Source organism: Psammomys obesus, unplaced genomic scaffold (genome assembly GCF_907164565.1).
Source record: "Psammomys obesus unplaced genomic scaffold, mPsaObe1.curated_primary_1811, whole genome shotgun sequence".
Lineage (NCBI taxonomy): Eukaryota > Metazoa > Chordata > Mammalia > Rodentia > Muridae > Psammomys > Psammomys obesus.
This window is the reverse complement of record NW_026596117.1, coordinates 26453697-26524645: the sequence shown is the minus strand read 5'-3', so window position 1 is coordinate 26524645 and position 70949 is coordinate 26453697. Positions and strand designations below refer to the sequence as shown.

General features: G+C 43.1%; 4 protein-coding genes across 8 annotated transcripts in view; 2 read left to right on the top strand and 2 right to left on the bottom strand.

The window, feature by feature from the left end:
• Nucleotides 1-32435: 32435 nt before the first annotated feature.
• On the bottom strand, nt 32436-34627 carry Rmi1 (RecQ mediated genome instability 1). Its single transcript, XM_055629145.1, has one exon. It carries the CDS (start codon nt 34592-34594, stop codon nt 32747-32749), a length of 1848 nt encoding a protein of 615 aa, XP_055485120.1. The 5' UTR covers nt 34595-34627; the 3' UTR covers nt 32436-32746.
• Nucleotides 34628-40855: 6228 nt separating this feature from the next.
• Hnrnpk (heterogeneous nuclear ribonucleoprotein K) lies at nt 40856-52290 on the top strand. 5 transcript variants are annotated; one of them, XM_055629142.1, is made up of 16 exons: nt 40857-40954; nt 42945-43029; nt 43350-43447; nt 44120-44176; nt 45584-45627; nt 46484-46556; nt 47186-47257; nt 47760-47873; nt 48141-48269; nt 48622-48929; nt 49032-49086; nt 49238-49321; nt 49551-49566; nt 49645-49727; nt 50042-50211; nt 51006-52290. In XM_055629142.1, exons 2-16 carry the CDS (start codon nt 42972-42974, stop codon nt 51034-51036), a joined length of 1392 nt encoding a protein of 463 aa, XP_055485117.1. In that variant the 5' UTR covers nt 40857-40954; nt 42945-42971; the 3' UTR covers nt 51037-52290. The 5 variants fall into 5 exon arrangements, with proteins under 5 accessions (XP_055485119.1, XP_055485118.1, XP_055485117.1 ...); XM_055629140.1 differs by having other exon boundaries at nt 50946-52290; XM_055629141.1 differs by lacking the exon at nt 40857-40954 and adding an exon at nt 41215-41295 and having other exon boundaries at nt 50946-52290.
• Nucleotides 52291-55892: 3602 nt separating this feature from the next.
• On the top strand, nt 55893-64917 carry Qng1 (Q-nucleotide N-glycosylase 1). Its single transcript, XM_055629384.1, has 4 exons — nt 55893-56270; nt 57108-57367; nt 59507-59702; nt 63908-64917. Exons 1-4 carry the CDS (start codon nt 55940-55942, stop codon nt 64138-64140), a joined length of 1020 nt encoding a protein of 339 aa, XP_055485359.1. The 5' UTR covers nt 55893-55939; the 3' UTR covers nt 64141-64917.
• A 5951-nt stretch (nt 64918-70868) lies between these two features.
• The window catches only part of LOC129692734 (uncharacterized), a 738-nt gene continuing 657 nt past the window's right edge, over nt 70869-70949 (bottom strand). Inside the window, exon 1 of the mRNA XM_055629188.1 lies at nt 70869-70949. This exon is cut by the window's right edge and continues 657 nt beyond it. Coding sequence (XP_055485163.1) covers nt 70869-70949 — 81 coding nt within the window.

Here is a 70949-nt window from a genome sequence, read left to right as displayed (position 1 = left end):
GGAGGTCTCCCAGTTTATACAGTGAATTCTAGTACAGTGAGTGGGTGTTACATAGAGAGATCCTGTCCAGGAAAAAAAAAAAAAGGAAAGAAAAAAAGAGGGGGTGGAGGGGAAGAAAAAGAGAAAAAGAAACAGAAAAGTCATCCATCCCTCCAGCATCTTTTAAGAGGGTCATTTTGGTCCCCAAGAGAAAGCAGAAATGGAAGATGGACTGATTGCTTGCAAGAAGGGAGATTTTTCTGAGTGGCCTTGTGCGTTCCTCAAGAATGTCAGACTGATGTCAGTCTTTGTTAAGTCACTGGTCATCCCTCTGCAGAGCGCAGTTTTGGAAAACCTAAGTGTTTCTATTGTTCCCATCTGCCCTACTCTACTGAGGCTGTTCCACACTGAGGGGAGAAATAATGCGAACAGCTGCACCCCGTCGCTTACCCAGCAACCCTGGTAGGCACCAGGATGGAGAAAAAGAAGTCAATTTTTAGTTTTACAAGAGAGAATGCAACTTAGAAGGAAATATTTTAAATGCCTATTTAAATGCAAATCATAGCAAAGCATTTTCACGTGTCAACTGATTGTTCCAAGAATTTCCTTGAGATATTAGCATTTGCTTATGTAAACTTTTTGTTTTAAGGAGATTCACAAATAAAAAATTGTTCTGAATTTCATAGTAGTTACCAAAAAAGCAGATCATTATTATCTCTGGTAATATTTGACAAATAATGGATTCATTTTTATCATGAAAACATGATGGCTCTTTGCCCCATCCAAGAAAAACTAGCACTTTCAATGCAGTGAATATTTCATGATTTTATACAAGCTTCCACGGCACTAAACCCAGAACCAACATGAACCTGGGGCCAATGAACAATGAACCCCAGAACATGAACCCCAGAACAATGTAAGAATAATAAAGAGTAAACAGAGAAGGCACAAGAGCCTTAGGCTTTGGGTTCAAAGAATAGGAGGAGAACAAGAGAAACACCCTACTTATCTGTCTTCATTACAACCTCCCAGCTATCGCGTCCAAGCTGCTGTGACAGGTTATGATAGTTACAGCCCCAGATTTTAGGCTAAAAAAAAAAGAAAAGAAAAGAAAAGAAAATGTGACCAGGGAATCAGACCAGAGAAGTCCTGGAGAGGATGGAACTCAGGGAAACCAACACACCCATTTTCTGTGGGTCCCCAGGCTCACCCAAAAGTGTACACATGAAACACATCATAGGCTTGAGTGCCCCCATTATAAGTAATTAAAATATCAATTCTAAGTAGGATGTAAGATATTGTGCAAATATCTTACAAATACCATTCCTAACAAAACTACTTCATCCTCAAATCCCAAGCCCAAAGGGCTCTAAAACCCACAGCCTTCTGAGCAACCAATAGGATGCCACAAACGGAAAACTTAGTGTCTCACCTGAGTTTTGTAACAGGCCACAGTAAAAACACAAGCATGCTAAAAAATACGTATAAAGTTATATTCAGCTGCAAAGACAGGGTATATTTGAAATACAAAAGAATTCTGTATTTATGCTTGGGTTTCATTCCAATATATCTTGTACAAATATTCTAAAATAAAAAGAAAATCTGAGATTTGAAATATTTCTGGTTCCAAATACTTTAGACAAGGGATGCTAACTACCAAAAAGCAGATATATATGATTAGGGTATTCCAATAAAACCTATTACTTTATACGTTAAATAATAATAAAGAAAGAGTAGCCAGGGGCCTATGAGGTGCTCAGCAGGTAAAAGGCCTCGCAGTTGGGCCTGAGCACCTGAGTTCAATCCCTGGAATCCACAGCAGAATGAAAGAGCCAACTCCCACAAGTTATCCTCTGGCCTCTCCATATATGTGCCTCTCCATAAAATGAATAAAGGGAATAAAAGCACAGGTAATCAAGTTCACAATGGGTAAGTTAAATACAATAATAAACCATGTCCAAATAACCCTAAGGAAAAATTTAAAGGAAAATAGAACTAAAAATCAGGAGGGAAAACTAGAAAACAAATAATAAGATTAACCCTACATAAATATATCATTTCTTAAATATAAATATTAAGTTAAGCATGAATGTTTTAACTATAACAATTAAAAAGCCAGAAATCTGGAAGGACACAAATAGATTTAGAAATAAATATAAACATGAGAATTTATGTTGCCTGAAGAAAAGCACATCAAATACAATTTGTCTTCTCTCTCTCTCACAAACACACAGACAGATACACACACACCACTATAATAAATAAACAAACAAATAAATAATATCTGTGAGTTTGAAGCAAGCCTGCTCTATATAGCAAGTTCCAGGCTAGCTAGGACTATACAGTAAGACTTTATCCCAATAAATAAACAGATAATCAAATAAATAAATAAATTTAAAAAGAAAAGGTCTTACCTGACAAGATGTGGTGGCATACACATTTAATCCCAGCACTTGAGAGGCAAAAGGAGTTGGCTCTCTGAGTTCAAGGCCAACCTGATCTACAGAATGAGGTCTAAGTCAGCCAGGGCTACACAGAGAAACCCTATCTGGAAAAAACAAAATAAAACAAAAAACAAAAAAAATTCAAGTTAGTAATTAAAGATGTCACCTGAAACAGAAATAAATTCAACTATGGTGCTTTGAATGAGAATGGCCTCCACAGGCTCAAATGTTTGGTCTCTGGTTGGTGGAACTGTTTGGGAAGGATTAGGAGGTGTGGCCTTGTAGGAGAATGTGTGTTATTAAGGGTGGGAATTCCCAATTAGCTCTCTCATAGGTGTGCTTTCTTTCTCTCTCCTCTCTCTCTGTCCTTGGTGTCTCTCTCTGTTTCTCTGTCTCTCTGTCTGTCTCCCTCTCTCTCTCATGATTGTGGATCAGATGTAAGGTTCTCAGCTTTACTCGAGTGTCATGGCTGCCTTCCTGCCTGCCTGCTGCCATGTGCCCTGCCATGATAGTCATGGACTGAACCCTCTGAAACTGTAAGCCCCAAATGACCTTCTATACATTATTTTATATGTTGCTTTGGCCATGGTGTCTTATCACAGCAACAGAAAAGTGACTAGGACACCAATGTACAAAGAAAAGGGATGATAAAGTTAAAAGTCAAAATCATTGAGATTGAAAACAGGGAAACAATGGAAAGAGATCAATGGAACAGAGAGAGAGAGACGCGCTTTTAATATATCAATATCTCTAGCAAGGCTGACAATGATCCATAAAATGGATAAGCTTCCAGTAAGACTGACAAAAACCAGAGAGGTCAAAGATTACCAGTGCCAGGAATGAGGAAGGAGGATGTAAGAGTGTGCAGATCAAAGAAGAACAGGAGCTGAATACACCTGCATCCCACTTGTCAAGAGCTCAAGGCCTGGGTGAAAGGCAGCATTTTGCAAAACACCAGCAAATACCATTTACTTGACGTGAAGGTAAACAAGCCATAGAGAGAGCTGGTACAGAGCGTCATGGCCTCTGAAAAGGCAGCTCAGAACACTTCACTGATGATTTCTACCAAAACAAATCAAGGGAACAAACCCAAATGCTGCACAAGTTTTTTCCAACGAATAGAAGAAAGAAGATGTGCATTTCATGATGTGAGGATTATTCTGTGTCTAAAGCCTAAGCCATTAAAGAGAGCTGTCAACCTTGGGGCTAGAGAGGTGGCTCAGCAGTTAAAAGCACTAACTGTGCCTTTGGAGGACCTGGGTTCAGTTCTCAGCACCCACATGGGGCTCCAGTTCCAGGGGGTCCGATGCCTTCCTCTGACTCCCATGGGCGCCTGCACACATGTGGTGCACATACATACACACATAAAATTAAATATGTTTAAAAGAAAACAACATGCCTTGGAAATATTTTCCAATGCGCAAGAAAAGATCACTGTGACTCACCACCATAACATTGCAAGGAAGAAAACGCCATATGGTTTTATCAAATTATACTAAAGCTCACCTACACAGCTCAGCCTTCATTCACAGAAAGAATTGTAGCCGGACTTTCGTTTACTTTAGAAAGTTAGAGGGGAGAAGGGCCATGGATACCGTTAGACTACTTCCTGCGGATTAGGGGCACGGAGGTCCTTGATAGTCAGGATGTCTCCAACCAGCAAACAGCATTCAGCAACAGGAGCAGGGGCAGCCACAGCCATAGCGCTTCTCATGGCTCTGGCATTTTACACCCTCTGAAGAGTCTCCAGAATTACAAACATGAAATATGATCAGCCGACAAAACCATGCTACTGCCAGAGCACTAGACAAATTATAGTCAGCTGCTGTGGACCATCTGAAGCAGCTCCATATTGCCACACGCGCACACCTGGGGTTGAAATAAAAACATCACATTTCTGTTTTGTTTTGTTTTTTAAAGAATCCAAAATCCTCACTAGAAAGAATTTTCAGCAGTTTAGAAACAGAATGATGCTTCCAATAAGCGGACAGGAACACTGCTGATGAGGCAGACTCAGGCTTAAAACCTTCAGAGCTGGGATCACGGTCATGCGCACCAGCCATCGCTCCGGGCTACGGACTTCTGGGATCCAGAACTAATGTGTTACTTAAACTTTGAGGGCCACCGCACCCTTGCAGAGAACCAGGATTCACTGCCACCCTACAGCTCCAAGGGGTCGGTGGCCCTCTTCTGCCCTCTGTGAGCTCCTGCACATGCGCACACACGTAGTTGTTAAAATGAATTCATGTCTACGTACTTGGGTGTTTTGCTTGCATGTGTGTCCGGGCGCCATGTGAGGAGGCCAGAAGAGCCATCTCTCCAGCTCCTATCTACTCTTTTTTCTTAAACCTTAAAATATATATTTAAAAACTGGGTGTGTCTCGGTGGTAGAGCGCTTGCCTGGCATGGGTGACACTTAATACTATGAGAGAGAGAAAAAAAATTTATTACTCAATCACCGAGTCTGTTAGTGCTGTTACCTAACTGTGTAGGCTGTATCCAGCAAGGATATATACAAGCCACTTTAGCCCTACACCTAGGGGAACAAGCCTTGCAGCTTTCTCTTCTGCGAACAAAGCCAAAAAATGTCTGTAGTCATGAGCTAGCACAGAAAGTCAAACAATAGTCAAACAAGCTATTCCACCGATGGCATTTCTCCACCTCAATACCCCCAACACATCACTCACACCACACCTGTTATCTAAAGGTCTCATTTTTTTTTTTTTAACCACTGAGCCATCTCTCCATTCCCTAAAAATCTCCGTTAAAATGCTTCCACCAAAATTATCAAAATGGCCCCTCAGTTCCCCAGGTTAACAGAGGCTTTTTGAGCATCGTGAGGGAAGGGGCAGGGAAGGGGTTCACCACAAGATTCTGATCCCGTCTGCATGAAACAAGACTTAAAGAGGAAAAATCATTTCAGTGTGCCCCTATGAACACGAACAGCCATGTTCTAAGTCCAGGGTTCATTTAATGGAACTTTCTAACCCCTACCCTAAAAGGCGGGGGGTGGGGGGGGATGCTTCTCAGAACCCGCACCTATGAGTCCTCTGGAGCTGTGTTCCCTCCCACATAAGGATCTAAGCAATTTAGGACCGGAGACTCCACCCCGCACCCTCTCTGACAAGAGTCTCAGGCGGGCTGCTTCACCTGTGCTAGGTGCGGTCCTCACCAAGCCAGCGCAGGGAAGCAAGGCCTGTCTGCGGCCGCTTTCTCCTAAGGCTCTTCAAACAATGCCCGGGTCTGTTCCCCACTCTCTAATTACCTTTTACAACAACGTGACAATAATTTAGTGGCACTATGTGCTGTCACTTCTCCATTAGTAAACACCAGGACCTGCTGAGTAATTACAGCATAACCTCATAATGAAATGCGGTGGAGACTTCTAATTAAATTTTAACGCTGCCTAGAATGACTCTGTTTTAAAATGAGAACTTCCCGGCCGTGTGTGCTAATGAGTTATCAGAATGCGTTCTCTCCCCAAACTGTGTGGATGGACCTGGAATATTGGCACCAGCGGGCACGTGTGTGGACACATTCACGGTCAGAATTAGACACTGCACTTAAACGGTTGACGTACGAGAGCACGTGAGAGGGCTGTGACAATGGGGCAAGATACTGATGAAAGCTCCCGTGTCGGTTACTCTTCAGTCAGTCAGCCACAAATGAGCTCAAAACTGTCCACCCTGAACGTGGACGGCCACGAGTCAAGCCCACAGTGCCTGCGCTGTCCCACACAGCCTCCAAAACCTCCCTGGCCCCGAAGGCCGCATTCTGGCCTCTTCTGTTAGACTAGGCACATTCTGTTGTTTTCTCCCTCCATCCACGCGTCCTCTTCCGGGAGTTTCCCGGAAATCCCTTTGGTGTTGACTGAGGTTAGGCCTGACAAACATCCCTTACTGGTTCTCTTCTCCTTACGGCAGGAAGGCCCTTTTCCTCTGCTTCGGTGCAATGAAGACCTGCCGCCTTAGCTGCTGAGATCGGCTGAAGCTTCGGAACTGCTGTGAGCAGCAGCCTCTGAGCGCTTCCGCGGATGGATACTGAGAGTTGTGTGAAATGCTCGCAGTCGCCAGCGCAGCCAGGCCCTTTGCTGAGAGCTGCGCCGGCGCGTGTCTATATGGGCCGCCGAGAAGACGGAACTGCATCACTACCTCATGAAGTGATTAACTTTTATTTATCGCTTATTGGTGGGTTTTGTTTACTTGTCTGTTTTTGAAGAAGGGTCTCTCTCTATAGACCTAACTGTTCTTAAACTCACTATATAGACCAGGCTGGCCTCAAACTCAGAGATAGTTCCACCTGCCTCTGCGTCCCAGTGCTGGGATTAAAGGTTTGTGCCACCACTCCCAGCTTAAACAGCTTTTAAAAATTAGAATATAATCGCACCATTTTCCCCTACACCTTTCTCCCTCCAACCCCTCACACACACACAAACACACACAAACACTCTTGCGTTCTCTCTCTCTTTCTTCCACCCCCCTCTCAAGCTCATGGCCTCTTTTTCTTTGTTGTTACATACATATGTATTCCTAAATAGATAAATACAACCTGGTCGGTCCATATAATGTCATTTGCATGTATGTGATTACTTGGTACTGGACAACCAATGGGCGCTCTTCCCTGGAGAAGACTGTTTCTCTCACTCTCGACCCTTAGTTCTTTGTCTAGGATTGGAGCCCCATGAGAACAATCGTCCCTTCCATGTTACATGTGTGTTGGTGTCTTTGTCCAGGTCTTGCACAGCTATGTTGTAGAGATTTCATGGGTGTGTCTCCCTGACTTTTTCAGGAGACACAACAGCCAACTTCCTGTTCCTCCTGCCTCTTAAAATCTTTCCACAATGACCCCCAAGTCTTGGATGCAGGGGCTGTGCTGTAGATTTATCCGTTGGGGCTGGCACCATGATCACTTGTTCTCCGCATTCTGATGAGCTGTGAGCTTCTGTCACGGCCTGTTACACAGAGAGATTTCTCTGAAGAGGGATGGGAGCTAAACGTCTCTGTGGTAAATATTTAGCGTGTGGTTTGAAATGATGCTGTAGGTTCTGTAGGTTCTGTAGGTTCTCCTCCAGATCCATGACTTCACTACCCCCAGGGAGCTGGCTGTGTTTCCAGGACGAGGCATGGTTGTCCTCTTGGCGAGTGGGCCTCAAGTCCAATTAGAGAGCTGTCAGTCACCAGCAAGCTGTGGCTGCCGCTACTGTGCACCTCAGGACTGTCACTGTGCTGATCCTGTAGTCAGTCACACTTGAGTGGCTTCGCTCCTTCGGACGCTTACATGATGTCTTCTGGTATCGTGAAAGCTAGTCCTCGGGGCAGAGGCCTTTATATCAAATAACTCAGATTCTCTAGGTCCTGGGTCCTCAGCAATAGGGATTTACTTTCAAGCGCTGAGAAGTAACCAAGGGCAAAAAGCCACAGGGCACAAATGTTTTGGGAATCTCTTGGACTCCCTTAAGCAACAACCGGAAAGGTTGTTGGTCACTCATGCCTGTTACTGGGATTTCTGTTAGCTAGTCTGTGTTTGTTGGGTGGGAGAGGCATTGTCAGCACGAAGGTAAACTTTTCATTTAAATTATATGCATATATGCATATCTATGTGGGTAAGAGGGAGGGAAGGAAGGAGAGAGAGTACATACACATTGACTTAGAGATAATTTTATTACAGATAATTTTAAGGCTGGAGAGATGGCTCAGCTGTTAGAGGCCAGGCTCACAACCAAAAATGTATTATATATAATTTTAGATAAATATGATTCCTTGTGACTTTTTTGTGAAATCCTGACTATTATTTTACCCTTCTCCCTCCCTTTCAAAAAGGCAACTTTTATCTCTAGGTCAAGTTTCAATGTCTGAACATGGTAATCGTGACTTTTTTTTTTTTTTACTGCACACACACACACACACACATACACTCACACACACATGCACACACACATACACTCACACCACACACACACACACACACACACACACACACACAGTCTTTGCGGCATGGCAGCACTGGTGGTATTTACAATCAGCAGAGGCTCACAGTGAGGCTCTGTGTGCCCTCGGGTGCTCCCATCATGGTCCCTCTAGATTGGATTCCTTTCTTCCTTTTCCTCCTTCTCTCCCATTCAGGGCTTCCTGAGATCATGCGCCACCTACATTAAATCCTCATGTGCGTCCTGGAGACTGGATCTAAGCCTTTGCCCATAGACAAATGGCCGTGGACTAGGAGGCCAAAGTAATGGGGAGTAAATTTCCACCAGCATGTGGGCCATGATCACACTTCCTTGGGGTAAGTTCCCCTGAGGTCTTGTTCCTTGGCAGAACTTGGTTGTCTTCCCTCTGAGTCTTCACTGTCTTTCCACTGGAACAAGCCTCCTAAAGTCAACAAATGCAGGAGGTTAATGCTAAAGTGGTACTAGTTGTTTTGAGATAGTGTCTTAGATAGCAAAGGCTAGGCCTCAGATTTGCTAAGTGGGAGAGGATGGGCTTGAACTCCTGACCTCCTTGCTCCCCAAGTGCTAGAATTACAGGCATGTGCCACCTCAGCTGGTCTTTGCAGCTCTGGGGATCCAGGCCAGGCCCTCATCTGTGCTACACCAGCACTCTGCCAGCTGAGCCACACCCCTGACTCCCACCCCAGGACTTAAATAGATCCTTTCTATTTTGGGCTGAGGCAATGGTATTTTGAGACCATGAGAATCTGAGATAATGGGAAATTCCAAGGAAGTTGGGCCAAAAACAGGTTTTACCTTAGCCCCATGAGTGTACAAACCAAGCCTGGCAGGCTGCTATGAGAAACCCCACTCTGGACCTGCGCACCTGGACTCCAAGGTCACACCCAAGTGTCACAAAGACGACACCAGCATGGTGGCATTTACAAGAGCTAATCTAAGTGAAAGCAAGCCCCTAATTCTGTATATTTCTTCTGTGTACTCACGGGGCAAGACCACTCTAATCTCTTCAGGATGCTCTGACACTGCCCTGTATCCTAGGATACTCCTCATTCCCAGCCACACAGGAACGGCTGATGACCCAGGGTCAGGGTGGGTAGAGCTAGAGGCAGGATGGAGAGAAAGAAAACGGATAACCACTTCATTTATTGGGTTAAACTGAAAATGATGATTTCCGAGGTTGTTTCTGGTCTGGTCAGTACAAAGATATCATCAGTTCCTCGGATGTTTAATGATGGGGGGATGGTCTTGTGCAATGTGTATTCGGATGCTGATTCCTGGGCGGTCCAGATGTGGGCATTGTTGGTTCTGTGAGAACCTCCTGTACGGACTCTGAAATCTAGCAGTTGGTAAGAAAGCAACAGCACACACGAGAAAAACAATCACAGTCATGAGAAGCCATGGGGGGTACAGCGGGTGAGAGAGCAGCTAACTCCTGAAAAAGGCTAGCCACAGCTCTCCCCACGCCAACTCACACCACGTGCCCTCGCAGCAGCACCTGCCGCTTGTTGAATTTTTTACACCTTTCCTCACTGGGTACCAGATTGCACCCGCAGCCTCTGTGCCGCTCATGAATGAAGACCTTGGCATAGTAAAAATATTTACCGATTGCTGGTCATGATTAAATTTTTCTTTTCTTTTTTTCTCATTAACAATTTTGCTACCCAAATCAACATCCCGTCCAATAAGCATCATAAGTGCCAGGTGTGGGCATCAGTCAGTGGGGATCTACAGATCCTGCCTGCCCCTAACGTTCCAGGATATTGCCATTGTCCTTGGCTACGCATAGAACTTGTTGGTAAGCTCCGATTGTTAAAGACACCACGTTTGCGTCTCAGGAGAATAAGAAATTAAGCTGGTACAGACCTGAAAACGTTCCTCTCATCAGCCTAGCTTTCTGCACACATGCTCCTGGGGTAGGAAGAGTCGTAGACACTCTCATCCAGGGAATATGACTGGCCTGTCGAGACACATGGCAGTGCGATGGTGGCATGAACATTATGGCAGCAACCAACTCCTTCCTGCTTGGATTTAAGGCCTGCTCCATGGGACAAAAGTCATGACTGGTGTTATATAGCCCCTAGGGAAGAACTAATTATTCTGCTAAATAGACATAGTATTAAACTGCCCCTAAATGCTTACCTTTCTTTCTTTTTCAGTTACTTATATTTATTTATTCACTTACTCATTGGTTTTTCAAGACAGGGTTTCTCTGTGTAGCCTTGGATGTCGTGGACTCACTGTGTAGACCAGGCTGGCCTCACAGATATCTGCCTGCCTCTGCTTCCCAAGGGCTGGTATTACAGGCATGCACCACCACGCCCAGCTAAGTACTTATCTTTCTTTTTGTTTTTTAAAGATCTTATTTATTTATTTTATGTATATGAGTGCTCTATCTGCATGTATGCCTGCATGCCAGAATAGAACTCCAAGTTCCAGTATAGATGGTTGTAAGTCACCATGTGGTTGCTGGGATTGAACTCAGGACCTCTGGAAGATCAAACAGTGCTCTTATCCTCTGAGCCATCTCTCCAGCACCAGTACTTATCTTTCTAACTGAGGAGTTAATGTTTCATCTCTCCACTTTCATCAGAGAGGCTTGTTCTTGGAATAGATGGCAATTAATACAGAGGCCCACAACTGGTCAACACGAAGGGAGTAAGAGACTACAGAACTGATTGCAATCACTATATGACACCCTGTCTTAGTCTGCTTACAGTTGCTGGGATAAAAGCACTGACCCAAACCAACCTGGGTTAGGAAAGGGCTTATTGGATTTATAGGTTATAAGCCACCATTAGGGAAACTGAGGCAGGAACCTGGAGGCAGGAAGTGACACAGAGACCACTGTGGAGGAGCACTGCTTACTAAGCTTGCTTTCTTATACAATCCAGGATCATCTGCCCAGGGGTGGTACCATCCACAGTGCCCCAGGCCCTGGGCCCTCCAACACCAGTCATTAATCAAGACAATGCCCATAGGCCAGTGTAATGGAGGTAACCCCCAACTGGGTTCACCCCCTCCTATGTGAGCCTGGTTTGTGTCAAATTAACAAACTCTAACCAGCACATACCCCTTCCTCCCAAGGCTCAGAGGTCACCTCAGAAGGAGAGGCAGAAGGGTTGTAAGAGCCGGAGGTAGTGAGCTAGTGCACACATGAACTCAGAGCAGCTGTGACCGAGTGCACAAAGATCAAGCCAGACAAAAACACAAGCGTGGACTTGGGAGGGCACCATAAAGTTCCATGCAGAGCTGAGGAACCATTGGCAAGTGATAGTTGCTGGGCAGTAGAGGAAGGGGCTGGGGGGTGGTCAGTGTTATTCAGGGATGCCTGAGGGGCCCCAGGTGTGCCAGTAGATGGCTCTCCATCCAGGGACACACTGCCAACACCAAGGGGCCTCTGTGGGTTTAGGGGGAAAGACAACGTGAGCTTGGGAGAGAATAGTGGCGGAGGGAACTGAAGGAGTGGGAGTGGGGTTAGACTTGGTAATTTTTTTAATATTAAAATTAAATATTTTTAAATTTTATAGAAAGAAACTCAGCCAAGCACAGTGGCGTGAGCCTGCAATCCCAGCACTCCGGGAGGCAGAGGCAGGTGGATCTCCATGAGTTCGAGGCGAGCCTGGTCTACAGAGCAAGTTCCAGGACAGCCAAGGCTACAGAGAGAAACCCTCTCTCAAAAAGCAAGCAAACAAACAAATAAAACACAACAACAAAAACTCAATTGATGAGTTCATACGGTGAGTTCCAGGCCAGCTAAGACTACATAGTGAAACCCTGTTTGTTTGTTTGTTTGTTTGTTTGTTTTCTTCCAAGACAGGGTTTCTCTAACCCTAAGCCTAACCCTTGGCTGCCCTTGAACCAGGCTGGCCTTGAATTCACAGTGATCTACCTACCTCTGTCTTCCTAAGTGCTGGAATTAAAGGTGTGCAGACTCATGAAACCCTGTCTTTTAAGAAAGAAAGATGGAAGGAAGAAAAGCAGACAGGAAGGGAGGGAGGAAGGAAAGGAAGAAAAGAAGGAAATCATAATGGAGCCCACTATTTTGTATATTAAATGAAAAAATTAATAACATAATTTAATTGGTCCTTTGGTGACACTAAGCTACTGCTTCAAAATGAGAGTTCACTACCTACAGAATGCTGTTTACGTAGGATAATTTTATTCTTTTTAAAGCTACTCTTTACTGATTTTCTGTTACTTGAAGCCCAATATAACACGACTGATTAAAGCAATGATTACATGCCAGGCATAGATCCAAATGCTTCAACTTGATGAAGAATATATAATTATCATCCCATTATACAGACTGTACAGTTAAGGCCTCCAGAAGTCAAATAACTTCAATCTGCACACCTGGTGCGTAGCATGGCAAGGATTTGAAACCCAGCACTCAGCCTCACTCTTCAATATTGCATATATGCATCGATAATGATGTAGAGATAGAGTCAGGAACAGGTTTTCATAGTTGAAAACCCAGGTGGGAATGTCTAGCAGAGGACCAGAAATGCCAAGACCAGAGCTACTCAGAACAAGGAGCCATCTGCCCTGAGAGTTGATGTGCATTCTCTGAAAGATCCAAACCCTCCCATCTGCGAGGTAAAGAGACCAGAGACACAAATACAGCATCTGCCTTGGCCTGAATCTTCAATTGGTAAAATGCCTTTGTGTACCCAATGAGCACACTCGTCAATGCAAGCGTGAGTTCTGGCTCCACCTCAGGAGCCCTGTGACACAGAGCTCAGACTGCTCTCTGCTCCTTCCTGCCAGCAAAGACGTTTGGCTGTGCATAGCAATTAGAACATGACCTCAATCTCCTAGCAGCTACTGGTTTGCCGGGCTGTGCTGACCCAGCGAAACTGGGCAGAATCTGAAATGAAGTTCCCAGGGCCAGCGGCTGCTCTACCCTCTCCAAATGCAAAGCAGCTGGTCTTTGGAGGCAAGAATGGATGCTCTTACCTTCACAGCACTGGGAAAGATGAGGGCAGGAAAGGGGAATGGGTGGCATGGATTCCAAATCCTAAAATAAAGGAAACAATAGCTGCCCCTGTGCTGGGCCAAGCAAGTGCTGCCTGTGAGTTATCTCCCCAGGAGCAAGTTCAATGGTGGTTTGCATCTACCCTAACAGAACCCTAAAGGTCCTGAGGAAAATACTTGATGACAATGAAGATGTCTTGGTATCTGCCAACCGGTTTAGCTGGTTGTTTTTGTTTGACTCTTTTCGTTTTTTTTTTTTTTCTTTCCTTTCCAACTTCACTCTAGTAAAGGCCAGCTGCTTAATACAGCCAGCTGGACTATTCCAGTGCCCAGGGGGATGCTAACACTCACAAGCAGAGCTGACAACCAGGTGGCAAGCCAGTCCTGCGGGAAGCAGCTCACCTACCAGGATGAACCAAGAAGCCTCACACAGGAGAAAGAAGCACCTCTGAGCTGCCTGCTGCCCACCGTGCCGTGGGTGGGGAGGAGGAGGGTACATACAGTCCTAGGATGGGATCAACCTAAGCCTTCTTGGTGCAACACCACACTCTGAAGGTGCAGCTGCATGAAGAGAATGGAGGGCCGGACAGGTGTCCATTGCACAATCCTGGTGCAGGCTGAACTCATTCCGTGCTTTGTAGGTAACTCATGGCTTACAATGGGAGGTTTGTGGCAATCCTGCATCAAGCATCATTCTTATTGGCACCATTCTTCCAAAACCAGGCGCTCACCTGTGTCTGCCGTGTCTTGGTAATGTTCCCAACATCACAGGTGTTCTTATCATTGCAGCTCTCAGGTGTTCTGTGCCACCAGTGATCTTCGGTGATTATTTAGGGACATCATGAACCATGCCTCTGAAAGGCGGCAAACACGGCTTCATGTGGATCTTCTCTGCACACTGACCAGCTAATTCTCTGCCTCCGTTTCTCTCTGTGGACTCCCCTTCTACTTGTAACACGATATTGAAATATGATCAATTAATGACCTCACAGTGGCCTCAGAGTGTTCAAATGAAAGAAGGACTTGCACACATCTTACTTTAAACCAAAGCTAGGTGCCAGGCATCATCACACCTGTAATTCCAACTTTCTGTGGACTGAGGCAGGAGGAATGCTGTGGGTTCAAGGAGGCTAGGCTTCGAAGATGCTTCTCAAGAAAAAGCAAACAAGCAAACAAAAAACCTCCACAAAACGAACTATGAGATATACAAATGATTACAGTTTAGGGAGGAAGGTGTGCTAAAGGCCCAGACAAGCCCAAAGCTTTAACCAAGCCAAACCTTTAGCCAAGTGGTAAATCTGAAGGAAAAGTTCTTGAAGAAAATTAAAAGTGCTACTCCAGTGAATATAGGAATGAAAAGCAAACAGAACCATCAGATAAATGTGGCGGCACAGACTTGCATGTCTTGCTTTAGGGAGGTTGAGCTCGTGGGAATTCAAGGCCAGTGTGGGCTGTCTTGACAAAGAATAACACTGATGAGATGGAGAAAGTCCTAGGGTCTGGGTAAACAACCGGCTGTTGAGTGTTCCTTTAAAAGGATGTGAATAAAAAGCAAGGCCCAACACTGATGCTGAGCATGCCGAAGAGATCCCAGGAAGCTGAAGGAAAGCTTAAACCACCAGCTTACAGTTAGAGGCAGTTGTGAGCCACCAGGTGTGGGTGCTGGAAACAGAACTCAGGTCTTCTGCAAGGGTAGTATTAACTTTTCACCGCTGAACCATCTCTCCAGCCACAGTAAGCTATATAGTTTGTTCAGTTTGGTCTCTCAAGACAGGCTTTCTTGGTGTAGACCTGGCTGTCCTGGAACTCACTCTGTAGACCCGTCTGGCCTTGAACTCACAGAGATCCACCTGCATTTTTCTGGGACTAAAGGCGTGTGCCACCACCACTTGGCAGCCATATAGTTTTAAATAATATGCTTTTAATTCTTTATATTAATATAATTACATCTCTTCTTCCTTCCCTTTTCTCCCTCCAAACCCTCCCATGAACTCCTCCAACACCCTGCTCTCTTTTATATTCATGGCCTCTTTTTCTTACATTGTTGAACAGGATGTGTTTATATACTTAGAATGTGTATGTGTATTTGTGTATACAATTAAAGACTATCTTTTAGAGAAATATTTTAACTTATTTTTTATAATTTATTCACTTTACATTACAGTTGCAGCTCCTCCTTCCAGTCTCACCTTCCCTCCCTTTTCCCCCCTCTCCCTCTCCCCTAGTACTCAGAAAGGGATAGCTCTCCTCTCTTACATCTGACCCTAACCTACCAAGTCTCATGGGGACTTCCTGCATCCTCTTCCTCTGTGGCCTAGCAAGAACACCCCTCCCTCCCACACACACCAGGGGGAAGTGATCAAAGAGCAGGCAACACAGTCCATGTTAGAGATAGTCCCTGCTCCCCTTACTAGGCAACCCACAAGGAGACTGAGAAGCTTTTTGGCTACAACTGAGCAAGGGGGTCTAGGTCCTCTCCATGCATGGTCTTTGGTTGGTGCATCAGTCTCTGCAGGCCCAGATTTGTTGGTTCTGTTGGTCTCCTTGTAGAGCCCCTGTCCTCTCCAGGTCCTTCTAGCTCCCTGCTCTTCCAAATGACTCCCTGTGCTCTGTCCAAAGTTTGGCTGTGGGTCTTAACATCTGCTTCGATCCCCTGCTGGGTGGAGTTTTTCAGAGGACATCTATGGTAGGCTCCCTTCCTGTTGCCTCTTTTCAACCACTTCTGGTGTCTATTCTATTTGCCCTTCTGAATGAGAATTAAGCATCCTCCCTAGGGTCCTCCTTGTTATTTAGCTTCTTTAGGTCTGTGGATTGTAGTATGGTTATCCTGTATTATATGATTAGTATCCACCTATAAGTGAGTGTATACCCCGTTTGTCTTTCACAATGAAATATCTGAAATGAAGTGAAGTAGATCAAAAGGGTATTGAGAGAAGGTAGTTCAGAATGGTTTGTTGGGCTGGAAAGGTGGTTTAGCATGCAAGAGGCCATGTTAAATTTTTCACAGTGCATAAAACTAGGCATGGAGGCGTAGGTCTATAATTCCAGCCCTTAGGAAGTGAGGCAGGAGGATCAGAAGTTCATGGTCATCCTTACTTACATAGTGAATTAGAGGCCAGCCTGGGTTAGAAATCCTAAATAAAACAGAAGTATGAGTGTGGAGGGCTCACAGTGGTGACAACTGGATGAGCCCAAGGCCTTGAGCCTAGGACAGTGCTTGTTAATTAAATCCTCAGTCCACAAAGAGGTTTGTTTGATGGTTATAGTCAAAGACTGTTTATTCGAGAATGGAAATGGGCTAGTGAGGTGGGACAAGGCATAAGTGCAAAGTCCATAGAGCTGGCAATGGGACTACCCCCCCCCCGAGACAGGGCTTCTCTGCACAACCCTGACCGTCCTACAACTCTCTCTGTAGACCAAGCTGACCACAAACTCATAAATATGTGCCCACCCTCTGCATATGTACCACCACCACCCGGCTTAGGGTGCACACCTTTAATCCCAGTATTCTGGAGGCAGGGGCAGGCAGACGTGTGAGTTCAAAGCCAGCCTGGTCTACATAGAGAATTCTAAGGCAACGAGAACTATATAGAGATACCCCATTTCAAAAAAATTAAAAATAAGGTCCAGCAATGGTGTTGCACACTTTTAATTTGCCTACTTTGGGAAGTAGAGGAAGGCTAATCTCAGAGTTTGAGGCAAGCCTGGTCTACATAGTGAGTTTCAGGACAGCCAGGACTACACTAAGAAACCCTGTCTCAATGCCCCCCCCAAAAGAAAACCCTAAAAACAAAACGTTTATAATTTATGTGCATGGGAGATCTTAGGGGTTTTTATTTCTGTGAAGAAACAACACGACCAAGACAACTCTTATAAAGGAAAACATTTAATTAGGGATGGTTTACAGTTTCAGAGTTTTAATCCATTATCATCATGGCGGAGAGCATGGCAGCATGCAGACCAACATGGTGCTGAAGGAGGAACTGAGAGTTCTATAGCTTGATCCATAGGCAGCAGAAGGTGACTGTGTGATACAACTGGGCTTAGTTTGAACATAGGAGACCCAAAAGTCCACCCCCCTCAGTGACACACTTCCTCTAATAAGGCCACACTCATTCCAACAAGGCCGCACCTCCTAATAGCGCCATTTCCTATGGGCCAAACATTCAATTACATGAGTCTATGGGGGCCATTCCTATTCAGACCACATTCCATTCCCTGGCCTCCCTAGACTTGTAGCCATTACATAATGCAAAATGCATTCAGTCCAACTTCAAAGGTCCCCATAGTCTATCACAGCCTCAACAATTGTTTAAGGTCCAAAGTTCAAAGTCTCTTCTGAGATTCATGCAATCTCTTAACTATAATTCCCTGTAAAGTCAAAATCAAAAAGCAGATCACGTACTTCGAACATATCATGGCACATGATATACATTACTATTCCAAAATGTAGAGAAGGGAGCATAGTGAGGAAATACTGGACCAAAGCAAGACCAAAAAAACAGCTGGATAGACTCCAAACTCTGCATCTCCACATCTGATATCAAAATGCTCTTCAGATCTCCAACTCCTTCCAGCTTTGTTGACTGCAACACACTTCTGTCTTTTGGGCTGGTTCCACTCCCTGTCATCAGCTTTTCTCAGCAGGTATTTCAGGGTTCTGGTATCTCTAATTTCTTGGGGTCTCCAAGGCAACACAGGCTTCACCCTCACAGCTTTACACAATGACCTTTTTAGGCCTCCATGCAAGGACACCCCTGACACACTCCTGGCCTCAGTGGCTTTCCTTAGTCATGGAGGGAGGTCCCATAACCCCTTTCTTCTATCCTTGACTTTAAAGCCAGAACTACATGGCCAAAGCTTACCAAGTTCTGCGGCTTGCTGGAGCTGGAACATGGTCCCCCTGTCAATTACATCTTCACTAGCTTTCTGTTTTCCGTGGTTTTCTTCATTGGCTAAGCTTGGCTGTTCTAGAACTTCCTCTGTAGACCAGGCTGGCCTTGAACTCAGAGATTCTCCTGCCTCTGCTTCTGGAGCACTGGGATTAAAGGCATGCACCATTGCGCTTACATTTTTCCTTTTCACAAATTGGAAGTTTAGCTGGGTGGGGTCTTGCCCTGAGGTCGTCACTCCTTTTATTCCATTTAACACCTAGCTTTTATTTAATCTGTTTATCTCCTTGAACACAGGATTTAACTCTGTTCTTTCTGGTTCCCCTTTTCATTATAGCTCTTTGTTAGCATGGCTGTTAATAACCACAGGACAGAGTCCACACTAGGCTGTTTTGAAATCTCCTCTGCAAATGCAATTAATCCAAAACTCTTCAGCCTCAGGCAGATGTGGTTATTTTGTTTGTTTTTTGACAAGGGCAAAAAACAACCATATTCTTCACCAAACTATCAAGAGAAAGATCTCTAGGCAACATACTAAAATTCTCCTCTGAAGCCTCTCGAGCCAGGCCAGCACAGGACAAAAACTCAAGCAGGGCAGGAACCTGGAGTCAGGAGCTGATGCAGAGGTCATGTAGCAGTGCTGCTTACTGGCTTGCTCCTCATGGCTTGCTCGGTCTGCTTTCTTATAGAACCCAGAACCACCAACCCAGGGATGGCATCACCCACAATAAATTGGGCCCTCCCTCATCAATCACTAATTAAGAAAATGCCTTACAGCTGGATCTCAGGGAAGCATTTTTTCAACTGAGGCTCCTTCCATATCTTGAAGTGCAGAGAAGGCTCAGTGGTTAAGAGCACTTGCTGTTCTGGAGGACTCTAGTAAGGCAGCTTACACACAGTACAGCTCCATGTGATTGGATGCCTTCCGGACTCTGTGGGCACTACATACACGGTCAATATACGTATTTAAAATACATATATCTGGGCGGGGCAAGATGGCAGCGCCGGGAGGACTCTCATTCTGAGGAGCAGCACAGCAGGATTGGCACAGTGACCAGCAATCAGAACTCGCGGCCATAAAACACAAGTGGTTGTGTTTCTCAGATGAGAGGATACCCCACGGTGGGGGATTCGATCAGCTTTAACTCACCCGGCAAAACCGCAGAAGAGATCCCCGTTCCGCCAGGCGCTTGGTCGCCAGCCCAGAGCTACCCGCCAGCGCGATCTGGTCACGGTCCCAGACTGAACTGTGGGCCCACAACACCATAGACTGGATTTCCCAGTCGAGAGATAACCCCACGGAGCAGGAAACAATTGGGACCGACCCCAGGTTACCCAGACATCCCCTGGAAAAGACTCGGGTTCCGCGGGTGCCCCAGGAGCCAGCCCGGACCCAGAGCCGGGAGGGACAAAGGCGCCTGCCTGCACAGAGCCCTGCCTGCGCGCGTGATTCGCCGCCTCAGATAGAACTGTGGGCACCAGGGCAACAGGGCACCAGACTGCATGTCTCTGGCAGGAGGAAACCCCCAGCAGAGGGGGTCAGCAGCTCTAACGCTTAGGACACCCAGCACCAAAACACTTCCTGGGCTCACGCAGACTCTAGTGCAGGCAGAAGCGCTGTGCTCTGCCGCCATTGTTGCGTTCCCCTGGGGCACTGGGACACACAGCTGCATCCTCGGACCTGCAGGAGCCGAAGAGCCATTACAGCAGCCCTCAGATACTGTGCCAGGCCAGTTGTCCCTGGCTGGACTGCCAAAACTGTAGGAATCCCTGATCCTTCAGGGGGGCTGCACCCACAGCGTCTGGACCAGAGTGGTGCCTACAGCTGCCATCCCAGACAGAGACACACAGCTTCTGGTCCAGAGTGAGGCACCCAGCCTCCAGACCAGAACAGTGCCCCCAGGCGCCAACTCAACCTAGGTGCACATTCTCCAGGTCCAGAGCAGAGCAATCAGCCTTTGGCCCAGAGACTTGCTGAGTGCACCTCCCACTTTCTCAAACAGAACTGTGCGCCCCAGGATAACAGACTGAATTTCCCTGTTGGGAGAAAACCCCATAGCTAGGGAATCAGCAGTTTCTTCAAGAGGACTGTACATGGAAATTTAGTGAGCAGTAGCACACTAAATTTATAACAAGAAACCCAGCAGTGGGACAGCTGTCTTGAGAAATTTTATGGGTAAGAGGAGATCCCCCCCTGCCTAACATAGACCACAGCTACTACTCAGGGCTATAAACCTGAGGTGAGCAGTGGCATCTCCGGAGAAACACTGGCCATACAGTGACCATAACCAAAAAGCAGAGAAGGACTCCTTCAGGAAAAATCATCTTCCGGCCAAGGGGATACTCCCTACTTCAGGACTCCAGGAAGCACAGAAACTAACAGCCAAAACCTAAATCAGCCCAATGGGTAGAGGTCAGCATAAAGGCTCAACCAACAAAAGACAGAGCAATATGGCATCTCCAGAACCCAGCCATCCAGGGGCGAACAGCCCTGAACAATGCAGCATAATAGAAAATCAAGAAGATGACCTTACATCTATGTTGATGAAGAGAATAATAGAGGAAACAGATAAAATATGTAAAGAATTAGAGGAAGATAAAACCAAACAGATCATGGCTATCCGTAAAGAAATGGAGGAAGATAAAGACAAGCAAATTAGGGCCATCCGTGAAGAAATACGGGAAGATGCAGCCAAACAGCTTGTGGCCTTCAGAGAAGAAATAATTAAATCACTGAAAGAAATCAAAGAGACAGAGTTGAAGGAACTAAAAGAAAAAGAGGAAAATACAAGCAGACAGGTGAAGGAAGTAAACAAAACAACTCAAGACCTGAAGATAGAACTAGAAAAATTAAAGAAAACACAAATGGAGGAAATAATGGAGAGGAAGAATTTAGGGAAGAAAACAGGAACTACAGAGGTAAGCATAACCAACAGAATACAAGAAATGGAAGAAAGAATCTCAGGTGTAGAAGATACAATGGAAGAAATCGATGTATCTGTCAAAGAAAATGTTAAATCCAAAAAATTCCTGACACAGACCGTCCAAGAAATCCAAGACAATATGAAAAGACAAAACCTAAGAATAATAGGAATAGAGGAAAAAGAAGACTCCCTTCTCCAAGGCCCAGAAAATATTTTCAACAAAATCATTGAAGAAAATTTCCCCAAGTTAAAGGAGAAGCCAATAAGGATACATGAGGCCTACAGAACACCCAACAAATTTGACCAGAAAAGAAAATCCTCCCGCCACATAATAATCAAAACAGGAAGTATACAGAACAAAGAAAAAATACTAAAAGCTGCAAGGGAAAAAGGCCAAGTAACATATAATGGCAAACCCATTAGAATCACACCTGACTTTTCAACAGAAACTATGAAAGCCAGAAGGGCCTGGACAGATATCATGCAGACCCTAAGAGAACACAGATGTCAACCCAGGCTACTATACCCTGCAAAACTCTCAGTCCTCATAGACGGAGAAAACAAGATATTCAATGACAAAAACAAATTTCAACAATACCTACACACAAATCCAGCATTACAGAAGACACTGGAAGGGAAAATACAACCCAAGAAAATTAGCTTCTGTCAAGAAAACACAGGAAATAATTAACCTTACTACAGCAAAACAAAAAGCAACCAAGCACACAAACTTATGAACACAGCCAACATCAAAATCAAAGGATCTAACAGCCACTGGTCATTAATCTCTCTCAACATCAATGGACTCAACTCTCCAGTAAAAAGACACAGATTAACAGAATGGATACGTAAACAAAACCCAGCAATCTGTTGCATACAAGAAACACACCTAAGACACAAAGATAGACATTACCTGAGGGTAAAAGGTTGGAAGATGACTTTCCAAGCAAATGGACCCAAGAAACAAGCAGGAGTAGCCATTCTAATATCTGATAAAATAGACTTTCAACCAAAATTAATAAAAAGAGATGAGGAAGGACACTTCATACTCATCAAGGGAAAATTCCACCAGGAAGACATCACAATCCTGAACATCTATGCCCCAAATACAAGAGCACCCACATTTGTAAAAGAAACATTGATAAAATTTAAACCACATATAGATCCCCACACATTAATAGTGGGAGACTTCAACACCCCACTCTCAACAAAGGACAGGTCAACAAAACAGAAATTAAACAAAGAAACAATATCTCTGACAGAGGTCATGAATCAAATGGACCTCACAGACATCTACAGAACTTTACACCCAAACACAAAAGAATTTACCTTCTTCTCAGCACCTCATGGAACCTTCTCCAAAATAGACCATATAGTTGGTCACAAAGCAAGCCTCAACAGATACAAGAAGACTGAAATAATCCCTTGTATCCTGTCTGATCACCATGGAATAAAGCTGGACTTCAACAACAACAGAAATAGCAAAAAGCCTACACACTCATGGAAACTGAACAACTTGTTACTAAATGACAGCTGGGTCAGGGAAGAAATAAAGAAAGAAATTAAAGCCTTTCTAGAACTCAATGGAAATGAAGACACAACATACCCTAACTTGTGGGACACAATGAAAGCAGTGCTAAGAGGAAAGTTCATAGCACTAAGTGCCTTCAAGAAGAAATTCGAGACAGCTCATTCAAGCAACTTAATGGCCCACTTAAAAACCCTAGAAAAAGAAGAAGCAGACACACCAAAAAGGAGTAGACGGCTGGAAATAATCAAATTCAGGGCTGAAATCAATCAATTAGAAACAAATAAAACAATTCAAAGAATCAATGAAACCAAGAGCTGGTTCTTTGAGAAAATCAACAAGATAGACAAACCCTTAGCCAAGCTAACTAAAAGGCAGAGAGACACCACCCAAATCAACAAAATCAGAAATGAAAGGGGGGACATAACTACAGACACTGAGGAAATCCAAACAATCATTAGGACTTACTTCAAAAGTCTATATGCCACAAAATTTGAAAATCTAAATGAAATGGACAATTTTCTTGATCGATTTGACTCACCAAAGCTGAATCAGGACCAGGTAAATCAACTAAATAGTCCTATATCCCCCAAAGAAATAGAAGCAGTCATCAAAAGTCTCCCATCCAAAAAAAGCCCAGGACCAGATGGCTTCAGCACAGAATTCTACCAGACCTTCAAAGAAGAGCTAACTCCAATTCTCTTCAAACTATTCCACAAAATAGAAACAGAAGGAACATTACCAAATTCATTCTATGAAGCCACAATCACCTTGGTACCTAAACCTCACAAAGACTCAACAAAGAAAGAGAATTTCAGGCCAATCTCCCTTATGAACATTGATGCAAAAATACTTAACAAAATACTTGCAAACCGGATCCAAGAACACATCAAAGATATTATCCACTATGACCAAGTAGGCTTCATCCCAGGTATGCAGGGGTGGTTCAATATACGGAAATCCATCAATGTGATCCACCATATTAACAAACTGAAAGAAAAAAACCACATGATAATCTCCCTAGATGCTGAAAAAGCATTTGACAAAATCCAACATCCATTCATGTTTAAAGTACTGGAAAGATCAGGGATACAAGGCACATATCTAAACATAGTAAAGGCGATATACAGCAAGCCTATAGCCAACATCAAACTGAACGGAGAGAAACTTAAAGCAATCCCTCTGAAATCAGGGACAAGACAAGGCTGCCCACTGTCTCCATATCTCTTCAACATAGTGCTGGAAGTCCTTGCTAGAGCAATAAGACAGTCGAAGGAGATCAAGGGGATACAGATGGGAAAAGAAGAAGTCAAATTATCACTATTTGCAGATGATATGATAGTATATATGAGTGACCCCAAAAACTCTACCAGGGAACTCCTACAGCTGATAAACACCTTCAGCAAAGTGGCCGGATATAAAATTAACTCAAAAAAATCAGTAGCACTCCTGTATACAAAAGACAAAAGGGCTGAGAAAGAAATTAGAGAAACAACACCATTCACAATAGCCACAAATGACATAAAGTACCTTGGCGTAACCCTAACCAAGCAAGTCAAAGACTTGTATGAAAAAAATTTCAAGTCTCTGAAGAAAGAATTAGAGGAAGATATGAGAAGATGGAAAGATCTCCCATGCTCATGGCTTGGCAGGATTAACATAGTAAAAATGGCCATCTTACCAAAAGCAATCTACAGATTTAATGCAATTCCCATCAAATTGCCAACACAATTCTTTACAGACCTGGAAAGAAAAATTCTCAACTTCGTATGGAATAACAAGAAACCGAGAATTGCTAAAACAATCCTCTACAATAAAAGATCTTCTGGAGGTATCTCCATCCCGGATCTCAAGCTGTACTATAGAGCAACAGTTATAAAAACTGCATGGTACTGGCATAGAAACAGAATGGTGGATCAATGGAATCGAACAGAAGACCCAGAAATAAACCCACACACTTACGGACACCTGATTTTTGACAAAGATGCCAAAACCATACAATGGAAAAAAGATAGCATCTTTAACAAATGGTGCTGGTCCAACTGGATGTCTACATGTAGAAAAATGCAAATAGATCCATACTTATCACCCTGCACAAAACTGAAGTCCAAGTGGATCAAAGACCTCAACATAAAACCAGACACATTAAATCGGCTAGAAAAAAAAGTGGGGAATACCCTAGAACTCATTGGTACAGGAGAAAACTTCCTGAACAGAACACCAACAGCACAGGCTCTAAGAGCAACAATCAATAAATGGGACCTCATGAAATTGAAAAGCTTCTGTAAAGCAAAGGACACCGTCATCAAAACAAAGCGACTGCCTACAGATTGGGAAAGAATCATCACCAACCCTCTATCTGACAGAGGACTCATATCCAATATATATAAAGAACTAAACAAGCTGAAAAGCAACAAACCAAGTAATCCACTTAAAAAATGGGGAACAGAGCTAAAGAGAGAATTCTCTGCAGAGGAATATCGAATGGCAGAGAAGCACTTAAAGAAATGCTCAACCTCATTAGCCATTAGGGAAATGAAAATCAAAACAACCCTGAGATTTCACCTTACACCCATCAGAATGGCCAAGATGAAAATCTCAAGGGACAACACATGCTGGAGAGGTTGTGGAGAAAGGGGAACCCTTCTCCACTGCTGGTGGGAATGTAAACTGGTACAACCACTCTGGAAATCAATCTGGCGCTTTCTCAGACAACTAGGAATAGCGCTTCCTCAAGATCCAGCCATACCACTCCTAGGCATATACCCAAAAGAGGCGCAAGTACACAACAAGGACATTTGTTCAACCATGTTTGTAGCAGCTTTATTTGTAATAGCCAGAAGCTGGAAACAACCCAGATGCCCCTCAACTGAAGAATGGATGCAGAAACTGTGGTACATCTATACAATGGAGTATTACTCAGCAATGAAAAATAAGGAAATCATGAAATTTGCAGGTAAATGGTGGGACCTGGAAAGGATCATCCTGAGTGAGTTGACCCAGAAGCAAAAAGACACTCACGGTATATACTCACTCATATAAACATACAATATAGAATAAACCCACTAAAAGCTGTACATCTAAACAAACTAAGCAAAAGAGAGGACCCTAACTAAAATGTTCAATCCCCATCCTGAAAGGCAAAGAGGATGTACATCAGAAGAAAACGAAAATAGGAAACAACCTCGGAACCCGCTACAGAGGGCCTCTGAAAGCCAGAAGAAAACAGGAAACAACCTTGAAACCTGCCACAGAGGGCCTCTGAAAGCTTCTGCAGTATAGACTGTCAAAGCAGATGCTGAGCCTGATGGCCAACTGATGGGCAGAGTGAATGGAATTTTATGTAAGAAGTGGGAAATAGTAAGAGCTGGAGGGAACGGGAACTCCACAAGCAGAGCAACAGAACAAGATAATTTGAACACAGGGAACTTCCCAGAGACTCATACTCCAACCAAGGACTATTTGTGGAGATGACCTGGAACCCCTGCACAGGTGTAGCCCATGGCAGTTCAGTGTCCAAGTGGGTTCCATAGTAATGGGAAGAGGGACTGCCTCTGACATAATCTGATTGGCCTGCTCGTTGATCACTTCCCCCTGAGGGGGGAGCAGCATTACCAGGCCACAGTAGAGGACAATGAAGCCACTTTTGATGAGAACTGATAGACTAAGACAGAAAGAAGGAGAGGAGGACCTCCCCTATCAGTGGACTTGGGGAGTGGCATGCATGCAGAAAGGGGAGGGAGGGTGGGATCGGCAGGAAAGGAGGGAGGGGCTCATGGGATACAAAATGAATAAAGTGTAATTAATAAAAAAAAATAAAAGATTTAAAAAAAATACATATATCTGTATTCTTGTGCTTTGAACTGGGTTTTCCAATGAAAAGTATTTTTAAATCTTTTTAACTCACCTTTTTTGGGGAGACAAAAATTTCATGTGACCCAAGCTGCTCTCTTTGTGAAAGATCCCCGGAGGGTATCTTCTGTCAGAGAGACCCCCTCCCAAGGAACAGCGAGTCCATTCGGATGCAAACAGCAAGAGGCTTTTATTTTGATACACGGGTACCTGGGGCGAAAAGTCATTCAGGAGACTTCCGCGCCTCCTTGGGGAAAAACTGGGGTTTTTATAGGGTTTTAGAGCAGAAGCACTGGTACAGAAGCGAGAAGCATGGTTACAGGGGGCTGATTGGTATGTTTACACGAGACCACAATTTGCGTCAAAGTTTGGCAGGGGCACCAAGATTCCAGGAACTGGGTGGTAAAGGGGGTTATGATGACCCCTTGACGTGGCCCGCCACCTGTTATTTTGTTTTTCTCTATCTTAACTGAAACAGTCTCACAGATATCTATGAGGGTGATTAACACAAACTGTTTTTAGTATGACTGGGGCAGCCTGACCACAGATATCCCAAGTGGGTGACACAGCTAGGATTTTTCAGTAATTTTCCAGTTCCCCACCTAGCCTATAGAGTTTTACAAAACAGTGGTGTCTCACAAAATGGCGTTAGCTATGTTTAACTTAGGGTGAGGCTGGGGTCTTTCATTTGTGTAGCCAAGAATGATCAACTTTTGATCTTCTTGGCCCCCTCCCCCAACATGGTTTTTTTTTTTTTTTTTTGGTTGGTTGGTTGGTTGGTTTCGGATTATTAAGCCTGGAATGGTGGTGAGCACCTTCTAGCCCTTGGGGGAGGCAGAGGCAGGCAAATCTCTTTGAGCTCAAGGCCTGTTGGGAGCCATTGTTCTGGCAGCTGCTTTGATATTTAAATCTCAGCAGAAAGATTGCTTTTACAAGGCCTTCACTGAAGTCAGGGAAGAATTTGCAAGTCCATCTCCTTTTGTTTGTGACAGCAGGTGAGATAGCTTGTGAAGATCTCACCGCTTTCTTCACCTCCTTGTAAATTTAACCCATTGTTCTGAGCTGTTTTTACTCTGGCTTAGAAGCTCACTGCAATAAAGTCAGGCTGCTGCTGGCTGGTCGAGTCCGGGCCTTCTCGGAAAAGTCCCATGTGTGTTGTGTGTTAGTTTATTAATTTTAATCCTCACTCCCAACTCAAGAACCATTCGACTCTGCTGGTGGGCTCCGGCAGACTGGCGCCCAGACGTGGGACTTGAGATACAGGGAATCAGTGAAGGACACCGCGGTTGTTGGTGAGCTTGAATCATTAAGTAGAAAGGGCTTGGTGAGTAAATCTGAGACTAAAAATGGGACAAAGCATTAGCCTAGTGTTTTTCGTATGGAACTTAATTAAAGATAGTCTGTATAAGCATCAGGAAACTAAGAAAGTTAAACTTTCAGGCTCAGAGAGAAGGAGGTTAGAAAGATGGCAGGCTTCAAGAGAAAATGATATTAAACCATCAGCTCCTCCAGAGGAGTTATATTTCCCTCCTGATGACAGTAATTTCTTGCCAGAAGGAGACTTTGAGGAGGAAAACTTACATCCTAATGAGGTTACAGAGTTGGAGAAAGAACCAGATCAGTATTATTCTGAGAGATAACCTCCAATTCAGGCTATGCATGTTAAAAAGCATAAGCCTTGGCAAAAAGAAATTAAAAGACTGGAATGGGGCTTGGAGGAAATAAACAGAAAAATTGGAGAATTAACTGCTAGGGAAAATGAGGCTCAATCCCTGACTCCAACTCCATCATTGGTTGTAGGTTTGGACCCTCCTCCTGGGACTGCTACAGTTGCAGTGGCTCAGAAGACAAGGGGATATTTTCCTTTGTCCACTGTACGTGCAACTGTATCCCCTTTACAAGCTTCTTTACAAGAAGCTAGGCAAAATGGAGAAGATATAAGTGAGTTTTATGGTTTTCCGGTTCTGGAGCAACCTGAAGGACAGGGTAATATGGCAAGAGTCCATGCTCCTATACCTTTTAAACAAATAAAAGAATTAAAATCTGCATGCTCTCAATATGGTCCTACAGCGCCTTCACTCAGGCTCTGTTGGAGTCCTTGTCTACTGAGGCCCTCTGCCCATGGAACTGGAAACAGTTAACAAGAGCGTACTGATCAGGAGGAGATCATTTATTATGGAAGTCAGAATTTGCAGAGCATTGTCAAGCTACAGCTGAACTTAATCGAGCTCAGGGAATTCCTATAACTTATGACATGCTTGCTGGAGAAGGAATCTACAGAGAAATAGGACAATTGGATTTTGATGTGGCCGTTTATGCTCAGGTATACTGCTGCCCGTAGGGCCTGGAATAAACTTCCACAAGCAGGTAGACAGGTGGAGGATTTGTTTAAAATCTGTCAGGGACCTGATGAGTTATTTCAAGATTTTGTGGCAAGATTAATGCAAACAGCAAACAGACTTGTAAGTGATGAAAAGTCTGTATTATTATTGGTAAAACAATTGGCTTATGAGAATGCTAACAGTGCTTACCAAGCAGCTTTGAGACCCTTTAGAAAGAAAGGAGATATCTCTGAATATATTAGGTTATGCTCTGACATCGGGCCGTCTTATACTCAAGGAGTAGCTATGGCTACAACCCTACAAGGAAAAACTATTAAAGAGGCAGCTTCTCAGTTTTTCCAGTAAGAAAGCTAATAGTTAATTCTGCTACAAAGCTTCAATGGTCATAAAAATTTAAATTCAACAAATAACATGATGTTTTGTCTGTCTGTCTTGATGATATAAGTTTACCATATTCAGTAGGACTTGGTTATAGATTATTGGTCATTGGCTATGTTTAAAATCTGTAACATAAAGTTAACTTACTTAAAACCTAGGGTTAAAACTATTCTAAACAACAAATTAACATTACTCATATCCCAAAATTTAAAAAACTAAAATGTTTTGCTACAATTGGTATTTCTTCCATTATAAAGACTAATAATGGTACTACATATATTAGTCAAGCTTCTCAACATTTTTAAAAATAATAAAACAGGTATGCCATATAATCCTTAAGGCTAAAAAATTATAGAGCCTGCCCATGGATCTCTTAAAAACCAATTACAAAAAATAAAAGGGGGAGTCATATCCCCAAATCTTAATGCTCCCTTTATTTTAAATTTTTTGAACGTGGATATACAAGGCCGTTCTGCAGCTGATTGATTGTGGCATCCTAATACCAAGAATGATTATGCCCAGGTAAAATGGAAAGATCCAATTGCTGGAATATGGTAGGGCCCCAACCCCATATTAATATGGGGAAGAGGGCATGTTTGTGCTTTTTCCACAGGACACAGAAGAAGCCAGGTGGATCCCAGAGAGGCTGGTACGATTTGCAGGAGTTGTTCCCCAGGAGGATGTTCCGGCTGCAGACAATCGTAAATTCTGCCCTGACCGAGACCGAAAAGCTGCATTGGACTTAAGTTCCTGACCAGCTTTTGTTTCATTCTGCTCCTGGGAGAAGACGTCATGAAGAGAAATCTCTTATACAATGGACTGGACTTGATTGTTCTGTTAATAAGGACAATTCTCAACAAAATAAAAAAGAATAAAAAAGAGGACTAACTGTGAAACTTTGGTCTGACTCTGGTTTTCAGCAGACCAAAACAAGCTTGCTTCAGAAACTCTTGGGAGGCCCTGTAACTGCCTATGTAAATTCTCCTTTTGCTTTGTTGTTTGGAAATGTTAACAAGATTCAAACCTTAATGTTTCTTGCCTTCAAGGTAAACTAACAAACTATTTGTAAGCTTTCAAATGGTTCTGATTGCTCGAGAGCCTTTTACTCTGGTTCCTGTGAATTTCTCAGACTTAGTAATTTACACAAGGAGTCACTTGTTAAGTCACTTTTATGGAGTGTTACTTTGGCCTTGGCTTGTAATAGGAGATGCACTCCTATGGCGGCAAGTAAAACCTGCCTGAAGGCCTTTTAGAATGTTAAAAGCTGAACTGATCTGCAGTGTCTACCCTAGCAGAGGTTGGTAGTAAGAGATGGGTAATGTTTCTTTGGGATTTATTCAACCCAAGACAGGGCATGAATGATGGAATTTATGTACCCATGACAGGTAAGACTATATCTTACGAGAGAAACAACCTAAGACAGGCACAATCTTCTGCTCCATAACTCTTGTTATGGCCAATTTTAAAAAAATGTAAAAGGGAGACCTGTCTGGAGCCGTTGCTCTGGCAGCTGCTTTGATATTTAAATCTCAGCAGAAAGATTGCTTTTACCAGGCTTTCACTTAAGTGAGGGAAAAATTTGCAAGTCCATCTCCTTTTGTTTGTGACAGCAGGTGAGATAGCTTGTGAAGATCACACCTCTTTCTTCACCTTCTTGTAAATTTAACCCATTGTTCTGAGCTGTTTTTACTCTGGCTTAGAAGCTCACTGCAATAAAGTCAGGCTGCTGCTGGCTGGTCGAGTCCGGGGCCTCTTGGAAAAGTCCCAAGTGTGTTGTGTGTTAGTTTATTAATTTTAATCCTCACTCCCAACTCAAGAACTGTTCGACTCTGCTGGCGGACTCCGGCAAAGGCCAACCTGATCTTCAAAGCAGCTTACAGGACTGCCAGGTTTACACAGAGAAACTCATCTCAAAAAGAGAATGTCAAGTCCTCTGGAGATGGAGTTACTGGCAGCTCAGAAGCCCATCTTGGGGACCAAACTTGGGTTCTCTAGAAAGGTAGCAATCAACTATTAACTACTAAGAAATCTCTCCAGCTCCCCACCCCCATTTATAAGATTAATAAAAGCAACTTCCACCTCCCAGACATAATCTACTAACAGCAAAATGAAGGTGTATCTCTTTAAAACAATCACAACAATCTGAATTCAAGGCCAGCCTGGTCTACAAAGCAATTCCAGTACAGCCAAGGCTACAGAGAGAAACCTGTCTCAAAACAAAACAAAAAACCCAAAAACAACACAAAACTACAGCAATATAACTTTTTAAACACAGCGAATTCAGAGGATCAGAAGCCTCAAGTGATAGGGCCAGTTGTACAGCTCAGCAGGTAAATGGTGCTTGCTGCTAAGCCTGTATGGTAGGAGAAAAAAAAGTCCCACAGGTTGTTCTCTAACTATACATAAAGACATCTCAATCACAGTATAAATTTTTTGAAATATTCAGCATGAGAAGGTACTCATTTTTAATTTCTAACTTTCAATAATGTATCTCACTGGGGAAACATCACATTTGTATCTGTGTAGCCTTGGCTGTCCTGGACTTACTTTCTAGACTCAAAACTGAGATCCACCTGTCTCTGTCTCTCAAGTGCCAGGATCACAGGTATGCGCCACCACGCCCAATTTATTTCATTCTGTGCACCTGTGTGCATGAAAGGACCCACACATATGCTATGGCATGCATGTGGAAGTCAGGGGCCATCTTGTGGGAGACAGTTCTTTTCCACCGTGTGGCAGCAGGAACAGAATCAGGTCACTGGTCTCAGCAGCAGGCACCTTTTCCAGACCATTTTGTCAGCCCATCACAATTCTTTATCAGTTATCTTACTATATTCAATGACAAGTGGAAAACAAGTTTCTCAGCAAAATCTTTCAAGGACGACTAGGGATATAGCTCAGTTGGTAGAGTATTTGCCTAGCATGCACAGCCCTGGTTTTAAGCCTGTGTATGAGGTAAAACTGCATAACCCTAATCCTAGCACTTGGGAAGGTAAAGGCAAGGGACCAGAAGCTCAAGGTCACTGAAAACTAAACAAGAGAGCTTGAGGCCAGCCTGGGCATAAAAGACCCAGTTTCCAGGGAGGGAAATACAAAACCAAAAGGGTCTAGAGATGTGGCTTTCTGGTAGAGGCTTGCTAGCATCACAAGGCCCTGGCCCAGAATCACCAAATATACCCTGACACATACATTTTTATTAAACACCTTTATTTTAAAATATCATTTGTGTGTCCCGTGCTACATGTGTAGAGGACTGAAAAACAGATTCTGGGAGGTGGTTCTCTGCTTCAGCCACAAGGGCCCAGGGGATCAAACTCAGGTCACCAAGCTTGTCAGAGTGCCCTTTAACCACTGAGACATCTCACCCATTTTTAAGCTCTGAAGCTTTCTTGTCTTTTACAGAATCCTGAAACAAGAATATGAAATTTAATATGAAATTTGATTCCAAATTTGTTTTAAAGTGTACTCCAACAGTATTTTGGTAAATTATTTATTCAAACGCCTCTTTAGGTTCTCAAGGTGTTCCATGCCAACATCTTGCAATTCTACTACCATGGCTTTACCTGAAGGATTAAATGAAATAGTCATTAGGCAACATAAATCTATCAGATCTCGCTGACATTTTTGTAACCCTTCTTGGAATTTTTTATATTTAGGAGGATCCTTTTTTAATCGTTTCATTTCTGATACTGAAAATCCTATCATACTGGTAAGTATTTCATCTATAAAATCTACATCTAGATATGCAGTACCATCAGAAACTTTTGCAGTTACACACCAAACGCCACCAGAACTTGAGAGATTGCCAGTTAAAGTGACAATAAAGGCCTTGACTTTCACAGTGATAACTTCCTTTGGCTTCCTGGCCATTAGAACAGACAAATAGATAAAGGGTGGAGAATATAAGTCCATGCCAATAGATAGATCAGTATTATTCTCAAATGATCTTGAAGAAGCCTGTAAAGGGGAGCCATTTTCATTAGAAATTTGTGAACTCTTTTCTGATAGATAGGTTCCCAGTTTTCTGTTTAACATATTACTTAGGCAATGGTCATCTGAACTGTTGATGGTTTGTTTTGTTGTATTATCTACCTCAAAAATCTTACTGTCATTTGTAAAATCATGGGCCAAGAGTCTCTTATGATGGTCTCTAGCAGATGGAGAGGCAAAAACATTGTCTCCATGAATCGTCTGTTCAGATAATTTCTTTTCACCACAGTTGCTGTTTCCTTGTTTATGAATCAAAGCTGTGTGGTTCTCAGTATTAGGTTGATGTGAAAATATCTCTATGTTATTTGTGTTTTTCTTCAGAGTTAGTGGCTGCAATGCTTTTGATTCCATCTGTTCTTTCTGGACTGTTTCTTCTAAAAGCAAGGCCTCTTCCAGTGAAAAGTCATCAAATTCTCCATCAGTGAAATTCATACACTGGTTTGGTGGTTTCTCCTTTTGCCTTAAAGAAATATTACACCTTGGCTCAAAACTAGACTGATCTGTGGGAGTAGTATTTGAGGAACTGCCTGTGCTGAAACATCTTCTTTCCATGGATGCACTATTATATGCTGCAGGTTCTTCACTTTCATCAAGACTTGCCAAGAGTTCTTCATCTGAAGGTCCTAAATCAGCATCTAAATCCCCTGGAACTCTGGGCATGTTGTGATCAGAATTATTCGGTACGACTGAAACTGTAGGATCCAGTTCACCAATTAATCTTGCAAGTACTTTTTCTTGAGCGTATTCTTCTGAAAGATTATCTACCTCACCTCCTAATACCTTCACATTTTCTGGTTTCAATAAGAGAACACCAAGACGGAATAAAATGCGTCCATGAACCAGAATTTTTGTTCCCGGAGGAAGACCAGTGTGGAGAGTGGGAATAGACTGGTATTCCATTCCCTGAATCTGTGTGATGCCATCAGTGAGCTGCAGCATCAGCATCCTTGACGGCCTGGCTTCCCATGGTTTTAGAGTAATCTGTGTTTCAGCTGAAACTTGATCGTTAGTTGTAGTCTTTCCTCTCAGCTTCTGTATCTGGGAATATGCAGGCTGACTTACGTCAACCAAAGAATTGATCTGTAGAGCATAAAATCCATTCAGTTCTCCCTTTGGAATTTCTAAAATGTCATCAGGTAGGAGAGGATGTTCCAAGTCTCTCAGGTCAGTAAGAAGCCATTGCTCCAACACTTGTTTATTTACTTGTGCTTGACTCAAATTAGCATTCTTACTTTCTTCCTGGACCCAGTTAACACAAGCTTCCAGCCACTCTGGAGGCACTTTAACATGCCATGTTGCCAAAAGCCAGGTTTCAACTCTTAACACGGCACTAGCTGCACTCATTTCTTTTAGGTAAGATCATTCACGCTCACTGAAACAAAAAGAAAAGAGATTCAGTATACTTAAGGTTACACTCATTTCTTTTAAATAAGAGCATATATGTCCACATGAAAACAACTAAAAAGTAGTCTAATATACCTAAAAGCTAAACTCAAATTTTTAAAAATAGAATGTATGCTTCTACCTGAAAACAAAAAAAAGGGAGTGATTCCATATACTTAAATACAGCACTGTAATTCTCAAAACACAGACAAGCCTAATCACTATATCCTTTACAGTCTTCTCTTTCCAGCACTGAAAAACCCTTGATTTTCTACCTGGCTGATAACTCAAACCTTTAGAAGTACTCAGATGGTATAATGAAAAATAACTCAATATTTTCTTTCTTCTCTTTTGTTTTTTGAGATACAGTTTCTCTTGTAGTCTTGGCTGGACTGGACTAGCTTTGTAGACCTGGCTGGACTCAAGCTCACAGAGATCCATCTGCCTCTGCCTCTCAAGTGCTGGGATTAAAGGTGTGTACCACACCCAGCTCTCTAACTCAGTATTTTTATCAGTATCACCATCTGTCTTACAGGGCTGCTGAAAGATTGATATGCATAATAAAGTGTAAATGTCAGACCTTTGAAAGACACTTACATATTACTATATCTTATTATTTTAATAAAATAATAATCAGATTCTATTAATTTACATTCTAGTTAATGTTTACTACTTTCTTTTGACATCTGTAATTAATTTTTACACAGGGCTACACAGGGTTTCTCTGTGTAGCCCTGGCTGCCCTGAAACACAGTCTGTAGACCAGGTTGGCTTGAAACTCAAGAGATCTACCTGCCTCTGCCTTCCAAGTGGTGGGATTAAAGGTGTGTCCCACCACCAGCCAATTTAACTTTATATTTTAACTCTATTAAAATTTGTATGACCATGGTTGTCAACGTCATCCTGGGCTGCTATAGAGAACTCGTTTGCCTAAATATTATCAACTGTGCTGTGAGGTATACTTAAATCTCTTTTTCTCAGTATAATATATGTAATATATAATAGCAAAGTACTAAAGACAAATCAAATACATATTTAAATACATATATAAATATAAAACGGATATATTCATATATTATTATATTATTTAATGTAGTATAATATATATGTCCAGAGACAAAGAGGTAGAAATTACTTAAGGCTAACTTGCCTGTAAGAAAACTTTCCACTTAGCAGGACAGCATGAGATCTGATGACAGGCTTTCAAGCTGGAGGTCAGTAGAACTCAAAGCCTCTTCTGTAGAGGAATGACCCTGAGAGGTAAGACAAACATTAGTAAGGATTCTAAAATGAAGCCATAGAATGACCCGCTGGCCCATTCCATGAATTCAAGAGCATGATATATGATTCTGGGAACTCCTTTAACAGTCAAGGTAAAATAAAAACAACACAGGATAAAAACGGGAGTTTAGCCAGGTGACGATGGTGCACGCCTTTAATCCCAACACTTGGGAGGCAGAGGCAGGCATGTCTCTGAGGCCAGCCTGGTCTACAGAGCTAGTTCCAGGACATCCAGGGCTACACAGAGAAACCCTGTCTTGAAAAAACAAACCAAACCAAACACACAGCCTGGAGTTTAAACAGAAACAAGCTGCTGAGAAAGTTATTACTTCTAAACCTGTTTCCTTATTCATTACTTAACTCACTAAGCTACTATGGAAGTTAAGGGAGAAGGCAAGGTATATTAATGCAGTGGGTGATAGAACAGTTCAGAGGAAACTCTGGTGCTAGCTACTATAATGATTATTTTTGGAAGGTGTAGATGTATACCACGATACTCACAACTTGGCAGGAGTTGGTTCTCTCTTTCCACCAGGGATCAAAACTATGGCATCAGGCTTGGTAGCAAGAGCCCTTACCTGCTGAGCCACCTTAAGGAAGAAGGCAAGCATAATATAGCCTGGGATTCCCACTTGCTCTTGGTTAGGCTCACTATCTGTCTCGAAAAATTGTATTACCATAGTCATAACAGACAGCAAAAGCTCCGAAGGAATGGTTAGCTAGGACACATGATTTCCCACTCGCTAGTGGATAATAGCCCCTGACTCTCAAGAACTCTTTAGTACAAGAAAAACAACTTGGGAAAAGATGTCTTCTAGTGGTTATTTTAAAATTATATTGCAGTTTTTTTCTTAACCTGGCTAATACCCAAATAATTAACCCTCTAAGCTAATCTGGCTACCTCCCAGCCAGAAGTTCCTGAGATACTTGCATTTTATGGCTTTCTCTGCTCCAGCTGTTCTCTCATATCTCTGGGACCTCCCCTCATGGCTGAATCCCCACTTCATTTCTCTTTCTCCACTCCTCCCTGGCTGACAGGAAGTCCAGCCCTATTCTCTCCCCTGCTCAGTCATTGGTTCTTAAGCTTCTTTATTGATGAATCAGGGGACAATTGGGGAGCAGTGTTCACACAACATTGAGACAGGAGATTCTCAGAACAGGGATTGCAACCAGATACAGGGTACCAAAGAAATCAGCATTTGAATCCTTACATAGTGCACAATAGCATTATGCCTACAAATGTCTTTTAAAATTAAGTTTATATGCCGTAACACACATCTTTTACTTTCCAGAACCAATATTAAAAGAATCAAAAATAAAAACAAGAACAAGGTGTATCTCTGAGATTCAAATCTCTAGGATTTCCGTGCAAAAGGGAGACGGGAAGGCAAGATTAAAAATAGAAAAGATATCAAAATATTTATCTGCTAGTTTTCTATTTTTATATAAGAGAAGGCTTGAATATTATCCAGAAAAAAAATTTTACATCATGTCCTTGAAATAGAAGGCTGTGTAATCTTCAAAGATTTTTTAAAAGTGTCTGTGTGTGTGTGTGTGGGGGGGGGGTATATGCAAGTGAGTGCAGGTGCCCACGGAAGTAGGGTATCAGATCCCCTGGAGTTGGGAGTTACAAGTTGCTGTGAGTTAAATGCCTATCCTCTGGAACAGCATATGCTCTTAACCTTTGAACCATCCTTCCAGACCTTGTTTTTGTTGTTTTGAGGCAGGGCCTCTCTACTGTGAAACCTTGCAACTCTCTATGAACACCAGGCTGGTCTCAAACTCAGAGATCTGCCTCCCAAGTTCTGGGATTTAAGGCTTACACCATCACACCCAGCTCTGAAGTTTTTTTTAGGGATGTCTTTGTTTTTTGAGACAAGGTTTCTCTGTGTAACTGCCCTGGCTGGCCTTGGACTCACAGAGATATGCCTGCCTGTGCCTCCTGAGTGCTGAGATTAAAGGCATTCGGCATCATACCGCCCTAAAATTTTTTAGGGACTACTTAATGACATGAAAACATGACTTAATGTTTATGTTTTCTTAGCATGTAAAATTAAAGAACTTCAGCCTCACTCTTTTATGGTTAAGAAAAAAATTTTATTAACCTTTGTACCTAGTAGACTTGGCTGACCACACAAACCTACATTCTAAAGACTACTAAGAATGAAACAGAAGAGAACAAAGTAGATAATTTCTATTACTTGTCACTAAGGTTGGGCATATTTGGCTCAATGGTTAATTTTCAATCAGACTCAAAAGTTTTTAAATAGAAAAGTAGTACCATCCCTGGATACTTCTTGTGGCATCTGATCAATACACAAGATTTTAAATCACTGACAAATATTTATATCCATTTTATGTTTCTATTATTGTCTTCTAAAAAAATAAATTGGGCCAGCAAGATGGTTTAGCAGGTAAAGGTGCCTGCCAGTAAATATGATGACTATGTGTCCAATCCTATGGTCCCATATGGAAAAAGAGAACCAACTTCACATGGCTGTTCTCTGAATCCTACTTGCTCATGTGCACACAGTCACACACACAAACAAAATGTAATAAAAGTCCATTTTCACTTGTAAAGATGTCAAGGTAATTTAAGAATTTTGAGAAGACAAACAAAACAAGGATAAAAAAATGTTTTATGGTTGACATAATAATAAAGCTGGCCTTAGTGGCACAGGCCTTTAATACAAGCACTCAGGATGCAGAGGCAAATGGATCTCTGAGTTCAAGGCCAACCTGGGTACAGAGTTCCAGGACAGCCAAGCTACACAGAAAAACCCTGTCTTGAAAAACAAGCAAAAAAACAACAAAAAAGTGAGAAAATTCCATTTAGGAGCCTGCAACCCAGCTCTGTTATGTGACCTTGAATATGGTTTTCTCCTCAGTATTTTATAAAACAATTTTTTCTTAGCATTACATATGCATATGTGGAGGGTAGAGGGCAATGTGAGAGTCAGTTCTCTCTTTCCTCCACTTTATATTCTCACTTTATATCATCTGCATGACCTTGGCAGCAAGCTCCTTTAACCACTGATCCATTTCACCTGCCCCCCCCCCCAAGGCCCAGCCCATCTTTAAAGTTTTTGTTTGTTTCTTGAGACAAGAGTTTCACAGATCCACCAGTCTTTGCCTCCCAGGTGCTAGGATTAATGGCATGAACTACAACACCTAGTTTATCCTACTTAAAAAACAAACCCCTCATACATAAAACGAAGACAACCACAACTTGTTCCAAGCATTGTAATAAGCATTGCCAGCACAAAACCTGGCATCCAATAGAGAACTCAGGATATGGTACCTATAGTATTTTAAATATTATCCCAGCCAGCTACTGTACCGTTCCAATTATATTAAATCCCACAGCTAAGTAATACTGGTTCCAAATTTACACTAAGCATCAGACTTTAACATTTAACCATTAACATTATCTCCTGGTGCCACTAAATGAAACAAAGTGGCACAGGCTTTGTTGTGCCACCCAAATCCAGGGCCTCCATTGAGCTACATATCCAATCCTAAGGTTTTAATCACGAACTGAAAACTTCCAACTTTAAGTAGAAAATGAAGACTGGAGAAAAGACAAACTTTCAGTTACTCAAACAGAAAACCTAAAAAGGGAGAAGAAAGCAAACGGGTTTAGCTGAGGACAATCTCATCGAGGAATCTAGATAAGGCAACTTTCACTAGAGTCTAGTCTAGACAATTCCTGTAGTTTCCTTTGGATTCCCACTCATTACTTACAAGACAAAAAAAAAAAAAAGTTGCTAGGCCATGTGTTGTGTGTGTTGGCAGTGGCGCATTTCTTTAAGCGCTCAGGAGTTAGAGGCAGGCAGTTCTCTTAAGTTTGAGGTCAGCCAGGCTACTCAGAGAAACCTTGCCTTGTCTTGGGGGAAAAAATGTTGCAACAGAAATAATGATTTAGCTGGGCGTGGTTTGCACGCTTTTAATCTCAGCCGTGGGAGGCGGGGGCAGAGGCAGGCAGATCTTTGGGAGTTACAGAGAGACCCTGCCTCAAAAACCAAGCTGTTGAAAACTGTGAGCCGGGAACGGTGGCACATACCTTTAGTCCAGCATTTGAGAGGCAGGGGCAGGTGGCCTGCGTTATAAATTCCGGCAGCCAAGAGCTGCGTAGGCTGTCTCAAAATAAAGCCAGCCTTCCCCCACCCTCACGCCCAGCTTCTGCTGTCAGGTAAGTAAGGGACCACGCAGACGCCATGTGCCGGCCGTTTGAAAGGGTGCTGGTGTACGTGTTTTTAAGTCACTCGGTAGTTAGGCCCGGGTGCGGCGGCCCAGACGCCCACTACTGGGGACTGCCTCCACAGACGGTCATCCCGACGCTTCCTCAAGTTTGGGGGCCGCGGGTGGACCGCTGTGTGTGTGTGGGGAGACACATCAACTGCCGCGCGGGGCCCGCGCCGCCCCTGACGGACCAGAGTTTCCCTCCGCGCTCGGCACACGGCGCCGGGCAGGCTCGTGACCGGCCGACGGGCGCCGCCGCCGGCCCCTGGGCCTTCCCGCCTCCTCCCGCCCTCCCCGCCCGGCCAGCCGTTGGCGCAGCGGGTTTCCCGGGCCCGGCGGAGGGGCGCGGGGAGGGAGCGAGACGCGACGGACGGTCAGCTGTGGAACCCCGGCCGAGCACCGACCTGGCCGTCGCGTCGCGTCTCGCCCAAGCGTGGTCCCGGGGCCGCCACGCGCGGCCCACGCTCCCCCTCCGCTGTCCGTAGGGCTTCTGCTCTTCCTCAACTCCTTCCCGCCCAATCTGGCGCGCCACGAGGGGTGTCCCTCCTCCAATCCCGCAAACCTCCCTCGGGGCTCGAAAACACCCTTCGGCCGCCCGCCCCCCTCCGCCGACACACGGGAACACCCGTTTCAAGTCTCGCGAGAGGAGAGCCACTCCTCCCCTCCCCCTCACTACAGAGTGCGCGAACGAGAAAGGAGGAGGGCGCTCCAGGCGACAGCGCAGCAGACGCCATTATCCTCTGTTTCTCCGCTGCACGGACGTCGCCGTTGTGCTCGCCCCCCGCTCGATTGCGGCCTGTAGGTATCGGGGCGACGGGGGAGGGAGGAGGGCTTCGTGTGGCGGCTCCGGGGAGCGGCGTGGCATCCCGGGATGGCGGCTTGGGCCGTACCCAAGCCCGGGTCCTCGCAGGCCCGCCGCGGCCTTACAGCCCAAAGGGAGTCGCCGGCGGAAGGCGGGGTTCTCGGCGCCGTAATTGACGCGGCCCCGGGCCAATCGCTTCGCCCTCGCACCACCGCCGAAGCCTGGGCAGCCAATGGGGCGCGACGCTGAGGCGGGAGGGGGCTGGCCCTCGCTCTCTGTCTAGCAGTGACCGACCGTCGGAGGCGGCGCGGCCGGGAGGCAACGGCGGACTCGCGCGGTGAGCGGGACCGGGCGAGCCGCGCGTTGTGGGAGGGGGGCCGGAGCCCCGGCTCGGCCGTCGGGGGCCGCCCGGGCCGGCCGCGGCCCGCCGGGGAGCGTTGCCGGGCCCCCTCCCCCACCGCCGCCATTTCCCCGAGCGTGCCCCTCTGCAGTTGGCGTGGTGGCGGCGGCGGAGGCTTCGGGGGCTCGTGAGGGGAGGCCGGCGGGGTCGGGGCGCGGGCGCCCGGCGTAGGAGGAGCGCAGGGCCGGCCGGTGGGGTCGCGAGGGCCGGGGGTCGCGACGCCCCCGCCGCCCTCTTTGTGTGTGTCCCCGTCCCCCGCGCCCCCCCGGCGTGGGCCTCCCGAGCGGGGCTGATGGCACGGCCGCGGCTCCCGCGGCGGCTTTGTCTCGGGCGGTGGGGGAGGTGCGGGGGACGGGAGCTCGCGGGTCCGCGTGTTGGGTGGGGGAGGGGGTCCCGCGCGACTCCGCCTAGTCGCACGTAGTCGCCATTACGCGGGCCGCCATTTCCTGTCGGAGCGGGGTGAGGAGCGGCGCGGCGCCGCCGGGCGACCGTGGCTGGGCGCTGGAGGGCCGGACCGTGGGCCGCAGGACGGCGGCGCGTGCGTTCCGCGCGGCAGGCCTGTTGGCTCCAGCGGGTTTGGGGGACGGCGCTACAGGACCTGGGCTGGATTTTGGTTTGCTGGAGAGTAACCGAGTGCCGGGTCTCGAGCCGTCCGCGGAGCGACACCACCAGCCAGCGCTTTGGAATGGGAGGAAGGCGGAGATGGGATGCCTTGGCTTAGAGCTCTTGTGCTAGCTGTTCGTTTGGTAGAGCCACAAGTTGACCCGACCAGTTCTCTAGCTTTGTTTGCAAGTCTTGCAGAGTTGAATTAGAAGTGAAATTGCTTGGAGTAGCCTTTTTAGCATCATTTAAAAGCAGAATGGTGGTGTTCTTGGTTTACCCAGCTTTTCTGGGTAATGGTGGTAGTTTCAGTCTGCTTCCTTAGTCAGAATGTCAGAATCTTCGATCTCTCTGGAGGTTGAATGCAGCTTGTGTTTTCCGTTATATTTGTAATAAACTTGGCAGATTTCATTGTCAGTCACAAACACTCCCCCCAAGAAAAACCACCCAATTACTACTAGTCTTACTATAACACTAGTTTTATGATAAGATGTCTTTTTCAAGAATTAGTCTTTTGAACAAAATTATAGGTGGGCTGGCTTCTCCGTTGTAATGAAATGAAGCAAGTTGCTGAGGACGGGATTACTGATTTTCCTTGGGGAAAAACAGGCTTCTCTGAATGTTGGTGGAGGTGGTTAGGCTGTTTTGTTTCATTGAGACAGCCACTGCAGTCTAAAAGCAACTCACTGCACCTGGCTCTCCAGTTCAGTTTTTTTTAAATTAAAAAAAAAAAAAAGTCTGCTTTTAGGAATATCCTTTTTAGTTTCCTCAAGCGAGACCTTCGATGATATTAAAAAAAAAGCAAAACTGGTTCATGTTGGTTTTATAGACTACTGTAGTAACACTAGGGTGTCAGTTCTGCCCTGTAAGGGGTGTGTGTGTGTGTGTGAATGTGCTGGAAGCAGAAACCTTTTTTAACGACTTTGAGCAAAATAGTGTTTCCTTTCCAGTAAGCCAAATGTACTAGCGTATTTATTTTTCAACAGATTGGTGCATCCATTTAACTCAAGAAAATGGAGACTGAACAGCCGGAAGAAACCTTCCCCAACACTGAAACCAATGGTGAATTTGGTGAGAAGCTGTTTTAATTATAACCAGTATATATTCTTTTAGGCTAATTTTATTATCACAAAATGTTTGATACTTTGTGTTTACCTCTTATATAATTTTAGTTTCATAGTAGTGAGTTCATATGTAACTTGGTTTTTATAAAAAGAAGTTAGCTTTTTTTTGCACAGGCAACCAGTGCAAATCACCAAAACGTTTTGAACTTTTTTTTACAATATGATCTTTGGTGTTACAAAAAGAAAAGACAGGCAGGGACCTTAACATGTAAATTACCCTTTCTTGGAGGTTTTTCTAATTTAAAAGAATAAACTGTTGATTTGTAGGTAAACGCCCTGCAGAAGATATGGAAGAGGAACAAGCCTTTAAAAGATCTAGAAATACTGATGAGATGGTTGAATTGCGCATTTTGCTTCAGAGCAAGGTATAAACATTTTTTCCTTTAAAATTTGGAGGTTTATAGTCAAATAAAAATTAACAATTCACTTCAAGCCCTGGTTTGACTCTGGGAAGTTTACGGAGGTATGCACATGGATAAGAGTTGTAAGAGGTTTATTTGTTTGAGACAGGCTCTTACAGGAGGTTCTGGTCTTAACTTCTGATCCTCTGTCTTCTGCCTTTGAGTCCTGGGATTATAGGTGTGCACTGTCACATTTACTTCATGTGGTTCCTTATAAACTGGGGTAGTGCTAGAATTTTTGACAAAAGAAAGACCTGTTAGGTCCACCAAAGATCAGTTAGAAAAGTGAGTGGAGTTAACTCTAGGCATTGGTTATATTCCCTTTGCCCCGGAAACTAGTTACTAGTTTAAGTTTACCTGAATACTTTGTTCAAGTCATAATATAAAAGTATTTGCTGCTTAGAGTCTGCTTGGTTTTCACAAGAGGGCACAGTAACCTATACTTTTTAGGAATTTTATGTTCGTGTCTGGTATTCTAAATATTTCAAAGAGACATTGTAAAACCATCTTGAGTCCCATCATTCTCAAGTAGATTTCCAGTGCTGTTTTAACAGTAATGATTTGTTAGTGTTAAAAATTATAGCTAGAAATGTTAATTTTGGAAGCACAAAGTAGTTTTTTTTGTTTTTATTCCAGAATGCTGGAGCAGTGATTGGGAAAGGAGGCAAGAATATTAAGGCTCTTCGCACAGACGTAAGTATTAAACTACTAAACCAGCAAGTTCATTGTATGTTTCTAGAATTTTAAAGGTTCACATTCTTAGAAATCACTGCATGTAGCTGCAAACCATTTGTAATAATTAATGGTTATATAGATGATTCCTGCTTTTTTAAAGCCCTGCTTAAGGTGGAACATACACAATTAAATCTTTTCATATTCTAATAAGACCCTTCAAAATAATTCACGTCATAAAAAGATAAAACATTTTAATTAGAAATAGAGACAAAGTGTAAAAACTCTTAATTGCACCATTCCTCTTGTGTGTATGTGTGAGAGGGAATTGGGCGTTTCTGAAATAAGCCTTTGAAGATGGCTGATTTAAAAACTAACTTTTACTTCCTTCAAAAAAAAAATTCATCTGTTCCACAGCTTGCAACATGAGCTAATGTTGACTGATTTTTTTTTTAAAACATGAATAATGAATAGATTAATCTTGGCAATTGGAACTATTTGCCTAGAATTTGAGTCTTCGTAATTTATAGTGGGTTGACTCTTGTGATTAGACACATTAAATGTTGGCAGCACCAGAAGTGTATTTCTAGACCTTGACTACACCAAAATTTAAGGTTTCCCCCCTCATAATTTATATATTTCATAATGTTTATCTTGGTAAAATTGAGGCAAATAACTGTGTTGAGTACCTAACAGTATTTCATTTCTCTCGGTAACAGATCTTTGTGTTTCTCTTGATTACTATAAACTTTAAATTTAATTTTTACAAGCCTGCTTATGAGATAGGAATGTGTTTTACACTTCAAGAAACCAAATCAGTCTTAATAGTTTGGGGTTTGGTGTGGGAATTTTTGTTTTGTCTTTGAACCTCTTTCCTCTTAATCCAGATGTTCTGTATAATTATCTGGGTTATTTCCCCATTTTCCTCAAGAATTTCAGTAAACTTTTGAGTCATGACAGGTTTTGTGTCTACCCTCAGGAGCCAGCCTGCTACTGAAACATTAAAAAACAAAACAAAACAAACAAACAAACAAAAAACCTAGAACCATCATTTAAGGTCCTTAAATGTTAAGCCACGGTCAGGTATAGAGAAGTCCATTATTGTGTTAGTCTTCAGAACAACTTAAGCTTGTTTCATTAATTGAGAGTATGAGTATAGTTTGTATTAAATTAAAATTTATTGCTTTTCCCCCTTTTCCCTCTCCTTGTTTTTTTGGCCATATATCTCCGTTGCCCATGTACTGGATCGACTTACCCCTGCGTTGCCCACCATGACGTTGGCCCATCCGCCCCTGAACGCCCATGTGAAAACCCTGGTTGGCTATGCCCAAAAATGTGCTCGTTGCCAAACGGGTACAATACTTGACAACTTCTGATTGAATGCCCATGCCCAATGCCAACATCCACGAACGCCAATGACCAATGCAGTACAATGCCAGTGTTTCAGTCCCAGACAGCAGTGGCCCCGAGCGGTATGTCCCAACAGTTTATGCCTCACTGCCTGATTAGAAAGAGAGAAATGTATTTTATTACCTGCCTTTTATATAATTAAATAGTATCCCCTTTAGACGGTGTATTGTTTTTCAAGTTTCTGTCTTATTTTCCCCATTAAGTCCTTTTGTCACTGAACTTTTACCGTGAGTTGCCCACCCAAACGATCCACTAATTTTATTTCAATGGAAGGAGCACAGCTTCAAGTGTTGCATATTTGCTGCATTGTAAATCAGACTGTTACCCAAAATAGTCTCTCGCTCTGTCTTTGTGGCCCACCTTGCTTCCCAACATTGTCTGTTCATAATTTTTTCTGATGAAATGCTAACTGGTTCACTTTCCTTCACTTCTCATTTGTATTGTCTTTGTTTTGTCTTGCATTTGTATTTGTTTTCTTGCAGAGCCCATTAAGTAGTCTAATTTCTAACTGGTATCCATAACCTTACTCCAGATACAATGTTCACCACTTGCATATTCCCCCACTTTACCCAAGAGAAGGTGTGCCAGTATTACCAATGTAACAGCGAGGGTGTCCTTAACTTGGTGGCGGGGAACATGAGAATTCAACTCTGCTTCAATTCTGGTCGATTATTGCCACTTAATCTGAGCCCTTCCAGCAGCCCATTCTCTCTGTCTCTCAAAGTCTCCTAATAATGTTATGTCTGTATTGGGCATAAAATAAAATAAATGCATGTGAAAAATTCATAAATAGGCTACCTTAAATGGGGACTATTAAGGAATTGTGATGTTACTTCTCTAAAAGTTTGTATGACTACTGATGACAAAACTCATTTTCTTTTCCACCTTTTTGTATTGTGTGGTTTTGATATTTGGCAGCATACTGAGTATCAGTGCTGATATTGAAACGATTGGAGAAATTCTGAAGAAAATCATCCCTACCTTGGAGGAGGTAGGTTTCTTTTCCTTTTTAAGAAAAAAAAACATTTGGCAAGATGAGGGACAGTGTTAAAGTTTTATTGGGGTAACTGGGAGGAGAAAAATACAATGACTTGTGGCAGTAAAATCTGCATAATGTATAGCATTCTGTATTTGTCTTTAAATTTTAGGCTGGCCATTCTTTGAGTAGTAGATAGGAGCTATTTGATCATGCATTATCGTGATTTATCAGGTATTTTAAAGGCCTTAGTTTTAGAGTTTGATTCCTTAAACTAACAATGTTGAGGATGTTATAAAGGGTAATTGAGATATAATTAGGGAGCATTAAAGTTTTTTTTTTTTTTAAATAGGGAGAGAGGGCTTGTTTACTTTGTCTTGAAGTTACAGCTACAGGAGCTTATAGTGCTTCTACAGATGAGGAAGCAGTGGGACTATGAGTGCTGCTGTTGTATTCTGTAATAATTTACATTGAGTCTACTGGGCATATGGAGAAAGGACTTTATATTGAATTTTACTGTTATATAAGTTATTCTGGATTAATAAAGGTTTTTAAAATATGTTGTAGTAGCTTTACCAATATATGCGACAATAGCCTGATCACGCTAGACACTTAACCTATTATTCTTATTTTTCTACTTTCAGGGCCTGCAGTTGCCATCACCCACTGCAACCAGCCAGCTCCCGCTCGAATCTGATGCTGTGGAATGCTTAAATGTATGTCATAGTGCCATTGAACCCCACTGAAGTATGGAGCCTGGCCCATAGGATTGATTTTATTTTTTTAACATAGTGTGCTTTTCCCATCTCTATAGAAAAAGGCTTAAAAATATCATATATGAATGGTCTTACAACTCACTGTTGACCCTGCTCCATGCTGCAGTGGGAATTAACTACATTTGCAAAGTGCTTTGCGGTCATTTTTATTATGGTGTTATTTGAATGTTAATAATTTTGTGGTAACAGCGACATGCTAAATGGCTGCAGTGTGGGTATGGTGTTGCAGGACCTGAAAATAAAATAGTTTTTTAAGGTGGTGCAGATTGTCCTTTTTGGGCCTGGCTATTGAGGATAATAAGCACATAACTGGTAAAGTTATTGAGATAAAAATTCAGGTTGCTTACTGCAACAGTGCATTATGTTGTGCTTAAATGTAAGCTGATAGTGTGTTGGGAAGATACTTGTAAGAGAGTAAAATTGTTTATTTCCCTCTCTACAGTACCAACATTATAAAGGAAGTGACTTTGACTGCGAGTTGAGACTGTTGATTCATCAAAGTCTGGCAGGAGGAATTATTGGTGTTAAAGGTGCTAAAATCAAAGAACTTCGAGAAGTAAGGCATTGTTTTGTTCCTTGCTGGATTTAACTTTTTCCATACAAAGTTGGTTTGGGCTACTTCCTCAGGGAGTTCCCTCATCACTATTTAGTTGAGAAACAAAACTAAGTTCTGTTAAAACTAGACCATTTCTAAGCCCTGTGTCATTGATCACATTCTCTATTGGGAATAATTGGGTTCACGTATCTGATCCTGGGAAGCCTGGATGCTATTTGATGTGTTAACTTCCTCTAGTGAGTTATTTTCATTTTATAATTGTTACAGAACACTCAGACAACAATCAAGCTTTTCCAGGAGTGCTGCCCTCATTCTACTGACAGAGTTGTTCTTATTGGAGGAAAACCTGATAGAGTTGTAGAGTGCATCAAGATCATCCTTGACCTTATATCTGAGGTATCTTTTGGGATATTTTTGCTTGTGTTCAATTTCTTCAAGCTACCAGAAATGAGGCAATATTCATACCATTAATTTTGACATCTCCCTGCAAGTTTTAGAATTACCTCTCTTAATATAGAGTCTTTTTGGTCCTTTACACAAAGGTCCCTATAGTGCTTGCTACTACATTCCTGGGGTAATGGTCTCCCCCTCCTCCCCCCCCGCCCCCAGTCAGTATTTTAAAAATACTTTAGAACATTGCCTTTTTCTGTCCCTACCTATGACCTTTTGAGATAAATTTTTGAGATGGATTGATTGGTAAGAACAAAGCTCTTTTTTTCAAACTTAAATGTTCTGTTTCTATTTTTAGTCTCCCATCAAAGGACGTGCACAACCATATGATCCCAACTTTTATGATGAAACCTATGATTATGGTGGTTTTACAATGATGTTTGATGACCGCCGTGGACGGCCTGTGGGATTCCCCATGCGGGGAAGAGGTGGTTTTGACAGAATGCCTCCTGGTCGGGGTGGGCGTCCCATGCCTCCTTCTAGAAGAGATTATGATGATATGAGCCCTCGTCGAGGACCTCCTCCACCTCCTCCTGGTCGAGGTGGCCGGGGTGGCAGCAGAGCTCGGAATCTTCCTCTTCCTCCACCACCACCACCCAGAGGGGGGTAAGTCGTTTGCAAGTGTAAACATTAAGAGATGCTGCACTTAGCAGTAGATGGATGGTTTTGATGTGACTATATAAACATGACCACACATTGTGCTTTCAGAGACCTAATGGCTTATGACAGAAGAGGAAGGCCTGGAGACCGCTATGATGGCATGGTAAGAATTGTGATTTAAAAGGAACATACGTGTGTTTTTAAGAGAACTTAAAACCAAATGTTTCTGTAAGATATTAGTAACTAAAAACTTTTTAAATATAGTTATTTACATAGCCAATCTAAATAATTGGGTATTTCTGTATGTGATGCAGGTTGGGTTCAGTGCTGATGAAACTTGGGACTCTGCAATTGACACATGGAGCCCATCAGAATGGCAAATGGCCTATGAACCACAGGTTGAGTATCAGTGTGTGTTAGTGTACATATCAGTAATTTACCTTGCTTGTCCATAATAATTGGTGTGCACCACCACCCCCCACACCATAATTTTTAGTTTCAATGTGTTTACTAGATAAACTAAGCAAGTATGGGTGGTTATGGGAGGAGTTTGACTTTTCCAAGCTCTGGGATCTATATTTATTTATTTAATTTAATTTAAGTAATTCTGTTTTCCTTTGTTTTTAGGGTGGTTCTGGATATGGTAAGTTGTTTCTTTGTGAAATCAAACATTATTTCATACTTATTTTTACATGAACTTGCTGCTCATTATTTAAATCAGATTATTCCTATGCAGGGGGTCGTGGCTCATACGGTGATCTTGGTGGACCCATTATTACTACACAAGTAACTATTCCCAAAGATGTAAGTATTTTTAATTCAGGGAATTCATTTATCTTTTAGTGGTTGCCGCTTTGTAATTCAAAGATTCCCAATTTAGGATTGAGAATTTTTTAAGGGACTTGGGAGAGTTTTAAACCTCACATCAAATGCTAATTTGGTGACATTGATTTAAAATAAGGGCTTGGGGTTCTTAAAATACACTTATATCATAATCCAAATTTTACTTCAGGAACTTAAGGCTGTCGTTCTAAGTAAATTATTATGCTTTTTGTCTTTGATAACAGACTTTTTTTTTCCTTATTGTCATGAATTCTTATGTTTAAAAATATTTGCAGTTGGCTGGATCTATTATTGGCAAAGGTGGTCAGCGTATTAAGCAAATTCGTCATGAATCAGGAGCATCGATCAAAATTGATGAGCCTTTAGAAGGATCCGAAGATCGGATCATTACCATTACAGGAACACAGGACCAGATACAGAACGCACAGTATTTGCTGCAGAACAGGTCAGTTGAAGCTTAGCTTTGTGCTTGTATACATATACATACTAAAATCTTTAAAAAAAAAAAAGCTTTTCTTCCCAATTGATTTTTCTTTTAGAAACCATGGTGTTCCGTCTCTTGGGGATCTAACTTCTAAACATCCTAATTAATAGCTCTGCTTTAATTTTCTTCTGTTTTCTTACTAAAAATGAAGACATTCAGTACTAATCTTGCTGGAAGAAGCCTTAACCAAGCAAACTTCTCATTTCTCTGGTGAAAAGTGCTGCCAAAACCACCACTCAGTTGTAATAAATTACACAGAGCCTGTAGAAAATGTAGACGAGACATTGGATGTTGGCCTAGTTCTGTGTGGAAGACTAGTGATTTTGTTGTTTTTAGATAACTAAGATGACAACAAATCACAGTCTGCCATATGGCACAGGCCACCTCTACAGGACAGATAATGATGGTGCTGTGACACGCAGCATTTCACACCTTCCTCGCACTCCTTTGTCTTTTCTACCAAGTATTAACAGCTTCCAGTCTCATTTTCTTAACTCTGCACTACTATTGTCTGATTAACATTTTCTTGAGTTTTACATTGCTTTAATTTATAGTTGCTAGTGCTCTTTAAAATTCTTCTAATTATGATGGACATGTTTATCATTTTAATTTAGCATTGAAATTGTCTTAATGTTGATTAAGATGTTTCGAACAAAAATTCTAATTCGTACTTTTTTTTTTCTTTTCTTTTATAGTGTGAAGCAGTATGCAGATGTTGAAGGATTCTAATGCAAGATATTTTTTCTTTTTTATAGTGTGAAGCAGTATTCTGGAAAGTTTTTCTAAGACTAGTGAAGAACTGAAGGAGTCCTGCATCTTTTTTTTTTATCTGCTTCTGTTTAAAAAGCCAACATTCCTCTGCTTCATAGGTGTTCTGCATTTGAGGTGTAGTGAAATCTTTGCTGTTCACCAGATGTAATGTTTTAGTTCCTTACAAACAGGGTTGGGGGGAGGGCATGCAAAAACTAACATTGAAATTTTGAAACAGCAGCAGAGTGAGTGAATTTTATTTTTTGTTCATTGTTGGTGGTTTTAAAAAAAATTCCCCCCGTGTAATTATTGTGAACACCTTGCTTTGTGGTCACTGTAACATTGGGGGGCGGGTGGGACAGGGAGGAAAGTAATAGTCCACATGTCCCTGGCATTTGTTCAGAGCAGTGTGCAGAATGTATGCTCTTTTGTAAGAAACGTTTTATGATTTTTAAAATAAATTTAGTGAATCTATTTTTGGTGGTCTTTTTTTTTTTTTTTTTTTTTTTTTAAGAATTTTCAAATGGTGGTTGAATTTTCCAGCCCACCCCTAAACTAAACACTAAGTTTAATTTTCAGCAGCTCCTCTGTTGGGATATAAGTGCACCTCTTGGATATAGACAAAATACATTGGCAAATTCGTTTGGCTGATTTCTTAATGGTTGGAAAGACTTGGCTTGATAAATTTCCATCACATATTCATGCTTATAATAAGCTTGGGATTTTGTTTGTTTTTGCAAATGTTTGCCACTAGTTTTCAACAGTTTCTGTTAGTGTGGAGAACTACGGTGGGGAGCAGTACTACAAGAGTTAAGCATCTTAAGTATATGCCAGAAGCCTGATGGGCAATGAGCTTTATTAACCAGAATAACTCTTGGTTATGGAAGTGGCTGATGCTGAGTAAATCCTGGTTATTTTTGTTAGATAATTTCTCACCTATAGACTTAAAGCTGTCAACCTGCTAGCGTCTTGTTAGTTGAACTTTGTAAAAATATATATACTTGTTTTTCCATTGTATGCACAATGAAAGAAAAAAAGATGTACCATTTCTCTGTTGTGTGTTGAATTATGTAGGAAATGTTTGTGAACGATTCAAAAAAAATGGAAAAAGTTCCTGTGGATGTTCTGTGTAGCAACTTGGCATCTGTATTGATAGTTCAAATCCACATCTAAATAAAACTTCCATGATGTTAGTTTTCATGTGTGCCCAATTTGAAAAGGGGTGATTGATACATGTACAATTTGTTGAAGTGTTCCTCTTGTAAGGAAATACAGTAATCTTAAATTACATGTTTTTTTTTGTGTGAAATGTTTTTCTAGCACTTTGAGACAAAGTCTGGTTAAGGGTAGTACGTAGAAAGTTCAGGTAGTACTTCATAGAACCTTCTGATAAGGTTCTCAGGACTGAGTCATTTTGAGTGAACCAAGCTTCAAATATGTAATTTAATTTCTATATTGGAGACAGTATAGAATAAATGCAGTGAGCGATTAACTGGTTCATATATATATTCTCAGAATTACTTGCCTTCAACTCTTAAGTGGGAGTTATGAATATGCTTTAAGTTTGGTGTAAGAATGTAAAATAGGCAGGTTTTGTCTTAACACATTCATGAGTCATGCCAAAGGCTTTTTAGAGGGAATGGTGACATGCTTTAAGTTTGTGGAAGAGCATACATAGTTTTCTTAGGGAATCATTAAATGGAATTGATCCTCAAAACCGCAACCTAAAATTTTTCCAGGGTAAGGCTTGACTTCATTGCATCCTAAGCAAGGCCAGGCTGTGGCATTTTAAGTGAATTAGGGTGACACAAAACCTCCAAAAAGGAAAATCAGTCAGAAATAGACCTGGACAAAAGCATCCTTCAAGACTGCATTTTTATACTTTTGTGAAGTCACTGAAAGAACACAGTAAGGTGCTTGCTTTCAAGGTTGCTTTTATCTTAATTTATCAACATACAGTAACACCTGAATGTTCTGGAGGGTAAAATTCACTTGAATATTTTCGAAAGGATGAAGGGGGTTCTTAACTATACTAAATCTAGGAAGTCCACAGAGTTAAAGGAGTGGCTGAATTGGTGGAGTGTTTGGGCCCAGTCCGGAGTACTAAGCCAAATTGGCAGGATTGTTCAGGATGGCAGAGGCAGATGGGTCACTGAAAGTTTAGGTTAGCCAACACACACTTAGCAAGGCCTGAAGGGATGGGAATGTGATGAAGATAATCATTTAAAAACTGCGAAGCAATTTTCCAAGCAATTGGTACATAAAATTTACTGAAGATGGAAAGAATCAAGAATTTTGTAGCATGTGGTGTTTGTTCATGAGGGATTGGTTATACATAGCGTACGGTGGCCAGAGATCTGGATTTGCTTCTCTACCTAATTTGAAACTGGTTGCTCACTGAATTCTCCCAATTGTCTGGGCTAGCTGGCCAGCAAATGGCAAGTTTGCTTTTTACCTCCTTAGCACAGATTTCAGGTGCACTCTGCATCTGGCTTTAGTGGGTACTGGGAACCCTGACTCACTTGTACTCCACCAACTGAACTATTTTACTAGCCCCTCAAAAATGTTAGGCGCTTTTGAAAGTCTGAGTGTGTCTACTAAAATGCTGGTGGAAATAAATGTTTCCAAAAGCTCAGTGAAATTCTAAGTTTTACTATATCCGTTTATTTGTGTATGGGGTTTATGTGCATGTGGAGGTTAGAGAACAACCCGGAAGACATTCTTTTCACTAATTCATCCACAGATGAAACTGATGGTCAGGATTGAACCTTTAACCCACAAGCCACCCCATGGCCCTCAATCAACTTTTAATTGTCCTTTTTTCTTTTTTTTAAAGACAGGTTAGCTGTGTAACCACAGGCTGACTAGCATTCAACCTATGATCCTTCCTGAGCCTCCTGAATGCAGAGAATACAATTTTGTACCACAATACCAAGCCTTGCACAGCTTTGTGATACTTTCAGATTCTTGGAAAGCAATATTAAAATGTTTCTCAACTTGCACTAGAACCAACAAATACGAGGGTACTGGTTAATTAAATCAGTGGCCAGCTGTCACTTGTCAGAAGCCTATCCATCAGAGTTCAATCCCCAGACTTCACATATGCCCACCCATGTCCTACACATAAAAAATATTTTAATTGGTATAACAAAAATGAAATTTTAATGTACATTTTAAAAGGCTTTAATGCAAATTCATAGCTCAAGAACAGGAATTCAAGACTAGCCATAGCTGCATGAGACCCTGTCAAAACAAAGTAAGCCATACCTCAACAACTAAACCAGTCTTTACGAGCATATTCCAAGGTGTGAGGATAGATAACTTTGAGAGAGAATCTACATTGGGTTAGTTGAGATGGGAAGACTCCTAAAACATAGGCACCACCTTTATATATAGAGAAACTAGGGCTTGAGGCTGAATGGAAAGAAAGTAGGCTAAGTATAATCCTCTCTGGGCTTCCTGACTGCTAGCTCAAGCATCAGTGGCTAGCTCAAGCTCCTGTCACCACGATAGACTGTCTTCAAAATGGGCCAAAATAAACACTCAAGTTTTCTTGTCAGGTGTTTTTGTGATGGCAATAAGTTAAGTAACTAATGCTCAATCCCCATTCCTCTGTGAGAGTGAAGGTAGGTGCTTGGGGACCCCAACATTAGGACAGGGAACTATTTGAAGTCATTTCTCTACTAATTTCAGACTAATTTCTCTAATGAATGTAAGCACAAACAAAACACTTGAAAACTGAATTTAGAAACACATTAAAATTCTATCTTATGACCAAATGGGTTTGATTATGAAGAGCAAATTTGGCTTAACTTATAGGTAAGTCAATAAGTGTAATACATTATATGAATAAAGACAGAAATGTAATCCCCATTCTGAAAAGGCTTTTTGACAAAGTTCAACAAGCCTTTGTGATAAAAGTACTGGAGATGTCAGGAATAGATGAATTGGATCATACCTCAAAATAATACAGGCTACATACAACTCATAGCCAACATTAAATGAAGACAGCATTTCTTTAAAATCAGAAATAAGACAAGGTTGCCCATTCTTCCCACTTATTCAAAATAGTGCTTGAAGTCTTAGTTATGGAAATTAGACCAAAGAACATGATTTAAAAAAAAAAATAGGAAAAGAATCAATTCCTACTTGCATAGGTCTGAACCCTAGCACTCACAATTTAAAATCTCTTGTAACTCCAGGTCCAACATCTCCAACGCCCTCTTCTGGCCTCTGCAGGTATCAGGCACATACATGGTACACATAAATGCATGCAGGACAAACATTCACACACAAAACTATATTTTCTAAGAAGATCTTTATAGAATCTGCTAGAAAACTCCATAATAAACGAAGCAAAATTGCAGGATGCAAAATTAATATTTGAAAGAACGAAACAAAGCCATGCCTTTAATCCCAGCACTCAGAAGGCAGGCAGGCAGTGTGAGCACTACGGGTCTACATAGTACATTTCAGGTAAGACCACCCAGGCCTCCCCTCAAAACGACAACGAAAAAGTCCCACCTAATTCTGCACCTCCAGGCAACTTCGAATCACTTTTACACTGACCAATGTATCTATTAGTATGTTAAGACATAGGTAAGTTTTGGGATGATGTTTCATTTATTGTATATAATGGCTGCTTTGTTCCGGGTAACCCACGAGATGACTACTCACACAGTTTAGAGTCAACTTGAGTCCCCACCTCCCGCGCGATCCCAAGCCTTCCTCAAAGACACGAGTGCCCCGGGCATGGGTGGAGGAACAAGACGGCCCAGCGTCTAGCCGACCACGAGCCACTGAGGCCAGGCGGAACCCTCGCGCGGCAACTTCCGGACTTCAGACCCGGAAGTAGGCCCGAGTGCGTGGCCCCGGGTGGGCGTGGCCGCGGCTAAGGCTCAAAGTTCCGGGTGGCGGGGGATGCCAGGGAGAGGGCAGCATGGCCAGGCCACTGCTGCCGCGCGAGTCCGCGAGGTTCGTGGCAGAGAACAGTCGCGACGTGCTCGTGGACCGCGAGGGCGTGCGCCGGGCGGCCGAGCTGCTGCTGCCCGCGGCCTCGGCGTGGCGCGTGGAGCAGTGGAAGGCCCTGCACGAGCTCAACCCGCGCGGGGCGGACGAGGCTGCGCTCGACTGGGTGTTCGTGGTGGACTCGCTCAACTTCTCCTTCTGGGCGGAGCAGGAGGAGCGCAAGTGTGAGGTGCGGTACGGCGGGACGGCGTACACCGGCTACTGGGCTTTGTGCGCCGCCGTTAACCGGGCGCTCGACCAAGGTGGGTGCCGCCCTTCGCACCTGCTGCCCGGGTGCCTAAAGCAAAAGCCCGACAGAAGCCATGTATGCCAGTCAGCCGAGGTGGCAAAGCCAGTTTTCTAAACAATGTCACTTTTTTTAAGTTGGGCATACTGGCTCCCGCCTACAATCCGGTCAGCACTCCAGCCTGAGGCAGGAGGATCACTATGGGTTCTAGGCCACCCTTGAGCTGCATAGTTTCAGAACACAGTCAGTCATAGAAAGCGAAAAACACAGAAAAACAAATGAAAAATGAATGCCACCTGAAGAAGAAAAGGACAAATTATAGGACGTTTTATGCAAGAAAAATATTTATGTCACATTGCTGTCCTGAGTGGTGGTTGAGTAAGTACACAGAGCAAAATGTGTGTGTGCGTATGTATGTGGGGGTGTATTTAATATCGTTGTTTGCGCACCTTTGGTGCATGTCTGGAGCACTCATTTGGCTATTTATTTTATTTGTACGTGTGTTTTGCCTGTGTGCATGCAGTGCCCACTCCTCAAACAGGGTGTCTATTCCCCCAGACTGCATGCAGTTACAGAAGGTAACTGGGAATTGAACCCTGGTCCTCCGAAAGAAAGGCTACTGCATGTACCTACCTGCTAAGCCACGTCTCCAGCCCTGATTTTTTTTTTTTTTTTTTTAAGACGTTCTCACTGAGTAGCCCTGGCCTGGCCTTCTGAACTCACGGGGACGGGCCACCATCTAACCGGCTCCTGAGTGCTTATATTAGGCCAGCACCCCACGCTGAATCTTTAACACGAATTTGATTTCATATTATTTGCAGCTTCTAAAAATCTCTGAATTTTCTCTTTAAAGGGATACCAGTAACTAGCGCCTCCTACTATGCCACAGTGACACTTGATCAGGTTCGGAATATATTTCGCTCAGACACAGACGAGCCCATGCCTTTAATAGAAGACAGGCATAGGATTCTCAATGAAACTGGGAAAATTCTGCTGGAGAAGTTTGGAGGCTCTTTTCTTAATTGTGTCCGAAAAAGTGAAAAAAGTGCACAGAAGTTAATGAACCTGGTTGTTGACAATTTTCCTTCTTACAGAGATGAGGCACAATTTGAGGTGAGTTTGTTGCTCGGGGATTTTAGAAGTCATAATTCTGAGTTAGTGCTTTCCCCCCAGAGCCAGTTTGAAGGCTAGCAACTTAAAATTTGAGGTCTGTTTACTGTGGACAAGAAGAAGTAACAAAATCAGATCCAATACTTTTTATGTTTTCCAGTCAGGGATCTCCTTTATTTCGTCTTTTATTCCTTGAAAATGTTTCAGCCCTCCATATAATGCTGTCACTCGGGGATAAAAAGCACAAAAAGTTCACAAAGTTGGATGAAAATCAGAATGTCGAACGTACCTTTTAAATGACAAGCATTTGTTCTATGCTTCCAGAACACACTAGATTGGATTCTTTTGGAATCCTGTTGCTGAATATGCTTTTGGTTTTGATTTATGTGTTTTCTGTGTGTGAGCTATGAGCTCTCAGCTCACACACATGAGCCATGCCTACTGCATGGTAAGGAATTTAACAACCCTCCTTCCCTCTCCCCGATGCGTTTATTTTCTGTATGAATATTTTGATTGCCTGTGTATGTGTGTCACCTGGGCATGCCTAGAACCCAGGGAGTTCAGAAGAGGATGCCCAGGATCCCCAGGAACAGGAGTTAGAAGTGGTTGTGAACCACCGTGTGGGTGCTGGGAACCAGCCTCCTCCCACCCCAGATTACCTAAGAGTGCCTTTAGGGATGTTAATTTCGTAAAAGTAGGTGGGAATCGATAGCCCAGGTAAATTACCAATAGTTAGGTAATTGGTTATTTCTCATTATGATGGAGTATTTTTATATGACATCATTTTCTAGGTGTTTAAATTTTACTCAGGTTTTTTTTACATTTTCACTGTGTGTGTGTGTGTGGTGTGCGTGAGTGTGCGTGGGTGTGCGTGCACACGGCCTCCATGGCACCCTTGTGCATGTCAGAGAAAAGCCTTTAGGAGTCAGTTCTTTCTCCCCTCTGTGGTGCTTGGGGACTGAGCTCAGCGCCTTTCCCTGGTGAGCTGTCTTCACCTCTCCTTTAGATGTTTTTTCTTCTTTGTGTTTGTAAAGTTGGGGCCAAATCAGGGACTCTGGGACGCTCAATAAGCCCCCTGCCACTGAGCAGTGCTCCCTAGCCCTCTTGTGGAGTTTCCCAGTGGGAGTTTTTCTTGGAGGATGTGCGGTGGCGCACAGGTCTGACCTCAGCAGTTGGGAGACAGGAGGATTGAGCTCCAGGACAGCCAGGCTACGTCCAGTGATCTTGTCACACACAAAAAGTTACTTACTTATGGTATTTGCTAACCAAGGTGTTCTCTGAGGTCGTAGTGTTACATTTTGAGAGCTCGTTATTGATTCTTCTCAGTAGATAAGCTGTTATAAAATACAAATTGAGATTATAACCATTGGTATTGTCTTGGAGTTTTATTGCTGTAAAGAGACACTGTGACCACTGCAACTCTTAGAAAGAAAAACATTTAATTGGGGAGCTGGCTTACAGTTCAAAGGCATAGTCTGTTACCCACATGGCAGGAAGCATGGCTGCATGCAGGCAGACATGGTGCTGGAGAAGCAGCTGAGGGTTCTACATCTTGATCTGCAGGCAGCAGGAGAGGGCCACACTGGGCATAGCGTGAGCATAGGAGACCTCAAAGCCCCCCTCCCCCCCCAGTGACACACTTCCTCCAACAAGGCCACACCTCCTGATAGTGCCCCTCCCTATGGGCCAAGCGTTCACACTCATGAGTCTATGGGGCCATTCCTGTTCAAACCATCACAGGTATTAAGACTAGGAATAGATTTTAATTATCAGTATTTTTCCATAGTCTATCTATACTACTATACATTTGAGGCATTTGGGGGCAGGACAGACCATTTTACAGAGAGAGGGCTGATCTTCCTGACTTCATCTTTGTAGTGGTAATGTTAATTAGATAATTAAATTTTTTGTTGCCAGGCATAGTAGCACACACTTTGAATCCCAGGAGGTAGAGACCAGCCTGGTCTACAGAGTGACTTCTAGGACAGTCAAGGCCCCATAAGACCCTGTTTGAAAAACAAAAACAAAAACAAAAACAAAAAAACAAGAAGAAAGAAAGAAACGTTTTCAACAAGTGCCCTTTTTAAATAGTATGCATTAAGATTTCAGAAAGCACAGTGACGTGTGTTCTCCAATCACCAGGGGGAAAGGGTCGCCTTTTACAAACGCGCGCAGATTCTCGTGGCAGACACATGGAGTGTGTTGGAAGGAAAGGGGGATGGCTGCTTTGATGACATCTCCAGCATCACCATGTTTGCCGATTACAGACTGCCTCAGATCCTTGTTCACCTTGGAGCCCTGAAATACTCCGAAGACTTACTGCGGAAGCTTCTCAAAGGTTTGCAGCCTCGAATTGTGTTTGCTGTTCTCTGGCCTGTTGCTGAATCTGTTTAGTTTTATTTACAAACAGCTCTCTTTTGCTTAGAAAGCAAAGCACAGGTGTTGAGACAGTGTGTGCTGGGTGTGGTGGTGGCTTCTTGCACTGAAGAGAAAGAGGAGGAGGTAGTGAGTTCCAGAGCAGCTTAGGCTACAAAGAGAGATCCTATGATTTAAAAAAAGAAGAGCAGGCCATGACGTCACTCACTTTTAATCCTAGCCCCTGGAGATGGAGGAAGGAGGGTTTCTGTGAGTTCAAGGCCAGACTAGTTGCCATAGAGAGATACACGACAGCCAGGGCTACATAGTGAGACCCTGATCAGAAAAACAAAAGAAAAGAAAAAAAGTGTATGTATAAGAATAATGAAGCCGGGGGATGGTGTACACCTTTCTTTGATCCCAGCACTCAGGAGGCATAAGCAGGCAGATCTCAGAGTTCGAGGCCAGCCTGGTTTATAGAGCAAGTTCCAGGATAGCCAAGGCTACACAGAGAAACCCTGTCTCAAAACAAAACAAAACAACAACAAATAATGAAATATGTGAAATATGTAAGAGTAACAGAAATGTAAAGAAAATGGCTTTTCTTTTCTTTTCTTTTCTTTTTTTTTTTTTTTTTTTTTTTGAAACAGGGTCCCTTTGTATAGCCTTAGTGTCCTAGAGCTCACTCTGTAGGGCCAGGCTGGCTTCCAACTCACAGAGCTTCATCTGCCTCTGCCTCCTAAGTGCTAGGATTAAGGCATGTGCCCCCACTGCTTAGTGGAAATGGCTTTTCTTGTTTGCACTGTGAAAGGTGGACATTATTGAAAATTCAGTTTACATTTTAATTTTAGAGCTTGATAAATGAAACCAAATTTGTTACATGGAGATGTGTGAAATAGGTGTAGTGATTAATGTGTGTTAATTGAGCTGAGTAAATTATGGTGTGCTATAAAGGAATCAGAGACAAGTGGTATGCCTGGGATTTTGAGTCGAGAGACTTCGGGTCTGCCACCGAATTATCTTTCCTAGGCTTACCTGTTTATCATGATTGGGATAGGTACAGACATAAGTCTTGGCATCTTGTTAGATTAGGTAAGTTAGGTTGAGAAGTTTATGTGAAGTGACTTCTTTTTAAAAGAAAAATGACTGAATATCAGTGTCATGTTAATTTATTTCTTAGGTAGAGGAATTTGTTAGTTTATTTTTTTTAAAAAGTAGTTTTTATACTTGAATTATTTTTTCTTGTAAAATAAACATAAAGTTATTATCCGTCTAAGGTTCACCAGGTAAAGGCTTACGCAGTCCTTTCTATTTCTGTGTCTTTGTTGGTAATAATGTTCTTGTGGAATGTGTAAAATTTACCCTTGTTCCTTCAAATGCTGACTTCTCTACGCAACTATCTGGTTTCAATCCGGACCTGTTTCAAATTTGTGTAAACATGCTACCATTTGTTCTCTGTATTGCTAATAAAAACAAGCAGCCAATGCTAAGCAATGGAGAGAATAGGGTGGGACATCCTGGTCTGGAGGAGAGGAGTGCTCCGAGAGGAGATGACTGGGAAACATCAGGAGAAATAAATTGGACCTAAGATATGACTAAAAGCAAGTATACTGTAGGAAATCTGAATGGGAGGAAGCTATGCAGGCTTGGAGGTTTAAGATGGAGTAACTATTGCCCAGCATTATGCTCTAGGTTAATTAGATAAATCCTAGTCTCTGTGTGGTGATTTGGGTATACAGCTGGTTTAGAATAACTGCTGTTTAACTAAAAGATAAATCATTATTAAATATTAATAATCATCAACATGTCTTCGTTTGAAAGAACAGGCCGCTGAATTGTAATGTCATGTCCTGTACCGAGTGATTAATTATTGGGTACCTTATGTTTTTATTTATCATGTGTATCTATGTGTGTAAGCATGTATGTAGATGTGTGGGCCTTCACCTAAATTGAGCCAATCTGTTTTGCAACAAGGTCTCATGTGTAGCCAGGGTGGCCTCAGGTTTTCAGCCTTCTGTCACAGCCTCCCAGGTAACCAGGACTATAGACCTGCACCACCATGCCTAGCTCCTGCCTGTTTTCCAGTGAAGTCACATTCACAGAGAACAAGTTCAACCCATTACTGAATGTACTGGGTAACAAATTATGCCCACATTCAATGGCTAAAACAAGAAAATTCTTCTATTGCAGTTTCTGTGGTTCAGGAACCCCAGTTCTGCCTGGCTGGGTTCCTCTGGTCAAGGCTGCAGTCACGTGTTGGCTGGGGCAGCGGTCTAATCTAGTGCATCTGCTTAGGTGGTGGATTTGCCTTGGGGTTACTCCCCTGGTTGGCAGTTTTTTGAATGATAGTTCAGATTGAAGGACTTGATTAACAGTAAAGGAGGCTTGGATTTCCATGTCAGCCTCTGGGGCAAAGGAAGTGAAAGAAAACCCCATTAGTCTGTGTTCTCCTACTGGGCAAGCAGCAAGGATGCTGGAGAGAGCAGCATTACTTGAGGTTAGAGGCTGAATGTGCCTCAGACTTCCTGTACCCTGAATGGCCCTGCCCAGAGCCCAGGGCCTGAGCAGCATCTGTTGGAGCCTGAGTGGGCGCATCAGAGTAGCCTGCCTCCATTTCCCATCTAGTTCAGGCTTGTCCAGCTTCATAATGCATAACACCAGAAAGGATGGCCATGATGGCTAAACTGGAACTGAAAGAAGACTAGGTGCTAGGTGCTGGAGGTTCCCAGAAAGGATGGCCATGACAGAAAAACTGGAACTGAAAGACTAGGTGCCGGAGGGTCTGTTAGAAGGAGATGATGCTATTCTTAATCATATTTTTGAAGGGAAGGAGCTAAGTTTAAAAAAATACAAGCTCACTTTTTGGTGAATCTTTTCAACAATAAGCCTGAAATATGAGTGAAAGAAGGTGGTCAAGAAATTGGAAAAGAACTTTGTGGAAGTTTTGGAAGAATCTACTTTATTCTTTTCAGAAAAGAAAATACTCTGAAACGAAGACTAAATTAACTTCAGAACTATCAAAAACTCCAAGAAAGTATTTCATTTGGTTTAAAGAATGATCCACAAATCTTGATAAACATTCTTCAGTATACCAAAAGGTGTTCTGCCTCAAAGTTTAGATGAAGAACAAAAACAAATTAATTTCTGTCAAAACCACCCTCTTACTCTAAGAACAAGGATGAAAGGAGTGACTCAGTCAGCTCCACAGCTCAGTAGGTGACCCTGAAGAAACACCGTAGAATGAAGAAAGCCAGATTTGACCAGCAAGCTGTGCAGAGATGTGGACGCACTTCATCCTCCCGCTTTTGCTGAAAGCAGACGGTTAACTCAGAGACAAATTATTCATGAAAACATGGTAGTTACTTTAGATTCAATGTTGTGTTTATGTTTTGGGTCCAGCTGTGGGCCACCGTGCATCTAGATCCAGTCACGGTGTCATCAGTGGCCTCCCGCTGGGCTCAGTGCACAGCCAGCCCTGCTTTCTGTACCTGGGGAAGTCCTCACTCGCTCCTTCTGAAGTCTCAGCTGGGCTGGGCAAAGCAAAGCAGAGTTTTCTCCAGAACTTCCCTCCAGTTTCTTTTGTCCCGTTTGGACAGCCAGATGTCCGGAGGAGACAGCAGCAGAAAAGGATTGTATGGTTGGCCTCTTATTCCTGTGGCATCTGTTGGTGTCAGTGCTTCCCTCGTGTGAGACCAGCACACAGCTTTGATAAGTGGCTCTGGAATGAAGCTCCTGCACACAGTGCTTGAGTGAGGAAACCTGTGAGGATGCTTTTTTGCTTAAACGAGCTGTGTCTCTATGGTTTAGTTCTGAGTCGTGTCTTATGAAGTCTTACTCCTGACCCGGCGTCATGTTGCACACCGTTAGTCCCAGCACTTGGTGGGTAGAAGCAAACAGATCTTTGCGAGTTCTAGGCCAACCTGGTCTACATAGTGAGTTACAGGCCAGCCAGAGTTACTGGTGGGACTGTTTCAAGAAAAAAAGTCTTTTAAAGGGGCTAGGGGTACCATACCTTCATTTAGCGAATTTATTTGAAGAACTCATATGTGCAAAGTGTAATACTAGGTCCTGGGCGTATTGAGACAAGCAAGCCAGACACAGCTTCTGTCACTGTGAATTTAATTGATAATTTTACATGAACACCTAGGTTTCCAAATGATTTTTTTCTTTGCCTCTTAATTCTTGCAGGAGAAATGCTTTTAAATGGAGATAAACTAGAGGTGGAAATTAGAGGTTGCTCGATTTGGTGTGTCGAGCTGATCCGGGATTGTCTTTTGGAGCTTCTTGAAAAAAGAGGTGAAAAACCTGTTGGTGAGATCAATTCTGTTCTTCTGGATTACCACTTATGGGACTACGCCCGAGATCACAGGGCAGACATGAAAGGAATCCCGTTTCATCGCACACGCTGCATCTACTACTGACCCTGAAAGGAAATAGACGCAGTGGAAACACTTGCACTTTTAGATCACACAGTCATTTGCACAACTTTGATTTGATATAAAGATAGAAATTAGACTGGGCGTGGTGGCACATGCCTTTAATTCCAGCAATCAGGACCCAGAGGCAGGTGGATCTCTGTGAGTTCAAGGCCAGCCTTTTTCTACAGAGCGAGCTCCAGGACAGGACAGCCAGGTTGCACGAAGAAGCCCTGTCTTGAAAAACAAAAAAAAAAAAAAAAAAAAGAAAAAAGAAAAAAGAAAGTACAGGAATAGAAATTTTTTTTTTTAAAGATTTATTTAATTATGTATACAATGTTCTGCTTGCATATACACCTACACGCCAGAAGAGGGCACCAAATTTCATTATAAATGGTTGTGAGCCACCATGTGGTTTCTGGGACTTGAACTCAGGACCTCTGGAAGAGCAAGCAGTTCTCTTAACCTCTGAGCCATCTCTCCAGCCCCCAGGAATAGAAAATTGACTGCCCAGTCTCTGTTCTTCGTTTTTTCTTGATATATTATAGTGTATTCCCATAATCATGTTGTATAATCTTCAATAATATCCATGTCTTCAGTTGGTAGCTTTTCTCAACTGGTCATTTGTATTTTCTTTTTTTTTTTTTTTTATGGTCCAGGGACCAACCCTGTGACCTTGTATGTGCTATGCAAGTGTTCTAACACTGAGTCACACTCCCAGATTAGTTCTTTTCTATATGCTGTAATAATTTAATGCTAAATAAATAGTCTTTGGTATATAAACTATTGCTTTATAAAAATCAATTGTGAATGTTGGTATGGTGGCACATACATGTCATCCTAGTGCTCAGAAGGTGGGAGCTGGAGGATCCTGAGTTCTAGTCCGTCCTGGACCACTTCAAAAACAAAAATAAGTGCTAAAGAGATGCCTCTCCAGTTCAGAGCATTTTCATCTCCTGTGGAGGACATGAGTTTGCTTCCCATGAGCACTGGCACCACACCCATTGGGCACTCACAGCTACTGGTAACTCTAACTCTACGAGAGATCTAGCGCTCTGCTGGCCTCTACCATCATCCCCACACATGTGCACATCCACATATGTAAAAGGTCTTTAAAAAAATAGGGCTACGGTGCAGTGCAGTTGATGGAGTGTTTGCTACCATGCAAAAGGTCCTGAGTTCCGTTTCCAGCACTGTCCGGAACCAAGTGTGTGGTGCTGTGTGCCAGTCATCCCAGCACTGCATGGAGTCAGGAAGGCCAGACGCTGACCATCATCAGCCTCAGCCATATAGGCCAACCCAGAAAACCTAAGACCTGTATTCTCTTTAAGACAGCATTTTAATTAATTCATTGAGAATTTTATACATGTACTTTGATCATACCTCCTCATTTGCCCCCAACTTCTCCCAGATTCACTGTCACCTCACCACCCCCAAGACCTTGTCTTAGAAAAAAAAGAAAAAAGATCAATGTTGGAGTTTTATTTTGTGCTTTTTATTGGTAATAGTAGTGAGTTTTTGACATAACGGCTTTTCAGTTTCGAATATCTGTTAGCCTAAGTGTTTTTAAACCTCATTGGAATTGCAGATCCTCTTGAGTTAATCATGAGGTGGCCTTGGCCCCCAGTTTTCACCTTACTTACAATCTTATTGACAGAAGAAACTCAAAGAAATAAAAATTGCTATTATAAAGGATTTACTAATAGATTTGCTTAGGAGACAGTAAGTCCCACAAAGGATATTTAGCTGAAGGAGCACTGCATCCTGATAAGCATTCTTCCACCTACGCAAGGAGGCAGTTCAAGCCAGATTACAGTTAAATGCAGATGTATTGGGGGAAGCTCCCATCTGGGAGGGGCCAGAGAGAAAGTGGTACATACAGAAAGAGGAGAGGGAAAGGAGAGTGCAGAAAGAGAAGGGAACCAAAATGTCTGGATTGCATAGTAAATAGCCTGTAGGAGCGAGGAAGCCCTGCCCTGGCCTGGAGAGTTCGGGGTAGAGGGTGGGGCTTGCCATCCAGGCCCTGTACAGGTAGAGATGGAGGGGTGCTAGGAGAACCTGGAGGCCAGGTCCACTTTGGCTCAAAAGGCACCTCAGCCTCTTGTGCTGAGTCTGAAGCCTAACACATTCTCAACACCCCAGATGTAAGTAGCATACTAACCAGGCCTGCTAGAGACAAGGGAAAGGTAGGGAGTGAATGCTTACGAGCTGGGATTGACCAGCCGTTAGAGCCTGATTCCCATACCAAAAACATACCTTTAGGGCAACTCAAGCAAGGTAACTATCCTCCCTCATAACAGCTATTTGAAAAAAGTGACACTGGTGTAGTTAAAATAATTGCAGTAATTTATCTTTACTGCATAAACCTCCTATCTGCATAAGTAGCCAGACCTTTAGTTCCATTTTTGTTTAAATTGTTCAGAGTGTAACCTGGGGCCAGGATCTGAAAGAGACGCAAGGATGACAGTGTTTGTGGCACACATATGCCGCATATGTACATAATTTAGTAAACTCTGTTGAACACACAGCTCTCCGTTGAGTGCTGGCCCAGCCGACAAAGCACTGTTATAAAGGTTTTCCTTACTTAATCTCTAAGTGGATGGGTGATTTCTCAGGGGGAAGGTGTTGTGAGCAAGAAGGTAGGTACGATCAGTTGGTGTAAGTTAAGATTATATTTTATTATTTTGAGGTTCTCACTTCGTGTGCCTAATGTGAGCCTATGCCTCTCTTCCCATGGCTGCTCACCTGTGTGATATATCTCAGCTGGAGCTCAGGTCTAGTCTTAGCAGTAGCCTCCAGTTCAAGGGTGAGAATCCCAGGGGACACTCCTCATAGCGGGGCAGATCAGCCTGTCATCTCTTCAGGGTCTCCAGCAGTCATGAAGGGGTGGAGAACGATACATCTTAGTCTCTGCTTATATACTGTCAAGTGTATATAAGCAATCCCATCATAGGATTCTTTGCTTACACAGTTGTGTGTAAGGTTACCTTGAGTAAATGGTGTCACTGGGTTCTGGTTATCAGGTACAGCATTGGGTGTAGTGGAGTTTCCAACTAAGTTATTTGTATGTCTAAAAGGCATTATTATTATTGTCATTATTATCACAGAAGGCATTCTATTATATTATCAGGGACTTTTCTCCACTTAATTTGATCTATGCTCTAGAGCAGTCGTTCTTAACCTTCCTGATGCTGTGACCCTTTAACAATGTTCCTCTTGTTATGGTGACCTCCAACCATAAAATTATTTGATGCTACTTCATAACTGTAATTTTGCCACTATTATGAATCATAAATAACTTGTTTTCCGATGGTCTTAGGGAACCCCTGCCAAAGAAAGGGTCATTCTACCCCCAAAGGGTTGCAACCAAACAGGTTGAGACAGATCACCAGGACCTTTGTGAGGCCCCGAGTCAGGACGCAGCTGAATCATTCCCAGGTTCGAGACTCAAACTGTAAGAACTGTATGTCATTTCAAGCCACCAACTTTCAGGGTGATTTGTTGCTCAGCAGTAGGTTCTAAACACAATAGGAGGGTAATGTCTCAGTCACCCTTCTGTTACTGTAGCAAAATATCTGTGGTGATTTGAATGAGGACAAGCCCCATAGGCTCACTGAATGCTTTGTACCCAGTTGGTGGAATGGTTTGGGAGAGATTAGCAGGTATGGTCTTGTTGGAGGAAGTGTGTCATCGTGGTGGGCTTTGAGGTTTCAAAAGCCCATGCCAAGGCCTGGAGAGGTCTCTGTTCGCTCTATAGCAGTCAGGGAAAGTGACCCACAGAGAGACAAGAATGAAACTGTTCAGATGGGGTTTTGGGTACCAGTGCCACACCAGGATTTCGAGTCTGACATGAGATTCTTTGGCCAATTTAAGCACAGCACAATTTGGGGGGGTGGGGGAGAAAAAGTTTTCTGACTACAACTCATCCCCTAGTGCACAACACATGTTTACACTGAGATTCTTTACAAAGCATATCTGGTGTCTTTCACAAAGAGGGGTACTGTTGTCTCAAAAGTAGTGCCGAAGATTTAGGGTTTAGGGGAGTGGTTCTCAACCTTCCTAATTCTACGACTTTTTAATATAGTTCCTCATGTTGTGGTGACCCCAAACCATAAAATTCTTTTTGTTGGTGCTTCATAGGTATAATTTTGCTGCTGTTATGAATTATAATGTAAATAATATCTAATAGGCAGCCCCTGTGAAAGAGTCCTTCAAGGGGTCACTACCCACAGGTTGAGAACTACTGGTCTAGAGCGCTTGAAGTAAACACAATGCCTGTGGGTGTCAGGATTGGCCTGGCCCTAAGATAACAGTCACTCAGGCTGTTGTAAACTACAAGTGACATCACTCTTAAGGATGGGTTTTAAGGCCCAGAAGTAATACTCAAGATTTTAGGGGGATATGGTCTGGGATAAGTAAGACATCAATTCTGGAAGTATGATGGAGCCTGGCTCATCAAAGGACCAACCAGGTTGTAAACTACATCCCTTCTCAGCATTCCAGGAGGAAAACAGGTTAAACATCTCCTTCTTTTAAAGGATGTCTGCATGTTTAACTTTTGCAGCTTCTCCGGTGCCCAGCTGTGTGCACAAGTACTTTTTGGCCTCTGTAAGGGCCAGTCTCATCCTCTCCACCCGCAACCTCTCAGCTTCTGCTCCACTGCCACGGCTGCCTGCCACTGTGGCCCCTGCCATGATAATAATGGACTAACCCTCTGAAACTGTGTGCCAGTCCCCCATTAAACAATTTCTTATATAATAGTTGCTTCAGTCGTGCTGTCTCATCACAGCAACCGAGCAGTAACAAGGACAATGCCAAAGACAACTTACGGAGACTGAGGGCCCACCGAGAATGAAAACAACGGTAAAAGAAAAACAGCTGTGACTATTCCCATCCTTGAATTAAAGCCAGAGGCACGTAGCTCTGGAATGACAGGATGAACTGCTCCGAGATAGCCTTGAATTGAAGCCAGAGGCAGATAGCTCTCAAAGGGCAGGGTGAGTTGTTTTGAGAAAACTCACAAACGGCCAAAAATTGCAAACAGCTAGCTGTAAACTATCTTCATGATATTCTTGCTGACCGATCAACGTATAGAGCAAAAGTGGCCAGATTTTTAAGTATAAAAACCCTGTGCTTTGCATACTTGGGGTCATCTCCTGCCTTTGGAGGGGCGACCCTATCGTGATTGGAATAAAAAAAAAAAACCTCTTGCTTTTGCATCGAGTTGTGGTCTGTGGGAATTCCTGGGAAGGGCGCGATCTTGAATTCCTGAGACCCCAGGTCTTGCAAGACAACAAAGAGAGTTGGTTTACTCTGGCTCACAGAGGAAGTCCATAGCCAGTTGGTACCACTGCTGCTTTGAACTGTGGTCAGGCAGCACAACATAGCAGCCAGTCTGTATAGGAGCTAACTGTTTACCTCATGACCAGGAGGTAAAAGAAAGGAAAGAGAGCAGGTGTCCCATTATTTCTTCAAGGACAGATTCTAGATGCTTAATGAAACAACTAGGCATGTCCCAACAGCATATCTGAACCCAAGTGTAAGTTGTAAATCAACTGGACACAAAAGAAAACTTATATGACAGGAGAAAACCAACTGAGAAAATAAATCCATAAGACTGTCTGTGGGCAAGCCTGTAGGGCATTTTCTTAATTAGTGATTGATGAGGGAGGACCAAGCCCATTGTGGGTGGTCCCACTTGACCTGGTAGTCCCCGTTTCTGTAAGAAAGGCTGAGCAAGCCCATCACTCAGCAGCACCCTTCCATGGCCTCAGCATCGGCTCCTGTCTCCAGGTTCCTCCTGCTCAGTTTGATTTCCTGCACTGGCTTCTTCCCTCAATGGATTGTGAATCAGGATATGTAGTAAGCCAAGTAAACCGTTTCAGTTTCATTTCCTCACCAAGTTGTTTCAGATCGTGGTGTTTCATCACAGCGATATCAACCCCAAGACACCATGGTTACAGCAATAACTGTTGTCTAGGAAATAATGTCTTATCTGATCCATCTTCAGCTAGGTTTTCACTGAAGATCAAAATACATTCAAGCGCAGGTTGCATTCTTTCACTGCGTTATGAAACCGGTGTCTGAGGAAGTCCTGGGGAGTGAGCTGTGTCTTGTACATTCTAGGCACACGCTCCGTCGCTTATACTGCACCCTTTTGTACCAATGGAACCCATTCAGGGGTTGTAGTCAGCATCAAGAAAAGTTAGAATAAGATCAGAGCTAGAGACTTTGGTGAAAACTTGCTTTCATTTATGTACTTATTTATTGAGTCATATAGCAAATTTCTTTTCTTTTTTCTTTTTTTCCACACTGCCTCACACTTGAGCCACTATGTTGGGTTTTCAGATTTATCTGTTAATGGAACAGGTCAAAGTTTAAAGCCATTGTCCCACCCAAACCCCTTTTCATTCCTGAGAGGGCAACATTATGCAGATCTGGCTGACCTCAGTCTTCTTGCCAGGGTCTCCAAAGTGTTGAGAATCATAGCTGTTCACCACTCACCAGGTCAGGGTCTACAGTCTGGCCTAGCTCAGAGGAAGCCCTCGGTTTCAGTCTCCAGCACAGCGCCTGGGGTCCTAGGACTCAGAAGTAAGGGCAGGAGAATCCGAGAAGCTCACGGTAGCCTGGGCCACATAAGACCCTGTCTCAAAAACGAGATACCTGAGCTCGCAGCTGGGTAATGAAACTCATTTCGAACCTTTCTCATATCCTGTGTGTGTTTACTGGGATGTTCAGAGAAGGCGCCTGAGGTCTAGAGGCACAGATGGGGACTCCACTAAGGGCGGCCGCGGGGCGGAGCCCTGGGGCTGGGC

What these genes read in the sequence shown, in the direction of transcription:
- Hnrnpk (XM_055629140.1), top strand. Translation starts at nt 42,972, where the DNA reads ATGGAGACTGAACAGCCGGAAGAAACCTTCCCCAACACTGAAACCAAT. An exon ending in TCCTTGACCTTATATCTGAG is followed by an intron (nt 48,270 to 48,621) that starts GTATCTTTTGGG and finishes TTCTATTTTTAG; the next exon opens with TCTCCCATCAAAGGACGTGC. An exon ending in CCACCACCACCCAGAGGGGG is followed by an intron (nt 48,930 to 49,031) that starts GTAAGTCGTTTG and finishes TTGTGCTTTCAG; the next exon opens with AGACCTAATGGCTTATGACA.
- Rmi1 (XM_055629145.1), bottom strand. Translation starts at nt 34,594, where the DNA reads ATGAGTGCAGCTAGTGCCGTGTTAAGAGTTGAAACCTGGCTTTTGGCA.
- Qng1 (XM_055629384.1), top strand. Translation starts at nt 55,940, where the DNA reads ATGGCCAGGCCACTGCTGCCGCGCGAGTCCGCGAGGTTCGTGGCAGAG. An exon ending in TAACCGGGCGCTCGACCAAG is followed by an intron (nt 56,271 to 57,107) that starts GTGGGTGCCGCC and finishes TTCTCTTTAAAG; the next exon opens with GGATACCAGTAACTAGCGCC. An exon ending in ACTGCGGAAGCTTCTCAAAG is followed by an intron (nt 59,703 to 63,907) that starts GTTTGCAGCCTC and finishes TAATTCTTGCAG; the next exon opens with GAGAAATGCTTTTAAATGGA.